Raw genomic sequence first — 72089 nt, forward strand, 5'->3', positions numbered from 1 at the left:
ACAATCAAACAAGCAGTAACAAAAGGCACTTCTAAACCCTTTCTTATCAGTAAATGAGTCACTCAAGTGTTTTTGTGCATTTTGATAAATATGCCATAAACATAAACTATGGTATGTTTCAGGCCATTTGTTGCTTAAAGCATTTTCAATTGCTTGATCTTGATCTGTCAATATTACTTTTGGTTTCTTTCCTTTCATAGCATTCTCAAACGTCTCAAACAACCACTCAAAACTTTTTGTGGTTTGATCATACAATAATACTGCACCAAAAAAGACAGTCTGCCTGTGATGGTTGACACCAACGAATGGTGCAAAAGGTCTACCATACTTGTTTGTGTTGAATGTTGTATCAAAACAAACAACATCTCCAAAGCACTCATAATCAACTCTTGACCTTGCATCTGTCCAAAAAACATTTGTTATCATCTCATTACAATCAAGTTGTATTGAACTAAAAAATGATGGGTCTTTCGAGGACTTGTCTCTTATATATTGCATCACCGCTCCCGCATCCCCAATAATTGGTGCAACTTCACGTTCTGACCTCAAGTAATTTTTGTAGTCTAAAGGTAGAATTGGCAAATTTTCACGGCCTCCTGTTGTATTTTTTAAGAATGCAAATGCTGCCATAGGTTTTATACCTGAGCTGCTAGCCAAATCTGCAATCTTTGTATGTGATTTTGTCGTCTTTCTATGGGAAGGTAACATGTGCACTTTGTTCGGAGATGCAAGAATATGATTATGTGTAGGCTCAAACACTGACACAATTAATTTGCCATTTGCTCCTCTCTTAACAACCAACCGTGCATTACAACCACATCTTGTATTTTCCCTTATCTTACTTTGGCCACCTCTTATCATTGATCTCGGTAAACCTTGTTTGTAACAAACCCATGCTTTACGAGTCAACACACCTTTCTTATTTACATTCTGATTCTTATTTCTGACACTAAATCCTTTGATTTTAGCATACCCATTATAAAACTTATAGGCATGATCTTCATCCTCAAATTCCATACCAATCACTGGAGCATCCCCATAAGTTGTGCTACAACTATCATCTTTCACATGATTATGATGTTGCACTTCAATATTACAAGTACCATCTTCTATAGTAAGAGCATCATTTTCTTCATAAATATGCACTATATCCTGACAAATAAAATGTAAGTGTTAAAACAACCATTTATAATAAAAACCAAATAGCATTTGGACAACAAAAACCTGGCTTTGAAGCTGTGCATTGTCGAGTTGCTCGTGGTTAGGTGAAGGAGTGGAAGAGGTGCTTGCACCTTTATGCTCATCATGAGGATGAGCAAAAAGACACCTATGGGTGGACTGCTCGATTCTCATTGAAGAGATTACTGCAGGACCAGAATTCATCAATCCAAGAAGAGAATTTTTTCCAACAGGCGACTTTTTAGACGTTTTGTGGAGAGATGATACTAGAAAAATAAAACAACATTCACATTATTGTGCAAAACAAACAACATAATAGCAAAATGAAACATTATGCACTCAGAATAAATTTAATGTCAAGCAAAATGAAGCATCATGTATCTAAATTCCGATTCAATTCAACTTAATCAAGTTCTATAGCAGTCTTATGAATCAAACTTGGATGATTCAACAAAGATGCATCAAAAGAATGCAATTTTTTTATCATTAAGAATCCCAATGTGGATATATAAGCTATTGGATAACTAAACAGCAGATTGATCTAGCTAGTTCACACTTTGATAGTAGAAATACACAAAATTAAATATGATCATGATTGCTAGAACACATTTTGTATTGCCAAGAAACCAGGTATGGATAAATAACCTACAGGTATGCCAAGAAACTAGAACACATAAAATTTGATATCAACATTCAGACATAAAGTTTAATCATCACCATAATTGAATCTTAAGTTCATTCTTCTTCTGCGAAAGATCTTTGCTGATTCCTGAATTCAATACACCTACAGGTATGCCAAGAAACCAAAACACATAAAATTTGATATCAACATTCAGAGCATAAAGTTTAATCATCACCATAACCGAATCTTGAGTTCATTCTTCTTCTACAAAAGATCTTGCTGATTCCTGAATTCAATAAAATACTGTAGACTTTAGCACACCAAGTCTAACCCTTTCTATTTAATAAGAGCAAAACAACTTCTAGAAGATCCATCGAGCTACTCAAAAGTACAGTTAATCCCCCACTATTACTCAAGGACTAGAATGCTGAGAGAACCATAGACGTATATAAATAAAAAACAGAAAGCAAGAGGGAGACGGAGGGGGATACAATTTATTGGGTCATGCAACTATATCACCTCTGTAAAAGATAAGCATGAGTGCCAGATAAGAAACTACTATGCAAAGTACAAGTTTTTATGGGTTTACAATCGAAGCATACAAGAAAGCCCTTAAAAGGTCAGTAATGAAAATGGCAACCAGAATGTGCTATTCTATCAATCTCTTACAAGCACAATGATCATATATCAGTAATGAGGCAAAAGGAAAATCAGTAACCAGATGAGTAAACTAGCAGATGGTGAAAGTTATTGTTAGCAAGGTTGCTTGAAAAAGAGGCAATGGTAATTGAATCTAGACATTCGTTATCAAAAAATACACACACACACACAGAGATTATATATATATATATATATATATATATATATATATATATATATATATATATATATATATATATATATATATATATATATATATATATATATATATATATATATATATATATATATATATATATATATATATATAATGAAGAGTCTAAATATAGAACATCCTAGTATTTTGCAGAATTCATTGATGAGAATGTCTAAGTTCCAATGACGGTTTCTCAGCAGCCTCCTCCAATTGTTGGTCATCCCAGCAATGTGTATCCCAATTCAAGTTTGTAACAAATACCTTGTAAACAGTAAATGGCCAACACGTGCCAAATATAGTGGCTCCATATGCTATTCCAGTGTAGATGAACTTCAAAATAAAACAAAATTTAGCACTACCACAAACTTCTACTGACAAATAGCTTAAACAGACAATGAATAAATATACAACAGAGGGGATACAGGGTCGCAGGCCGTTCTGGTTGCAGGAGAGCGACTTTTGGCGTGCCCCCTTTTTCAGCAAAGGGAAACAGGGAAGACGGTGGAGGAGGTGGAGCGACAGAGAGAAAGAGAGAGCGCACCTGTACCAGAGAAGACGGTGGAGGAGGAGGAGCGACCTCCGTCTGCAACTCGTCTGCAACCAATGGAGGAGGAGCAGCGGAGGAACCACCAATGGAGGAGGAGGAGCTGCCTTAGACGATGGAACTCGTATTTGTGCTCGTCTGCAACTCGTCAAGAAAAGGGGGAACTCTTTTTTTTTTTTTAGCCAGGATCAGGTGCCATCACATGGCCATCACATGGCACACTTTGAGTGTGCCTCTGCACCTGGTTGTCAGTTGTGGGGCCAGAAAAAGAGGGCAGCCAGGTGCATAGGCACACTCAAAGTGTACCATGTGATGACACCTGATCCTGGCTCTTTTTTGGAGGGCTTTTGAATCTGGGTTTCAAAATCTGAAAAAAACAGATCTCAATCAGCATTTTGGCGTCCGACTTCAGGCATGTACTGTTCCACGTGTCGTCATTTGAAAGGCGTGAGGCACAAAAAATGTGTAGGTCTACTTTTGTCTTTGATTTTTGAGAATTCAAGAGAAAATGGCAGAAGTAGAATTCTTGTGAAACAAGCCCTCTAAAAACGAAATTTGTAGGGCCAGTGAAAATTCTCTCACCTCTGTACTCAAAGCGCACCCATATCCTTTCATCAATTGTCAGTATGGACTGGCCATGTTTTTTGTAAGATTGTATATGTTGTGGGAACAACACGACCCCATGGCCTTATTTGGACTTGTGTCAGTCTTGGTTCACTGCAGCAATGCTGCATTACTGGTGTTGAACCTCCAGCATGTACCAAGTAAAGTGAGACCAAGAAACAATAATCCTTCATGTAGTTTTTTCTGTTTGAAAGGCCTCCAACTAGCATTGAGCCCCCATAAAAGGGCGTTTACTGTTATGGTGCCATATTGGTCTCTCAAACAGGCTCAGAGGCTTCCAAATCCAATGTGGATGACTCCAGATGTATATGAGAGATACCAATATGAAGCAATTGAGTCTCCATTACCACCTAGATGTGACCCAGTTTATTTGGGCTCTGATGAGTTTGGCATTTAATCCATCCATATACTTAAGCTGTACTAGTCAAACCTAGATCAAAGCTACACTTGATGTGCTTCCCAACAAAAGGGTTTGCATTTCACAAACCTTGATTGGAATAAAACAGCCAAATAATTTCTAATATCATTTCCTCACGCTGATGCACAGTCTACACCAAGAAGTCAAAATCTGGAAAGGCCTTCCAAGCATGCAAATGTTTGAAAGCTGTGGCCTTATGCTTCCTCTGCTTGTTAATGTATATCATCCAATACTTGTTCTATATCAGGCACATATCCAGCAGACTTCAGATTTTTCCCCAGATTTTCCAACATCAAGTGGACCTCCTCAGTGTGGGGATGAGATTTTTCATTCACCAAAAACTGGTGAAGGATGCCATTGAGTTCAATCAAGCTCCAGACAGGCGGTTTCTGAATCCCTTTCTCAGACATCAGTTCCCTCACCTTCCAAGCATCATCCCACCTGTTTGCTTTTGAAAATATGTTCGACAAAAGAACATAGCGGCCACCATGATGAGGATCAAGTTGAAGAAGTCGATTCCCCACAAGTTCACCAATCTCGATGTCCCCATGGACCTCACAAGCACCCAACAGAGCCCTCCATGCTATCGAAGTTGCTTCTACTGGCATTCTCTCTATAAATTCATTGGCCTCCTTTAGAAAACCTGCACGGCCAAGAAGATCAACCATGCAAGTGTAGTGTTCTATCTGCAGAATAATGCCGTGCCTTTTGATCATGGAATAAAACTGGTGTCAGCAATGAGACCACCATGGCTGCATGCAGAAAGAATACTGACAAAAGTGATCCCATCAGGTTTCACACCTGCATCTTCCATGTCACCAAGAAGCTCAAGTGCCTTCTTTCCCTGCCCATGTTGGGCTAGGCCAGAAATTATGACACTGAAGAGGGAGAGACTCCTTTTATCATCTGAAACTCCATGAAAAACATCTAGAGCCGTTTCTATGCATCCACACTTGGCATGCATATCCACAAGAGCAGTAGCAAGAACCCAATTCTGCTCGATTGACAAGTTCTTAATATAACCATGAAGCTTCTTGCCATATCTATTGCACCAAGGCCAGCACGTGCAGAAAGCACACAAACCAAAGTTACTTCATCTAACTCAAAGCCTTCATTCTCCATTTTCTCAAAGAGTTGCAATGCCTCTAGAAAATACCTTGCTTGAGAATAACCACTGATCATGGCTGTCCGTGTCACAGGGTCTCCTTCGGGCATGTCATCAAACAACACCCGTGCTTTCTCGATCTCTCCGTTCTTCCCATATCCAGACACCATAGAGCTCCATGGCATCGGGCTCTTCTTTCTCATCCTGCAGAACAGCTTAACCCCAATTTTGCATACATATCAACCACAGCACTTTCTAGGATTAAATCCTTATCAATCTCCGAATTCTTTCAGATCAACAAATGAATCTGCTTCCCCGTTCATGCATCTCCGAGCTTCGCACATGCCGAGAGCAGACCCACGATAGTGTATTCATCAGGTTCAATACCCACAATCTTCATCTCTCTGAACACAGCCAATGCATACACGGGGTTATCGCTATGAGAATGGCCAGTGATTATGGTGTTGAAGGAAAATACATATCTTGTTGGGCTACCATCAAACAGTTGGCGTGCAGAATCCATATCACCAAAGACAGAGTAAATATGCATCATAGAGTTCGCGACAAACAAATCGGAATCGAACCCATTCTTTATAATGTGTGAGTGAACCTGCCTGCCAAATGCCGGGGTCGGGCATCTTGCACATGAATTGGCCAAGAAAGGGAATGTGTAATTATTGGGTGGAGTACTAGAATGGAGCATCTGTTTGTAAAGAAAGAGTGCATTTTGATGAGGTAGGGCTCTAGAGTAGGCTTTGATGAGGGTGTTCCAGATGAACATTCCTGGTCGCTTGATTTGGGAGAAGATAAGGAGTGCATGGACGAGATGGCCGGAAGTCGAGAGCGCGAAAAAGGATACGAGTTTCCGGAGGATGATGGGGTGTTCATGGAGGCCATTGATGATGATCTGTGCATGAATCCTAAGGGCGTCCAGGAATTTTGGAGACAAATCTAATAGATGTAGCAACTTCAACGGTGAGGAGGATGTAGTGGGCATCTCATAGGCAATCTGATATATACGAGGTTCATGGTAGAGAGTGTGCCAAAAAAGGGGAATTCAAATTTTCAAACGAGGGAGATAGCCGTTGGTTTTTGCCTCTTTACTTTCACTGGAGCGGTTCGGTTTTCGGAGAGAACCATTTTCCTTTTCAACTTTCATTTTGATAGTAACTTGGGTTTTTTTTTTGTAAATGTAATTTTTAGTCTTTTTTTTTATATTTACATGGAGAAACTGCCACCATGAACACAGAGACCTGGCAGTGCTACGAGTAAAAGTTCATAGGCTTACCCCTTGCCCTCAAGGAGTAGCCATGCTTTGTAATTTGTAGTCTTTTTCAAATTCCTATCAAGTTTTTTTTTATCTTAATTAATATATAGTTAGGCCATTTGAAAACTTATAGCAGGGATGGAGAGTAGCATTTCAAGAAGTGGCAGCTGCCAAATTCTGGATTTGGCAACTACCACCTACCTAGAGACGCTTTACACCCAATCATTTCGGGCAACTCTTGCATCCTCTGTCTTACTGCGGTTGCTGGTACAGATATATCCGATGCTTATTCCTCAAATATTGTCATTGCTTCTTTTCTAGGAAATGAAGTTTATGACTCTTAGACCTTCTACCTTCATGCGATATTGCTTTGTTAGGCTTTCCCCATCGCAACTACAATGCTGCCTCTTGCACGAGTGTATCGTGTCTCAATCCCAGTGTGGTTGATCATCCTCTCGAAGTAGCTACTGATCATAGCCTTGATAAGCTATCTCACCAACTAGCTAATTAGACATGAGTCCTTCCTTGGGCATATTCCTCATTTTACTCCTCAACCTATAGGGTATTATCTAGTCATTTCCAACTATTGTCCTCCTCCCAAGGGTAGGTTCTTATGCGTTACTTGTCTGCCACTGAAAACACTACTTCGTGTCCAACATGCCACCAACGTTCATCCTGAGACAGGATCAAACTCTCCATAAGATTCATAGTTGCATTACTTATAACTTCCTTCTTCGTGGGCAAAGCTGATTCACAATCGTCTTTCATCCTAAAGCATAACTTGTATCCATGCATTTTATATTAGCATGGAGTTTGCTCCCAACAATATGGTCATCCCTACTCTTTCACGTCAATCCCACAAGCCTCTTATCTCATTCAATCACGACAGGGGAGCAAGTCAAAATAAAAAAAGCTTACATTGGGTTTAGTCATAATTAGGCTCGAGCGTATGACTTTCACCATGTAAAGGTGACACTCTACCATTGAGTTATATCCCTTCTTTCCCCCCATTGAAAAATAGAATTGACTAATCTTAAGTTAAAGGATTGAGAAACTCAACGCCACTATTTTACTATTCCTGAACAAACCAGAGCCAAGCCTTCTTTTCGTACTATTATGGATACAAAAATAATGAGAAAAGTTGGATTCCATTGTGAGCTGCTCCTATAAAAAACTACAGATTTGAGTCATAGCACATGGTTTCATAAAATCTGTCTTGATCTAAATGGAGCAGGTACCATATGAAAAAAATCTTTTTCAACATGTTCTATTTGATACTGGTAGGATAAGAACCCAACTCAGTATTGTTAAAATAGAAAAGAAAATACAAAAAGAGAAGAAGCAGAACCAAGTCAAGATGATACAGATCAACCCGTCAAAGATCTTACCATTTTCAAAAGAACTGAAGTTAATTTCTTTTTAATTTTCATTCAAGAGTTCTTATGTGTTTCCATGTTCTTTTGATTTTGAGACTTCAAAAAATGACCATCTAATACTTAATCTGGATTATAATGAGATTATGCTTTCTCTCATTTGATTTTATTCATAAAGATAGGAAAAAGAATAAGAATATTGACCATTCCACTTTAAGATCGAGCAAAAAAAATGCATAGAAGAGAGGTAGAGATATATGTAGGATATAGCTATCTATATTAAATTGTGGATGCATCAATCATAGATTCATTTTTTTTATGATTGAACCAAACATGGATACGATAGAGCTGAAAGGGGTAAAAAATAGGAGCAGGTATTTTTTTTCGATATCAAAATGGTATTTAATGAATTCAATAGTTCCAACAGAAAGGAAAGAGGATGATGGAATCACAAGGATCTCGACCTCAAAATGAAGGGGGATGTGGTGAAATTGGTAGACACTACAGACTTGATTGTATTAAGGCTTGGTATGAAAACCTATTAAGTGGTAACTTTCAAATTCAGAGAAACCCTGAAATTAAAAATGAGCAATCCTTAGCCAAATCTTGTTTACACAAAACAAGGGAAGCAGATCAGGTCATGCTGAAAATGAGCGTTTTTGCTCATGCGGACATCGTGGCCATCCGATTTGCATTTTAAAAAGCTCAAAAGTCAACAAAACCACGTGGCATTCATCCAAAATGCAAACAAACGGCCAAGATGTCCGCATGAGCAAAAATGCACATTTTTAGCATGACCTGATCTGCTTCCCAAAACAAGGGTTTCTTTTCTAGAAAGAGAATACAAAAATGATTGGTGCATAGGCTCAATGGAGGTTGTTCTAACGAATGAATGGGGTTGAGGGTTGGTAAAAGAATCTATCCATCGGAACTTTGAGGGGAATCTATCCATTGGCCTTTGGATTGCCGGATTCCAACTTGTATATAGATTTTTTCGACCATCTAAAAATCAATGACTACTAAGGCCTTAATTTTTTTTGACTAAAAACATTTTTTCTGTAAAAAAAAAACATGATCCAAGAGTAGATGCCTACTAAATCAAGTATGTTGAATATATCTATGAGGTTAGATTGTGTCAAAACAACATGCATCGTGAGATTCAAACTAGATTCTAGTATAAATGTTTGTACCGAATCCAAATAACCCAAGCGGGGCCCTGTGTCAAGCTGAAAGCCAAGGATCAAATCCCTTGGGGCCGCGGTTATTCTGGTAGGGATCGGCTTTTACCCCCAGCTTGCCTTTCATAAAAAATATATATACATAACCCAATTTCTCTGCCACCCTTGGTAACGTTAGGTTAAACTTGGTTGTAGAGTATTTCAAAAAAAAATGTTGATTATAGAGTAAATTTACCATGTTACCCATACAAAAATGCATGCGACATTTTTTCTTATTTTATTTTGTTTACCTTTAAAAACATGTCACATGTTCAATGCTGCCACTTGCCACGTGTTTAAGATTTACGAGGTTTTTGTTTGTCAATCAGTTTATTGTTGGAAACAAGGAAATCAGGGCAGAGTAAATTGATAATTTTGATCCCATAGGTTTATTTACTTGACTCATTTGCAAAAATAAAATTTTTTTATTATGATGACGAACCCTTGCCTATGCGAGAAAAAATCTCGGGTGGGCCCCATGACCACCCTGCCTTACATGGCCCAGCTTTGCAAACAGAAGACAGACTTGTGTACCAACATGGTATTCACCTCAACACCTTCACAATCACCTCGCTGGCCACGCAGACAACCCCTTCAATGGATGTATTAGCCAGGAGTTGCTAAATCTGAATTTGAGTAAAAAATATAAATAGTAAATCTGAATCTAGATCAATATCCGGTGAGATAAAGACGAATATGAATTCAAAATACATTGGATCCAGAAAAAATAAAATCAAAGCAAACTATTTATATGTAAAAAATAAAATCAGGTCTGATTTTGATTAAGATTAATTCCAACTCTGACTTAAAATGCTGGTCTAAAACTGACCTAAATGCCAGAGTAATTCAATTGAACAAATCCTAATATGATCTGAATGCACATTTAGATTTTACTTAAAGGATCCAAATTCGAAAATAATATGTCAGACTCAGATCAGATATTTCATTGTATATCCAATCTGTTTGCACCCCGATTAAAGTGACATTGGTTTGACACTTGACATGGGATGATCGCTTTCTTAAAAACCATGGAAAGGCGTCCCTTGCTGCAAAGTCGAAGTCTCGGTGGGTAGGAGGACCTTAAAGGTTATACCAATCGAATGTGCGATCGGTGATGGCGGTTTTTCTTTTACCTATCCAAAATAAATAAATAAATAAATATCGTTCGGAATTCACGAACTTGATCACGTTTAAGGTGACCTAGGGCTATCCTTAATCGCGTTTGGGGAGGCAATGAAAGTTGCAAAATCACTAAGGTGTGCACATATCAAGTGGGGCCAAAGTCACAAACACGGTTGACCATTTAAAAATATTAGAGGATAAAGCAAAAAGAACAATCCCAAAAGACACAAATGGTGGTCATGTTGTCTCTTTCAACATTGTATAGACGCAACCTTCACTTTAGCTTAATGATAGTGAATTGTGCTTAGCATAGGCATAAAAGAAACAGTTTTAGAATAATGATTATCTTCGTCATGTAAGTCATTAAATTTATAGTGTTGGAACAATTTTTTTAAGCAATTGACAGAGGAGAGGGATTGCTCTTCAACATTATACCAGATGCTTTATGAGATGTACGTAAGGGGGATTACCGGATTTTATCTTATTAGTAGTAGATTAAATACAATCCTCAGAAATGCCTATAAATGAAGACCATGGCTACGGTAGTTCAGTTAAAAGATTGTGGAAAGCCACACTAGCAGAAATGAGCCGAAATAACTCAACGAATAGAGCATGTGTTTTTCAAATATCAGCCAGGCTATCCTCCTCTCTCCGGGTATCTCTCCATATCGCCCATATCTCGGGTCCCCAAGGCCTTCGATGGGTATTTCCTAGACTCCAGCTAAATGTGGATTATCATTGTAACCTCCTCCTTCTCTACCGTGACACTGTATTTATTCCCCTATGTACCTCATGAATGCATATGCGAAAATAATAAAAAGAGAGAGTGTGATAGCGATTTACCCGTGGAAGTAGGCACCTCTGCCGAACCACGTAAATCCTGGTCTTCAGCATGTGCTTGCCACTCTAGTCTACATGGTATCAGAGCAGGCTAAACTGTAGCCTGATCCAGCGCTCTCCCCATCCAGCATGTCCAACGACGAAAGAACCTCATCGAAAAGAATGACAAAGCCCTTAGAGAAAGCCATTGCCCATGACCAGATCAACCCCAATGTAAGAATTACATCGATCCTCCTCAACAGACCCAACTACCTCACATGGTCAAAATCAGTGCTACTATACCTGAGCGAAAAAAAAAAAATCGGCTACGTAAATGGGAAGACACCTGCACCAAACATCATCGACTCAAAATACGACGAATGGAGGTCGTTCAATGACCTAGTCATGTCATGGCTCCTGAACTCTATGGAGCCCAAGTTCACCGAGGGATTCATATTCCTGGATACAGCAAGGAAAATCTGGGAGATAGCGCACGAACTGTACAACGAATAGAATAACATCGCAAGAATGTACCAACAGGCGCAGGATATCCACCTCCTCAAGAAGAACAATAATCCACTAAGTGAATATCTCAGCAAGCTTCGAAACATGTGGGATGAGATGGACTCCTACACAGCGCAATACTCCGACGCCATCGGCCAAAAGAAACTGAAGGAACACAAAAAAATATTCTAGTTCCTTGTAGGCCTCATACCAGAATACGAGGCCATACACAATCAAATCCTTATGGCCCGTGAGCTGCCATCAATTAACTGTGTATGCTCTACTGTTATGCGCGAAGAGTCTTGGCGTCGGGTAATGAACCAAAAATCAGAGAATACCAACAACAAGGAGAGATCTGATAGGGCCGTCTTCATCGCCGCTTCCACACCCAACCCCAAACGAGAGGAACACTGGTTGAAGAAGGGAAACAACAGGTGCACTCAAAGCTCACACTGCAAGAAGGACGGTCACACGAAGGAGAGGTGTTGGTTCCTCCACGAAAGACCTAGCAGGCCAAAAGACCTGACCAATGCGCAGGTCGCCGTCAGTGAGAAACCGGGGACACCCCTAACTCTAGAGGCCCTCACCGACCTCATTAAGAATCTAAATCAAGAGTCCAAGCCGAAGTCTAATCCCGTTGTGGCAGCTTCATCCAACGCAGTGGACAAACCAGGTAACGATCTCTTCTCTAACGGTAGTCATTCTGAGAGTTGGATTGTCAACTTCGGAGCGCTCGAACATATAACCCATACCACTACCAATCTACATGACATTAAAACTCCAGGGGACATAAGTGGGATCACTATTGTCGATGGGTCATCCATGAGTACTCCAAGCATCAGTAAAACTCACTTCTTCAATTCCAAGAATCACTCAAATGTTCTGTATATGCCAAAACTGACATCAAACCTTCTGTCTGTGGCTCACATCACTCAAGATCTTAATTGCAGGGTTATCTTCTCCCCCACTGATGTTGTATTTCAGGAAATTTTGATGAAAAAGAGGATTGGTGAGGGAAAGCTCACCAATGGGCTATACATCATCCCTCAGGAAGTAAGAGCTCACCTAACTAGAAGGGAAGACGACTCCAATCGGTGACACAGACGCCTCAGACATCCATCTCATAAAACTCTATCCTCCATAATCCCAGGGTTGAAATTTGACTCTCATTTATGTGGTATTTATCAATTTGCAAAAATGACACGGGTTCCTTTTCCTGTCTCTGAAAACACCGCAATAAAACCATTTGATAGTGTGCACTCTGACACATGGGGGCCTGCCTCTGTCACTTCTCACTCCAGTTTTAGATACTACCTTTTCTTCATAGACGACCACACCAAGGTCATGTGGCTCTATCTGTTAAGGTTCAAAGATGAAGTTTTCGACAAATTCAAAAATTTCTACAACATGGTGAGAACTCAATATGGGAGTCACATCAAGGCTTTACGGACTGACAATGGTACATAATATAAAAATGAAAGGTTCAAGGCCTTCGAGAACGAGAGTGGTCTCAATCACCAGTTCATCTGCGTCGAAGCACCTCAGCAGAACGGCGTGGCTGAGAGAAAAAACTGCCACCTGCTTGAGATGACTCGATCCCTCCTATTTCAGATGAATGTCCCAAAACCCTACTGGAGTGATGCACTCATGTGCGCGTGCTACACCATCAACCGTCTCCCAAGTAAGAGACTCCAAGGAAAATCTCCCCTAGAAACACTTAAGGGACATAAATTGAGTGTCAACCACATGAGAACTTTCGGCTGCACCGTGTACACATTTATACACAAGAACAAGCGGGACAAGTTGAGCAAGTGTGTCTTAAAATGTATATTTCTCAGATACTCTACCTCAAAAAGAGGATATTGTTGTCTTAACACCCATGAGAACAGAATGTTCATCATTCGGGACATTAAATTCAACGAAGACACTCCCTTCTTTGAATAGGTTCAAGAGCACACCTCATCGCAAGGGGAGATAGTCCTTCCCAACCTTGAATGCAATGACTATGTCAATACTGCAATAGAAGGGCGTGACACTCATCATCTCACCTCTCAAGAAGGGGGCGAAGACACTGGACCCATCAATGAACCTGCTCAAATCCAGACAAGGAGATCTCAATGTGAAACACGTCAGCCAAGTCATTTCAATGATTACATCATAGGAAAACCAAATTTCCTATAAGCACCTGTCAAAAAACTACAAGGCCTTTCTCATCAGCGTCAACCGCAACAAAGAACCCTCATCCTTCGAAGAGGCAAAAGCATCTCCCATATGGACCCGAGCAATAATGGAGGAGCTAGACGCTCTTCACAAGAACCGAACATGGGAGATCACCACTTTACCCAAAGGGAAGAAGGTAGTAGGATGCAGATGGACTTTCAAGATCAAATACAGGAGCGGCAGACACATAGAACAACACAAAACCCGTCTCATAGCTAAAAGATACACCCAAACTCAATGGCTAGACTACGAGGAAACATTCGCTCCAGTGGCAAAAATGAACATGGTAAGAGTCCTCCTATCAATAGCATGCAACTTTAAATGGCCCCTCTATCAACTTGATGTAAAGAACGCCTTGCTCTAAGACAAACTTGACGAGAAAGTATATATGAAGCTTCCCTTGGGACATCCAAAATAAAGAGACCCATCAATAGTTTGCAAACTTCACAAGGCCATCTATGGTCTGAAGCAATTGCCTAGAGCCTGGCACTCCAAACTGAGCAGCGCCCTAAAACAAGAGGGATACTATCGCAGCCATGCTGACAATTTAGTATTCTTCAAAAGGAAAGTTGACAAGCTCACGATCATCTTGGTATATGTTGACAACATAATAGTGATTGGGAACGACAATGATGAAATCGTAGAAGCAAAAAGGTTTTTATCCACCGCCTTCGACATCAAGGACTTGGGGAAACTAAGGTACTTTCTCGGAATCGAGTTCGCTCACTCAAATAGGGGAGTTTTCCTTTGCCAAAGGAAGTACACTTTTGACATTCTAAGAGAAACCGAAAACTTAGGGTGTAGACCCATCGAGACACCAATCGAGATCAACTACAAGTCCGTCAAAGAGGATGACGAACCCCTAATCGACACCCAGAGATACCAACGTTTGGTAAGAAAGCTACTCCACCTGACCGTGATAAGGCCATACATCACTCATGCGGTCAATGCGCCCATTCAACATATGCATTCTCCCACTAAGGGACATCAAAAAGCAGGGGACCGCATACTAAAGTACCTAAAGAAGTCACCTGGGCAAGGTATCTGGTTCAGGAGAAATGGGCACATCAACATAGAAGGATACTCTGACGCTAACTGGGATGGGGACGTCAACAGGAAATCCACTACCAGCTACTATGTATTCGTAGGGGGCAACCTCGTCTCATGGCAGAGCAAAAAAACAAGGGACTGTCTCCAGGTCGAGCGCAGAATCCGAATACCGGGCCATGGCTACCGCAACCAACGAACTTACTTGGACCAAGGCCCTCCTCAATGAGATGTGATTCAACCCAGCGTCACCCATTTCCATGCATTGCGACAACTAGGCAGCGATTCACATAGCCGCCAACCCCGTCTTCCACGAGCGCACAAAACACATCGAAATTGATTATCATTACATCAGAGAAAAGGTGCAGAAAAAAGGAAATTTGTACTCCTTACACCAAGAGCCAAGATCAGCTGGCAGTGGCAGACAGACTAACAAAGGGTCTAACTCGGGACAGACTCAAAAATCTCCTAAGCAAGTGGGGTTGTATAGACATACACGCCCCACTTGAGGGGGAGTGTTAAAGATATCATCCAGGCTATCCTCCTCTCTCCGGGTGTCTCTCATATCTCGGGTCCCCAAGGCCTTCGGTGGGTATCTCCCGGACTCCAGCCAAATGTGGATTATCATTGTAACCTCCTCCTTCTCTACTGTGACACCCCTGTATTTATTTCCCTATGTACCTCATGGATGCATATGCGAAAATAATAAAAAGAGAGTGTGATATATAGCAAGTTACCCGTGGATGTGGGCACCTCTGTCGAACCACGTAAATCCTAGTCTTCAGCATGTGCTTGCCAATCTAGTCTACAGAATAGATGAAGGTTTGAGTCATCCTTCTAGCACATGCCCCTCATTCGATCCAGTGAGTCAACTCATACCGGATTTTGAAACCATCAGGTTCCAACACATTGCATTCGATCAACCGAAAAATGACCATAATACTTTGGAAGCACTACCTTGATCCTGGAGTTGTCGGCACTCTCAACTGCATAATTTGGGTGTCAGTCGTCCAGATCGTCTCGGGCTGCATACTGTGTAAGATGTTTATGTTTCAAGGCTGAAGAAACAGGTAAACTCCTATTTTGGTAGTGTATGTTCACGCAATCCCTATTTACAACAACACAGTCTACTACCGTGCCTATTATGATATCATCAGGGGGAGTCGTGAGGTAGAGATCTAATACATGGACCTCCTGATTTTCATCATAGTGAGCGTTGAAAATTTCTATGGTGTTGTTGGATCATATGTACTTGTGGGCTGTTTGCATTGTGGAGTGATAAATCTTGGGACTCGTTGGCTCCTCTTTTTAAATGCAACCCACAATTGTTGAACTCTCTTATGGTTGACTTCTCTTGGACCAACTTTTCTGTATGGCTGAGATTTTTGCTAATGAAATGAAACATTAATCCTTACCTTAAAAAAAACCAAATAAATTTTATTTTATTATCAAGTTTTAGTGCACTATACTTTCATTGAATTTTATCGATCTAAAAACAAATTTTAACATGAAAACCACTTAATTTAATTAATACATGTTTCTTGATAAGTTAAACCAAAACAACTATTAGTTTATACTAATCCAATACTTGTAACTACACCATTTAGGACCGTTTAGGACAATGGCTAGGTGATAAATCTGGTTAGGACCTATCTATTACTTGGGGTTTGAAATTTGGTCCCCTCTATACCTGGATTAGTACCTGGATCTAAGAGAAATACTGATGTATTTTATTAGGAAGTGGTACAAGCAGGATTCAGATCCATATTTGAACTCTGATCCAGGTTCACCAGGTTTTCCAATTGGTTCTGGTTTCTCCTACACATGGTGCAAACATTTCCATGAAAGCCTTTGGCAGATCCAAATCTTATTCATATGCATTTGTAACTATCCTTCTTGGAATTTCAACAATATTTACTAGAGGCTGATCTTGCCCCCAAAATTAATTAACTTCAGTTTCACGTTGAAGGGTTCCATTTCCTTGCTTGTTTGAAAGTTTAGAAAACTTGTTATTAATCCCATATTGAATCTATTGCTGTTTTCAAAAAAGAAGATCAGCCTTCAATAAAGCAAGAAAGGAATCTATTGCTATTACTCCCATAAAACAAGCCATCAGTAAAGTTGTTGGGATTTGACTCTTATCAAAGTATGCAACAATGAGGAACATGGTAGAAAAAAAGAAGAAGAAGAAGGAAAGATCAAGTGATCAGTCTTCTCACCAACCTCATTCGATGCATACAATGTCACCTCTACATATGTCTGCATCGGAAATTGCGCTCCCTTCCCTCCCTTATCTTTTGACATTGACTTGACTTGACTAGAGATAGAGCTCATCATACGATCTGAAAACACATATATTCTTTCCTTTCAAAAAATTTACAAAACACGATTGAATTTTTACTTATTTACAAAAACATTTCTAACTTTAAGAATTTTAACAATACCTGCTTGAGTTAAGAAACTAATTCTCAAAGTCACGCGCCTCTCTTGACTCAACTGGCTATGACCTGGTATGACATAATAAAATTACTCTATTGCCCTTATCTTTATTCTAATTATCTTTCTCTAAACCTAGGTTAAACAAGTCTCTCTCTTTCTCCTTGTAGCACATAACACCTCTCAAATGCTAGAATGTGCCCTCAATCAACAATCAGGGTCTGTAACTTGAGGAATCACACACAAATAGAGTCAAGGCCCTAATTTAGGAACAAAAGGGCTAAAGAGAGTGAATGCTCACATAGATCTAGTAAAGCATTAGGAGAAGAAAAGAAAGAATAAAAATATTGGAAAACATGGTAGGACACGATCTAAAAATTAATTTATAAACTTTATAAAATTTATTAGTTGAGTATGACTTGTCTACGTACAATTGTAAGAATTTCATAACCTTATTTTATAAGAAAAAACATATTTTTTTAATTTAAAATAATCATAGTAATGGGATTAATTATACACTTTCTATACATGATCCATATAACACGTTAATTTAAATATGCAAATAATTTTTTTATGACTAAATTAACATTTTAAATTAATATATATAATCATAAATAATCAATTGCAACATTTAACCTTATCTAGATATATTAAATTTCAAACAATATACACTTGCAATTAGAAACAAATATGTAATCATAATCAATAATCATAAATAAGATCAAGTTTATTTTAATAAGCAATCGAATATGCCAAAACATAAATCATTTTATTTTAATGTAATTTCATACATAATAGGGGAGGAATTTGTTTTTATCTTAAAAAGGCAAAATTTAGAGAATTGAATAAGTTTTTCAGTGCATAAAAAATCACCGAATTCAAATATATAATTCCAAAGTTATGACTTCCGCACTAACTATGCCAAGTACTATCCGATTTAATGTATGATCCAACTCAAATATATGTAGAAGATTCAAGCACTAATTTGAATAAATAATATATATAAATTAACAATGATATTAAGATAAAAAAAAATAACATACCTTTCACAAGCCAAAACTCTCAAATTCATGTTGATTGAAAAAAAATAAAACTGAAGTATAAAGCTAGATCAACTTACTTTAACTTTAATCACCATCAAAATAGAATTAAGCTAAGATTTTGTGTTCGCCTTAGGTTTAGGAGCACACCACATCTGAAAGACCTAAGCTTGTCTCTTGTCTACATGGCTAATTAAAGGCTGCCCATAAGTATTTTTTCATTACTTCTTAGTATGAGACCCTTTATTTATAAGGTATTGGGGCTTTAGTCTCTCTTTAAGAAAATGATTCTTAGTTGATGCCAACCTCCAACCACACTTTATTAATTGACAAGGTCATCTTTTATTAAGTAATATTTATAATTAAAATATGACCTTAAAAATTATAGAGATTTTAAAAATATTAAAACTAAATTTAACAAATACAATAATTATAAACATGTCTAAAAAACAAGATTTATAAAAAACTTTTTGACAAACCACAACTTTGACTCAATATATCAATATTTACTAGTATATGTTTTTTGGATCACATTGAAAGACGTCGTACTAAAAATTTCATATAGTCAATCCTATCTCAAAGGCATTATCTCTCAATAAAGCTACATGTCCCCACACATATCAAATTGCCTAATTGGCAGAGAGATAATGTCGGGTCTACTACAAACATGTGTACCATATGCTCCACGATTTCTGCCAAGTTCTCAGGTGATTTTTCTGTACTCGTGAGTAAGTCTATCTCTTGAAGATCTCATATTCAAGAAACTCTATTGCAAAAGAAAAATAAGATACACTACATCACCCTAACTCAATCAAGCTTATACCCTTAACATGATTTATGAGACATCAAAAACACTCTATCCAAAGTTTTGATGTTGCTCGTGTCCAAATTGATACAATTTATATAAGTTTTTTTATGAGCTCATTTGACAATCAAAACTGATAAAATCATAACAAGATCTTGCATAAGTAATAGTTGCATGCAATACTAAAACAACAATTCACAAACATAATTACCATCATATTTAAATATTAATGGATTTTATCAAAAGTTAAGCAAGTCCATATAAAATTTTTAACAAAAAAAATGGCAGCAATGGAGGAAGAAAGCGCCTCTCTCAAACAATGTTGTCAGTATCGGAATTGGACCTGTATCGTTTGACCGAGGATTTAGGTGAATCAGTCAATACCAATTCTCAAGTAAATATCGTTCTGAATCAGCCAAAAAATAATTTTAAAAATATTACATATCAATCATAACGTGACATGCGTTAAAGCCATTAAAAAATAATTTTAAGCTAATTTTTTATATTTATTAAAAAATAGCCGATTCAAGTCAGTATCATATTGATTTTCTGACAATATGATACTTTTTGGCCGATTAAGGCCGACCCGCACCGATACTGGCAACACTGCTATCAAATACGAAGTTTAGGATATGTTTTCCCTTACAAAAAAGAAAATGGGCCAAAAGTTAAGTGTAATATGAGAGGGAGAGTAACAACTGAAGGCCTTCAACCGGTGTTCCATTTTTTTTTTCTCTCCCTCATAATAAGAAACACTGAACGCCTAATGAAAACTCAATTTTTGGTAGTATATTTGCTGTTGCAACAGTGGTGGTAGCCATGAAAGCATAGAAGATTCAAACACCACCGTTGAGAGAGAAATAGAGAAGGGCAGAGAAGTAATTTCACTAGGTCAAAACATGGTTTAGTTTTGTAACTAAAGCGGGTGTTTGTAAATTTTTAAAGGTCAGAAGTGTTTTTGTAAATAGGTCAAAAGTGAGGCGTATCTTTATAATTTTTTTTTTCTTTTGGATTATTTTCAAAGTATGGAGTACCCTATGCATGCCTTGGAGTCTAATCGCATAACCTTGTCCAAATATAAGGCACGTTTAAAAGTGGGTAGAAAAAATGTGAAAATTCTGAATGAAATGGAAAAACCAAAATCTTCACATACGCTTCCCAAGGGGAAAAATTTTCATATGAAAATATTTTATGTTTTTATAATTCTTACCGACCATCTTCTTGAGGGAATCAATGTACTTAAGCTTTCCACAATGCAGAAATAGATTCCTCAAAAGCCAGCCACCAGCGAAATTTGTTTACTTCATCAGCTTCCTCGTAGCCATAAGCGGTTGGGTTTGACTAGCAAGACAAGTTAGGTGTGTATGTCTATCATCAGATATGGGGTCCACAAATAGGCAAAATATGCCAAGCTTCATTATGGCTTATTAATGAATACTAAATGTGAATGACCCAAGTCAAGATTGTTAATCCTAATTTTTACCAAACTACTTCAAGATGCCCTAATAAGCATTCCACTTATGAGCAATTTAGAAAATAAACAATTGGGTCACTTTGGAGAGAGAGAGAGAATTCATCACACTGAGGTCAATGGTACAAGCGCCTCAAAAAGAATGCATTTCATCCCTGCTCTTGAAGTGCAATAATTCTCCTTTTTCAAACTCATGAAAGCTATTGGTCGCTGTGGGGGGATGTGATCTACACATGCACCATGCAACTTTTTGAAGGAATCCATCAATGGACAACCATTTCTTATCCCCTACTTCAACTAGCTAGTTAAAAAAACGCAAAGCAACCAGGCTAAGGCTGACATGCACATATAAAAACTATTATTTTAACGAAAGTAAAATGAAAAAATGCCAAATTAAAATAATAAAGGCATGGTTTCCCTTCAGAGATTGATACTCTCTCTCCTGCATATTTAATGCAAAGTAAAATAACAAATAAAAACTGCCATATTAGAATAAGGATAGACACGGTTTTCCTTCAGACATTGATTCTCTCTCTCTCTCTACGGCCCTCAAACAGTCAAGCCAACAAAAAAATATATATAAATTTCCAGCCTCCCCAATATTACATTGCCTAACCAGGTACCCTTTTTCCCGTTGCCGTCTCTCTCTCTCTCTCTCTCTCTCTCTCTCTCTCTCTCTCTCTCTAATTTCCGGCAACCAAAATCTTAATACCATAAATTCCAAGGTTTTTTCTTCCTCTTGGTTGGGGGGAAGAGCCATGGAGACGCCTGCCTGGTTGTGCAGCTTCGCAATCTCCCTCTTCCTGTTTCATCTGCCCCTCGCCTCCTCGAATTCTGAAGGCGACGCCCTTTATGCTTTACGGAGGAGCCTGACCGATCCCGATAACGTGTTGCAGAGTTGGGATCCGACGCTCGTAAACCCTTGCACCTGGTTCCACATCACCTGCAACCAGGATAATCGCGTTACTAGGGTGTATGTCTGCTATTACTAGTCCTTCTTGCTTCGTAGTTGTTCTTTTTTCTTTTTTAAATGGTGAGAGGTTTATGTGAGGAATAGAGTTCTATGCAACTCTAGTTGATGGTTTTTTGTTGATTTTGTCATGGTGGGTGTTGGAAAAAATACTGTAGTTGATGGGTAAAAGGAAATTTTCCTCTGCAATCAGGATAATCGCGTATTGGGGTGTAGCTTTGCTATCAGTAGCCCTTTTTCGCTTTGCATTCATTCTTTTTCGTTTTACTGATGAGTGGCTTATGTGGGGAATAGATTCTTGTGGAATTCTAGTTGATGGGTTTTTGTTGATTTTTGTTGTGGTCGGTGTTGAAAAAAAAATCGTATTTTGTTTGATGGTTAGGAGAAAATTTCCCTCTGCAGTCTGCAATCAGGATAATCGCGTTAGGACCATCACTGGCTCTTTTTGTTTTTCACTTGTTCTTTTGTTTTTTATATGGTGAATAGGTTATGTGGGGAATAGAATCTTGTGGTACTCTTGTTCATGGATTCTTGTTGATTTTGTTGTGTTGGGTGTTAAAAATATCATATTTTGTTTGATGGGTAGGGGATAATTCCTCTTTATTTGTAGTATATATATATATATATGTAGTATATATATATGTAGTATATATATATGTAGTATATATATATATATATATATATATATATATATATATTATGTAGACGGTGGTTGTCGATTCTTTTTTAGTGGTGTTTTAGTTGTTCATATATCTTATAAGCACTTACTAGCGAATTATTATAATTTTAATTTCGTCTGTGTGAGTTTTGAATTTGTTAGTTGGGTTAAAAGAGACTATGGAATCTAACTCTTTTGGCTTGGTATAATGTCCCTCCCACCTTTTTTCTATGGAGATGATCATATTCTTATGGCATCTATCTTGTAGTTCTAGATTATTTTGGTATGTTCAATAAGGCTCTGGGTTATTTTTATGGAGAATATCTGATTTTGTTTGATGGCTTGAAGAAAAGAACCTCCCAACCATAGTAGGCAAACTCATCCTCGACATTTCTTAGGGAATTGCCCTCCTTAGTGAATCGTGATAAAAATCGATCAACCTTGGCATGCAAGCAGGGCCGGAGAAGGGTGGGAAATGACATGAACAGCTTGTCATTTGGCTTGGCTCGACTCGACTCGACTCGACTCAAATTGAGCATAGCGAGCTAAGCAATTAGCTAGCTCATTAGGTAAATGAGCAGAGCACGAACATGGCAAGCTCGATTGGCTTGACTCATATAGGTCATTTTACATATTATATATTTATATATACTTTTATATTATATATTTATACATATATTATATATTATATACATAAAACACATTATATATGTTTTGTACATGGATTAAACATATATTTATATATATTATACATATATTTTATATATTATCAAGCTTTAAATAATGCTTAAAAAACAATTTTTTGTAGAAGACGAGTCAGCTCGTGATTGGCTCACAAAGAGCAGGAGTGTAGACTTAACGAACCAAGGTCGGCTTGTTTACCAGCCTAGCAAACCCCTCCATTGGGGGGATTTTTGGGTTGAGAGAGAGAGAGAGAGAGAGAGAGCATAAAAGATCAGGGTGGGCACTGCCACCCTGGTCCTTCTTTCATGGGGTCAGGGTGGGCACATGCCCACCCTGACCTCAATGTGGCTCCGCCACTGCATGCAAGTTCCTTGTCAAATTGTGGTTAATTGGTAAAATCATAAATCATGATTAATTAGTAAAATTGTAATATTAATACCTATAAACAACTAAATTTTTTAAAATATAAATATATTTTTTTTATCTAGTTATGTTGTTCAAAGTTAAATTGATTGCATTTTTATATCATAAAAAATTATACAATAATTTTTTGTTACAATTATCCCATCCTTAGAATGTTAAAATATGTTATACATATACATGTCTATATATAGATCATGACACATACACACACATATATATATATATATATATATATTACATATATTTGTCTATGTGTCTATTTACGTATATAAATATATATATTTCTTTTGTAAATACCCACTAGGGGCAAAATGGTCTTTTTACATTTTCATGCAACTTGTATTTTTCCTTTTTCTCTTTTCTTCCTTTTTCCCTTTTCCTTTCTCTTTTCTTATTTTCTTTCTTTTCCACCTTGGAAAGGCCCCCCTAGAAGGAAGTTGGAGCATCCCACAGTCATATTTATGACCGTTGGAAGGGCTCCAACGTCCCTCTAGGAACCCTTCCAAGGCCTACTCTTTTGTCTATAAATAAGGGGGTTTTCCCCATTGTAAGGTATTGCTTCTTGTGAAGCCTCATGTGAGTGGAATATATTTTTTCACCTTATCTTGTGTGTTTTACCACTTTTGTGGTTTGTTGCAATCTTGCCCATTAGTGGCTTCTTGTGTATGTGCGTGCTTTCGTGCTTGCTCTTGGAGATATCGCGTCACTCATTTGGCACTTCATTACATGGTATTAGAGCCTTGGTTGAGAAAGCTTCATCGGATCCTATCTTGACAAGTAATATCTCTCCTCTTTCTTGCTTTCAAACTCTTTTTCTATAAATGGCCAACAAGGATGCAAAAATCGACCTCTCGTTCAAATTGGATGGGACCAATTACCGAATATGGGCGACCGCTATGAAAAATAACCTCAAAGGTAAAAAACTTTGGGGTTATGTGTGTGGAACCATTCCGGAACCACAATTGAAGTTAACTAAGTTTGAAGGAAATGAGGAAAGAGCTTTAAACGAAGAGGAAAAAGAGAAGGCTATTCTTGACTTCTCTTTAAAAAATGAAAGATTGGGAAAGTGAGCTTGCTAAAATTCTAGCATGGTTCATGAATAATGTCGAATTAAAAATTTGTGCAAATCTTGCAAAGTTCAAGAAGGCTAATGAAGTTTGGTTCTTTATGAAAGGCATGTACACTCAAAGAGACCTTGCTAGGCATTTCTTTCTACAAGAAAAGGTAAGAGCTACCAAACAAGGTGATATGAGTATTAGGGACTATTATAGTGCCCTATCTTCTTTATGGGATGAACTTGTTCTTCTCGAACCTCAATGGGAAGGTAGTGCTATTGCCATGAGGCAAGAGCAAATGAAAAAAGAGAGGTTTTTCCAATTTATTCATGGACTTCGTCCCGAATTTGAGCAACTTAGAGGTTCCCTTCTTCATAGGGTTTCTACTCCTCTAAGTGACATTTTGGCCGACTTATGTCAAGAAGAAACTCGTTTGGCCTTGAAAAAAGATGATGAAGTTCATGCCGTGTCTAGACCCGACAACAATGTAAGGTCATATAAACCACCCCATTTTTGGAAGAATAGTGGTGGTGGAGGAAGAAAAATCATTTGTCATAATTGTAATGAACCGGACCATATTCGTCCGGATTGCCCCAAATTCAAGAAGAAGGTGGCTTCCGTTGGTGAAATTCCTCCAAACACAAATGAAGATTCAAAGAAGGATGAAGACATAAAGGAGTCCATCGCTCATCTTACCTTAACTCTTCAACAATTTATAAAGATAAACTCCTCTACATCATCATCCTCATCCTCCACTTCCAGTGCCGCCATCTCCTCTTTTCCAGTTATGACCTCTTGAATTCTTGACTCGGGTGCATATGACTCCAAATGCATCACTTTTGTCAAAACCAAGTCTCAATAAATTTAAATCATATGTTTCCACCGCCGATGGAACATCCCTGGATGTTGAAGGCATTGAAAACCTTGAGAAAACTTATAACCAAAACAAAGATTTTTTTGTTCCCAAAATCCGAATTATTCTAAAACTTAATTTAAATCTTTTCTCCGTTTCTCAAATTACCGATTTTGAATGTGATGTCACTTTTTTACCTGCCCATTGCTATGTACAGGATCTCCGGTCCGCGAAGCGGATTGGGCAAGGACATAGAAGAGGGGATCTTTATTATATAGATTTTTTGTCTTTGCCATCCAAATCATTTTGTAATCATGTTCAATCTAAATATATTGAGACTTGACATAAGAGGCTTGAACATCCTAGTATTTCCAAGTTGTACTTTTTTTGGAAAAATTTTGTAATACAAGTACATTTACATGTAATGATTGTATTCTTGGAAAAATTCATTCGCTTCCGTATTCATAGTAATTTTCTGTCAAAAAGACCTTTTGAACTTGTGCATTCCGATGTATGGGGGACGACACCCGTTATGTCTAAAGGGGGTTATTCCTACTATCTTACTTTCATTGATGACTTTACTAGATATACTTGGGTATACATTATTAAAAACAAATCCGATGTCTTCACTAATTTTAAAGAATTCCATGTTCTTATTCAAAATCAATTTCAAAACAACATAGCTATATTTAGATATGATTCTGGAGGTGAGTACATGTCTAAAGATTTTCATTTGAAAATAAATGGAATTTTGCACCAACGATCTTGCCCTAAAACTTCGCAACAAAATGGTCTTGTGGAAAGGAAACATAGACATTTAATCAAAACTACAAGAACACTTATTGTCTCTAAAAATGTTCCTAAAAACTTTTGGGCCGAATCTCTTCTTACCGCAACATATCTCATCAATTGTATGCCCTCTTCTTCCTTAAAAAATGTATCACCTTTTAAAAAATTATTTAAAATTACTCCAGATTTTAATAGACTAAGGATCTTTGGATGTAAATGTTTTGTGCTTGTTCAAGGACAAGATAAATTATCACCCAAAGCTCTTGAATGTGTGTTCATTGGCTATGGTGAAAATAAAAAAGGTTATAGATGCTATGATATTCGAAACGATAAACTCTATGTGTCAATAAATGTAAACTTTCTTGAAGAACAAAATGGTTTTGATATCCACACATTTAGAGAAGACATTGATTATTCCTTCCTGTTTGACTTAGCTCCTAGAATTGAGTCCCCAAATGCAATTATTTGCGATAATACTTGTGATGACATTTTACATCATAATGATACACCATCACATGGTAATATTTCTCAAAATGAGAACCTCAATGATATGAATGTATATACTCGGCGGTTAGGAAATGAACATCAACCTGCCCTAGAAAGATATTCTCAAGACTTCTCTTTAGAAGAACCTATTGATGACAATCAACCTAGGAGATCTTCTCGTAATAGTAGGCTACCAAAAAAATTTGTTTCTTATGAATTTTTTTCACCTAATTATAGGACTTGTCTCATGTTGATACATTCGTATCATGAACCTACTTCATTTATAGAAGCTAAAGATCATCCACATTGGATTGAAGCCATGAAAATTGAATTAGAGGCTCTTAACAAAGCCCAAACTTGGAGCATTATTCGTCAACCATTAGAAAAAAAGGCAATTGGGTATAGATGGGTATATAAAGTCAAAACCAAATGTGATGGATCTCTAGAAAGATACAAAGCTCGTTTGGTTGCAAAAGGCTACGCCCAAGAATATGAGATTGATTATGAATAAACCTTTACTGCAGCAGCTAGAATGACTAGCGTGCGAACATTAATTGCCTTAGCCTCTATTAAGCAATGGCCGATATATCAACTTGATGTTAAAAATGCATTTTTAAATGGAACTCTATGTGAAGAAGTTCTTATGGATCCTCCGTCAGGTCTTGAAATTGGTAAATGAAATATTCTAAAGTTAAATAAAGCCCTATATGGTCTTAAACAATCACCAAAAGCTTGGTATGATTTTTTTAGCAAAGTAGTTCTTGATAATGGTTTTTTCTCATGTTACACTGATACTGCTTTGTTTGTTAAAACTTCTAATGAGTACATAACAATTTTATTGTTATATGTTGATGACATGATTATCACAGGTAATGATAAAAAGGGTATTGACCTTATTAAAAATATTCTCAAAGAAAATTTTGATATGTCAGACCTTGGTTTTCTAAGGTATTTTTTGGAATTGAAGTTGCATACTCCCCCAAAGGATATGTTCTCTCTCAAATGAAGCTTGCCTCCGACATTATTGCTCGGTCAGGGCTGACAGATGACAAGAAGGTAGAGACTCCAGAAGTGATCAACGCCAAGATGAGAGCCAGTGATGACACTCTTTTAGCAGATCACACGCCTTATCGTCAGTTGATTGGATCACTAACATATTTATCTATTACCAGGCTCGATATTTCTCATGCGGTTCATAGTGCAAGCCAATTTCAGACTGCTCCTTCTACCATTCACATGGCCGTAGTCATGAGGATTATCAGATATTTGAAAAACACCATAACTAACGGATTATTCTTACCCTCCTCTTCACCTCTTACTTTACTTGCTTATACTGACTCTAATTGGGGGGTTTACCCCGATGATCGTATTTTAACAACAAGTTATTGTGTGTTTCTTGGAGAGTCACTTATTTCTTGGAGGTGTAAGAAGCAACAAAAAGTATCTCTCTCCTCTACTAAAGCGGAGTATCGTGCGATGGCCACTACCACCACTGAGATTGTATGGTTAAAAAGTTTGCTTAAAGATATGGGTGTCTCATTCTCAACTCCTTCAAAGTTGTGCTGCGACAACAAGAGCTCTATCTACATTGCCAGCAATCACACTTTTCATGAACGAACAAAGCACATCGAGATGGACTGTCATTATGTTCGTGATGAGTTCTTACGGGGCACCATTCAACTGTCATATGTTCCTACCGAGTATCAGTTGGCCGACTTCTTCACCAAAGCTTTGCCATCGCCTCGTTTCTACTTTCTTCTTAGCAAACTCTCGGTGATCTCACCATGTGTTTGAGGGTGTGTGTTAAAATATGCTATACATATATATGTTTATATATATAGATCATGACACATACACATATATATATATATATATATTACATATATATGTTTATGTGTCTATCTACATATATAAATATATATATTTTTTGTAAATACCCACTAGGGGCGAAATAGTCTTTTTACATTTTCACACTTGTATTTTTCCTTTTCTTTTTTACTTTTTCTCTTTTCTTCCTTTTTCCCTTTTCCTTTTTCTTTTCTTATTTTCTTTCTTTTCCACCTTGGAAAGGCCCCCCTAGAAGGACGTTGGAAGGGCTCCAACGTCCCTCTAGGAGCCCTTCCAAAGCCTCCTCTTTTGTCTATAAATAAAGGGGTTTTCCCCATTGTAAGGTATTGCTTCTTGTGAAGCCTCATGTGAGTGGAATATATTTTTTCACCTTATCTTGTGTGTTTTACCACTTTTGTGGTTTGTTGCAATCTTGCCCATTAGTGGCTTCTTGTATATGTGGGTGCTTTCATGCTTGCTCTTGGAGATATCGCCTCACTCATTTGGCACTTCATTACATAGAATACATATCAATTAAGAAAAATCAAATCAACCTGCAAAACATGTGACAATAAACATGTTGAAATTAATGAGGTATATCGAGCTTTGATTCTAACAATTGGTTATTACATAACTGAATATACATGAAATACTTTTGTTGTCCTTATATATATTTTTATACATATTATCTCTCACATAAAATTGTACTTTTTTTCTTTTATGTGTGGTGACCAGGGTTGATATTCCAATCCATTGCCTGGCTTGTCTATTACTTGCTTCAAACCAGATATGAGATACTGTTTTTCTATAGTCATCCTCCAGCACATACAAATGTTCCATTTCATCATGAATAAGTGAAAAAATAAATATAGTTATTTTGGTCTTATCTTGTCTGCAATTCACTGTGTGCACAGATTGACCTGTGTATAATGGTTTGTGCGCTTGTATGTCATTGCAGTAAGTTGAAGTGTTTTTTGTTGCTCAGACATCCTTGCAATTTGGTGGTTATTGAAATGAAATGGGGATCTTCGAAACACGAGCTTAGATTAACAAGGGCAAGTGTCAAGAATGACACTAAAGCATAACCCTTAAAAAGGGTATAACTGGAAACAAAATAAAAATAAAAATGTATTCTTTATTGATATGAAAAACCAATTGCTTAAGAAGCATTGGAGTAAAATACAAGAAGGGCTGCACCCCTTTATATACACAGCTGAAAGAGGACTCAATAGAGCTGTTGGGCACAGTCCAACAACTCTATTTAGAGCTGTTGGAATGTGTCAGTCCAACAGCTCTATTGCTAGTCAAGTCTGGACAGGACTTGACTAGCAACAGTCATTCTAGTTCAAACTGAACTAGATGACATAAAGACAAAAAATAAAAATAAAGAAAAAAAATTACAGAAAAGAAAGAAATGAAAAATGTATTTATATATATATAATAATATAATATTATTATATATACATATATGTACAGTTTTACATTTTAACACTCCCCCTCAAACTTACGGTACAATGAGCGAAAGTTTGTCTAAGAGAAAGTGAAATCGGGGAGCAGCGAGAGGCTTTGTAAAGAAGTCTGCTAACTGATATTCTGAAGTGACATGGCAAATCAATTATCCCGTGTAGATATTCCTCTCTGACGTAGTGACAATCCATTTCGATGTGTTTGGTGCGTTCGTGGAATGTTCTGTTACTGACAATGTAGATCGCACTTTTGTTGTCACAACACATTTGTGAAGCCTTTGAAAAAAAATTACAGAAAAAAAGAAATGAAAAATGTATTTATATATAATAATATAATATTATTATATATACATATATTAACAGTTTTACATTTTAACAGTTATTTGGCCTATGTTTCATTTACTTCTTTTGCAGGGACTTGGGGAATTCAAACCTATCTGGTCATCTGGTACCTGAGCTAGGAAAGCTTGAGCATCTGCAATATTTGTGAGTCTTCTCCTTTTTTCTCATTGCCCCTGCAATTTTTATCATGCCTTCATTTAGTGACTTGGTCATCTACACTTCTAAATTTTATACAGTTATGACTAGTGCCTGCAATATATCTTTGTTGAGAATAGTCCTGGATTTGGTGTTCTAATTTTATATTATTAGCAGTTCACTTGTCTGGGATGCAGCTCTATCCATTAGGAAGAGTTATTTCCATTACTTAAAAAGTTTTTTCAGGTGGTTTTCTGCATGGAAATAAGGGAGTTTCTTATGTTGAATTATATTGAAATGGGTAACTACAAATTATAGATTTTGTTTTCTGCCAAAGTTGTGGTCTTTCCAGGTTTGGAATGTGCATAATGACTAATCTTGCTTCTAGCATCTAACGGAATATGAGTATTGTACTTCATGAATGTTGGTAATGTTTTTCGATATGAGATATTGTGCTTATGCTAGCACGGTGTCTTTACGCATGAATTTTTCTATGGGACAGATTGTGTTTCTTTGACCTTTCTATGTGTTTTTTGGATGCAGAGAACTTTACAAAAATAACATTCAGGGGACAATTCCATCTGAATTGGGTAACTTGAAGAGCCTAATGAGCTTGGACCTATATAACAACAACATTTCAGGGCCAATTCCTCCTCCACTGGGAAAATTAAAATCTCTCGTATTCCTGTGAGTTCCAATACGTTGTATTTCTTTAATGTTTCTCAGGAATAGTGTTTTGTTCACGAGCTGGTCACATGCACAGTTTTATTCCAGTTAGTACTTTAAGCTTTTATTTGCAGTCTTAACATGTTTTCTCCAGATATTTATTTGTAACATTTGTGTGTAGACGTCTGAACAACAACCAATTAACTGGGAGAATCCCTAGGGAGCTTGCCAATATTCATAGCCTTAAAGTTGTGTAAGTTCTTGGTTTGTCTTGGCCTGATTTAGGTTTTACTGCCACTAACAGTACCACAGAAAATTGATAGTGTTTTTTTCCTGTTGATAGAGATGTTTCTAGCAACAATCTGTGTGGAACAATTCCCACAAATGGTCCTTTTGAGCACATCCCCTTGAGCAAGTGAGTATGCAATGATGATAATTTTCATTATCAAGCATTTTTTTTATGTAGTTATTTTCTTCATTTTTGCTTTCTGTTTTGTCTAAATCCTTATATTTAGTCATTGGAAGGTTGCATATGGATATCACTGTATTATATGAGTCTGTAATGTATGTATTATGCATATTCTAATCATGAAGATATTCTTGTATATTTGTGGTTTCAAACTTTATTATGAATTTTTTCATATCACAAACTGCTACTTTTGCTTTTTGGGTTCCCAGAATGTATCTGGGAACGGTTATGTGCATTACACCTGCTAACATTTAATACTACCATAAATCTTTCGAGTGCCAGTGTTTGCATGAACTTGTTATGCTCCATGAATCATTCTTCAGTGCTTGTTTACCTTGCAGCATAAATGTGATGATCTGATAGATATTGGTTGTTACTAGTAGAGCTCAAAACTAAATCTGATTCGTTCTTCTCCCCCCACCCCCTACTTTTTTTCTTTGTGGAAGGTTTGGGGGTTGGGGACTTGGGGTTGTGTTGGTGGGGTGGGTGGGAACAACTGTAGGCAATTTCTTCTCCCTTTTCCTATGTGGGTTTCTGGGCTATATATGCTACTAGATCTATATCAGCCTTAGAATTAGAAATTGATTAAGTATTGCTTAACCTCAATGTGTGTCAGTTGTTTGAATATCTTTAGTTAGATTTTCTTATGCAGAATGTTTGTTATTGTACTTCTCTGTAACCTTCCCTCTTTTTCTTTTTTTATTTCTTTCTTGTTTGGGCAATGCAGCTTTGAGAACAATCCACGCCTGGAGGGCCCGGAGTTGCAGGGTTTGGTCGCATATGATACAAATTGCTGAACTGCTGGTCTGTAATTTGAATTATGTGTCGGGGATGATTACCCTGTGTAGGACATGGTGATAATCTATATTGCTATGTGTGTAAATCACCTGAGGCTATGACTTGGGCTTGTAGAAGTGCTTTATGCGTGGTCTTGTATGTAGATAAGGGGAAGGGCCTGAACTCAACTGGGTGTAGGCATGCGACACTGCTTTAAATTTAATAAAATGGTGGGGGCAGAGAATGGAAGACACACACTTCTGGTTTATTTTCTCATCCACATAATGTGCATCCTTCTCTTGAAACTAGGGGTAGACATTATTTTGTTAGGAATACTTAAACTAAAGTTCCTTCATCATTATGGCAGTTCAAGCATTTGATTGTGTTTTCCTCACTATTATCTCCATGATTCTTGAAATACTAAGATGCGAGATTTCTTTTCAAATATGAAAATTGTGGTACTATAGTACGGAAATCGCGACACTACCTGCGAATTTCTTCAAGAGTTTCTTGTTGTTGGATGCAAAATTCTTGAAAATTGTGATACTAGTGAAAATTGTTATGAAAATTGTGACACTAAATGTGATATTTTGTTTCTTAAAGCATTTTCTAGGTTATTTTCACATAACTTAGAGCACGTTTGGAAGCGAGAAAAATGTAAGAAAAGTGATGCAAAATGAAAATTTTGTATGGATTTTTCGACCCTTCCAAACAATAGAGACTTTTTCGGAGTTTTTCTAAAAAGTATATTTTTTGATAGAAAACATCCTTTCATGGGAGGGGTGGAGTAATGTTTCCTACCATGAGAATTTATTTTTACACTCCCACCACCCATCTCACCATCACCACTATTCTTTTGGAAAGCTTTTCATATCAAAAACTCTCATAGGCAAAACTTTATTTTCCTATGAAAGTTTTTTTCTTTTTCAAACATACTCTTAAGTTTTTGTGGTCCCAAACCAGTGGTCTCCAAACTTCTTTCTCTCCTTGCAAAATTTTTGGTGAAACACACATCGACAACACTTCATCGGTGGCACTTTATATTGTCATTGATTTTTTTATCTAGAAAACGTAGAAATAAAAAAATACAAAAATAATAGAGATTTTAGACAAAAACATCTTTTCAATGATATTTTATTTACTAAAAAATGATGAACGAACGTTGAGATTCAGTCTCACGAACATTTCTAAAACAAAAGATGAACCCTCAATTTTTTTTAAAACAAGAGATGAACATGCACAATTGCACCTATTCTCGATGATTTTATACTATTTTTCGGCCACTTGTGTTAGGAATTCGAGAAAAAAAAAATAACAATAGAATGTTAACTTTTTAATGCCACCAAGATCACGTCTATCTGATGAAAGGTTAAGGAGAAACACTTTCTAGAACAAAGACTGCTCAACTGTAATAATCTACAAACTATTTTTTTGTTCCGGTTTTGGATCTTAGAAATGAGAACCTTAGAAGGGTTTTCGGTTCTGACTCAAAATCGAAAAGTTCAAGATCTATCTTAGTTTTTCAACGTGGGGTTAAGATATAGATCTGAGAACATATGTTGTTTCACATATTTATGAGAAAAATTATGAGGTTCGCACATGCAAAGGGTAAAAAGGTTTTAAAAAAATTAAAAACATGAAATTTTGGCAAATTGTAGGGTTTTTTTGAGAACATGCCATTTCCCCCCGCCACCCCCCCCCCCCCCTCCACCCCCTACATTACGGTCATTTTTGACATATAAAATTAGGATGGACAGTTCAGATTGCACCAGAATGTAATATAAAAAAAATGGTTTCTCACGTCCAAATCTTTAGTGAGAAGCATGATTTCTACTATCTAAATAAACCATGATAAATCCATTAATATGATGCAATGTAGTTAAAAGGGGTAACCTTTGTTCATGAGCTCACCTTCTCGATAAAGCTAGAAATCATAGGCATGCATGTTGACCCAATCAGACTTCATAGATGGATTCAGCATGGTCCGAATGCTAGGAACTGCTATTTGGTCATGTTTTTTCATGGGAAAACATGATTTTGCGACCCAAGAAAATATCATGATATGGGCAGTTGATTTTTTAAGGCTCCCAAAATAGTACCGATGTATCGTAATTAGATGATCCAAGAGCCGATTCCCACTAACCAAAACATGTTGATGACGTATGTAAGGTTAGTTTCTTGAAAAACAATACAAAATATTACAAAAAATAAAAATAATTAAGAACTCATTAGAATGTCATGGCGACCTGACAAAATGTAAATCTAAAAATGCACAGATATTCTACTCTTGAGTAATACATCTGCACCAAACAGTCATTGAAAAATTACCATACCAGAAATAATGCTTGTTCATTTGCTTACATATCAGGCACAATAATATGTGAAACAGCCTATGGCATTAAGGACATAGTCTACCATCCCAATACTGAACCAAGTTTTTTTTTTTGAAAGACAATACTGAACCAAGTTAGACCAAGTAGGTGACACGTGCATCCTGTTAGACCGGTAGACAGCATATGTGGATTCCCTAGGCAAGTCCAATCTTCTTAGGCCCAACCACCTCTAGACACCAGATCCATTGCACTTCCATCTTCTAGCCATCTTCTCTCCTCGAGTCAAAGCTTGACCCCACCAAACTTTCTCCTGGAAACCCTAGCAAAGAATAACAAACCAGCAAGTAAGCTAAGTTGGTGAGCAATAACCAGGCTTAGTCTACTTGCCCCCCTGATCCAGAGCTGATCTGCGGTGCGACGGGCCCGGAGGACTCCATTTCCTACAAAACAATATCCAACACAAACTCAGCATCAAAACATCTATATACCAGTTTGTTATCTAGAGCTAGTATCAAATCATGCATGTTGAAAGTATACCTCGTCTAAGATCTGCCAACTCGTGCCTTCGGGTTCGAGCCCGCTGGTCATAGCTTGTATTGTTAGCACCCGGTCTTCTTGATCTCCTAGTACTGGTGCATAGACAAGTGATTGTTGTATGGCGTTGGTTGTATCACCTTCACACACAAGCTTCTCATCACTTGCATCTACAATTGGAGATGTTTCCAACTTTGTCATGGACCCAGGCTCATTAGTACTACCTGGTGATGGCTCAAGAAATGCACTCTCTTCCACAATTTGATTAGTGATAGCATCAGCCTTAGGCAGATCTGAATCCATTTTTGGTGAATCAAGATTCGGGCTTCCCTCAATGTTGGCGGCCTCAGGTACCAAAGAAGCGTGCTCATTGACCGTGGTCTCCTCGCTGACCCACGGCGCCGTGAGATCTTGATCTCCATTGCTTGGTCCAGCTTCCTTGGTCTCAGTTGGCTTGTCTTGGTTAATTAGCTTTTGTGGCTCACTTTCAACTGCTCTTGTGCTGGGATCCTTCTTCTCTACTTGGGGTCTGTTAGCAGGCTCATCCGTGTTTGCAAGGCCTAGGCAACCAAATATTGCATTTTTGGCTGCCTCCAAACATGATCTACGGATGGTTATCATAACTCCTCTCTCTCTCTCTTCAAAGAAAAACAGGAACACTGGAGTTCGTGGAACAATTTTAGGAACGGGGTGACATTGCTTAAGGGCACCAATTGGTCACAATTTATAACTGGAGGGAAGCAACACTTACATCGCACTATGTGAGAAATTCACCAATTTGCCCTTGGTATTTTCTTTCTGGGGTTTGCCTTTATATTTTACAAGAGCTCTGTGGAAGAGATGTATATCATCATTTATGATTGAGAAGGACCCAGAGGTTTGCAAGGGGATCATTATATTTATTAGTTATAGCTAAAAAAGATACCAATCACTTAATAAGCACAACAAATATTATTTGTTAATTATTAGGGGTATCAAACGAGTCGGGTTCGGTTCGGATCCAGGTAAAACCAGACTTAGCCCTGATTTTCGGGTATGGTATCGGGTTCAGACCCGGTTTAATCGGACCTATCATAAGGAGAAACCATACCTGGACCCGATAAGAACTACATGAACCAGACCCGGGCCATACCTGGTAAAATATTATTTTTTATCATTTTGGCATTGAAAAATTGCAGGTCTTAATGGAAACTCAGGTTGGGCCCGAGTCTGGTATAAAATTTCACAAACTATACCTGGATCGATCCATGTATTAATCAGACCTTCCGGTGTGGACCTGGATCTTCTTATTTATCACCATACTCTGACCCTATAGGGTTTGGTACGGGCCAGGTCCTGGTAAACCCGACCCATTGACAGGCCTAATAACTATGCACCAAAGAGGCACAAGCTGCTAGGACAGGGATCAGCCTTTTAAGGTGCATTTGGATCTGAGATCCAAGGGACCGGATTTGGCTTGAGACCTATGTTCAGACCTGAGCAATTTAAATGTAAATCTCATAACTTCATTTTTTTGAGATTCATTTTGAAATAGATTCACAGATCCCTTGTCCTACCTAAGGGGGCTGGAGGAGAGAGATGTGAATCTCAAATCTGAGATTCAAATACACACACATTCCGGGTGCGCTTGAATTGCCTCAGATCTCAGATCCCTACGTCAATCAGGACCTGAAAATTGTCCTTAGGGATATGGGATCCGTCCAGATCTAGGGCCGTAAAACAAGCCAAGCTGCTCGTGGCTCAGCTCGTTTACCAGCCCTAGGACTCAGGTCTGAAGTGGGACCCATGCCAGATCTAACTAACCTCGAGGGGCGTGTCCATCTGAATTTCAGATGGCCATTTAATAATTTCCCAACTACCAAAATAACGTTCATGAGCTGGAAGGCGGCCAAGTCTAGTAATTAAGGCGCTGTAAATAATTATGTGACAAATGGTTCATTATCATATTCATAAGTTGATAGTTATGTCTCACTGTCGGTGAACAATTTTGTTGGTTCATTTTTAATATTGTAATTTCATATTTTTATACTTCAATTTGATATTTTTATACTCTTATTTTTTTTTATTTTTCAGCTTAGTCAACGGAAAAACTAGTTTTTGTCGGCCATGACCGGAACCCGGCCGGCACCCCTATGCAGGCCTTCTAGAGCATTTTTTACCTCTCTCTCTCTCTCTCCTAGAATTAGGTCCTGTTCTTCTAAAAGGATTCTTACACCTTAAATATTATCACGATATATTGCCCAAAAAAAGCATTTTCAAACCACCAAGGTGATATCTCATTTGGTAAGCGGGGTCCTGTGTCAAGCTGATCGAATCCCAGCTTGCCTTTAAAAAAAAAGAAAAAAGTATTCTCAAAATATGTGATATTTGGAAAACATCAGAATTTCAAAGATAGCCACATTTTATTTCTTTTAATATTATTGTACTTATATTAGTATCCTTTTATCTTTTTTATATGATGATATTTACCCAAGATTTTTTAGGAAAAACCATAGTTTTCAATATATCATGAGGTTTTCTCTCATTGAGATTTTCGCAAGAACAAGATGTGACAATGATTTTATGCTATGTCACCAAATGTAACAGATAGTTTGCCGATACGAATAATTTTTTGATGATATTTTCAGATACTGATATAATCTAGAAATAACGTGATGTTTTTCAAAATAATGGTTACTTTAAAAATTTGCAATATTAGTAAGACATTGATTTGATAACAACAACTACAGTATTATATTTACAATATTTACATTTTACATTTCTGTATTTTATCGGTACCTTTTTCTATAAAAACAAAAACATCTCATTTATCGCGAGACTTTACCTCACCGAGACAATCCTGGGTCAGGACATTGGTTTTATGCTATATATGTGATAACACCAAAATATTGGTTACATTTTCAATATATCACACAAAAAAAAACATTTTGGTCACCAATTTAAATGGCCAAGTTATCTCAAATATTTTCAAAATATATATCACGCGATGTTACTGTTTTAGAGTTTGTAATATTTGTGTTTAACAATTATTTTTCTCACGAATAAAATGAGTTTTTTTATCTACATAAAATCAGTTATTTCATTTCTATGCAAATTTTATTTTTACATATAATTGGTAAACTTTTTAAATAATCTATTCTTCCCGTTATTTTGACGATAAAAAGGGAGAAGTTTTAAGAACAATTTCTCGTAAGATTTTGGCTGCCATTATTTTCCCACTTCAAAAAGAATGGAAGTCCGCACACGGAAGGCAGACTTGGCAAATCTAGGAAGGGCAACGATCCGTTATCCTTCCACCACCTGGAGCTGGAGGTGCTCGCTGCTCAGTGAAGCCCGCCTCACGCGGTCCCCTCTGCTTTAGGACAGGGGCCCACCCAGCCCTTCGACCAGGCAGGCCACCCCAACTCTAGGCTTGGACCAGTGCAAATAAGTGCCATCCCGCTTCTTCACCAAACCTGGATGTTTACTCTCTCTCTCTCTCTCTCTCTCTCTCTCTCTATATATATATATATATATATATATATATATATATATATATATATATATATAGTACAACATAGGTGCTTGAACATTAGGTGCTTGCTAGATGAGTTTTTAGTTTTTTTTTGGGTTTTTTAAAACTCTGACCGTACAGATGTGATCTATGTACTTGATTTTGTAGGGATAAACTCTTGAAGTGTTCGATTCCGACACATGGGTGGGTTTTTATAAGGTTTGAAAAATCAACGGTCCAACATCTTTATAATTTTTCGAGGCTCCAAATATAATTTTTTTCATAGAAAACACATGATCCAGGTATGGATTCCTCGTAAATCAACCATGCCCAACACATTTATGGGGTCGAAACTGCGAAAAAAACACAGAAAGAGCAGAAAAACCCATCAAGTATGTATCGCAAGCACCTACGCTCAATTCATATAGAGTACCGAAGTTCGCTTTGATGCTGAGTGACATACCAGCACAGCTAAATGTTGGCAGGAGGAGTGAAGGCTTGAGAGTAGGCAATGAGCTTCGCATTACGAAGCAAGTGATTTTGCAGCACGAGCTCTCTCTCTCTCTCTCTCTAGGGATGCAAATGGTTTGGACCGGGAACATTTAAATACAGTCTTGTTAGATATTTAGGCCAACCGAATAGTGAGGGTGAGCTGGGGTATCTAATGTTGATGTTGGTCCAGTTTGTTTGCTGAATACTTCACCTAAACTACCATTTTGGGGAGCTCAGTTTGGGTTTTGTTTCACGAGTAATGTGGAGCAAATGAGTTAGCCCCTTGTTCATATGCTTTTGGTTAAAGTTCTGATGGTGTGGTGTCCATAAGTTGCCCTAACTACCAACCGGGGCTCCCCTTGTCTTGTAGGAGCAGCTAGTGCACGTTACCTTGTTTTGGGACGTTGCAAGTTCGAATCCCAATGGTATCATAGTATAACTGGTAAGGGTCTGCCTAACCCGAGCTTGCCTTTCCAAAAAAAGTGGCCCTAACCGATATGATACATCCAAGTCTTTTTCTTAATTGATTAAGAAAAGCGACTGAAACTAATACTGATCTTGGTTGATTGAGTTCTAGACATTGACCTAGATTCACGCTACTTGTGATTCGATGACAGATCAAATGGGTGTACAATCAATCGCTTGGTCATCTATGCCACACGGATACTCTATTTTCACTCATGTTCTGTATCTTCTTATATACAAGTCATATTGACAACTTCATAAAAATGATTGTATCCTCGTATCCATGTGACATAGTTGGTCATCCATCAATGACCACCATCTAAGCTCAACACTTGCATTGTTGGAATCAACTTACTGATAAAGATTTAGGCCAACCCAATCAAAACCCAAGTTTAGTCTCATGTCAGTAGGTATAACGCTCTAAAAATTTTAACTTGTAAAATTTAGAAAAAAGTTAATTTTTTTGCACTTAATCCTTTTTTAGAGTTAAAACGATAATATAATGAAATATTTGTTCGAAAAAATAAAGTTAGCTAACCCTGGGTGGGTTACACGCAAAATATTCAGTAAATGGATTGAGTCCTCAAGTATCTCTGATTTGGGTCCGCATTTTCACTCAATGATTCAAACACATAATGATTCAAACCAAAGATTTAGATTGAAATAGTTTTATACAAAAATTCCACATACAAAACACCAAAATGTGCTCAAGAGCGAACATACAGGAAAACTAGATTCTTGACATTGACGCGTCATCGCCATCGCTTATAGCAGTTGTATACTCATCACCTGAAATGATAAAGGGTCAGACTACATTAGCCTCGTAGATACAATGATGTCATAAAAATGTAAAAAACTAATATACGTATAACAAATAGTCATGCCTATATATTAGTCGCAATCAATAATATCAAATACATGCAATCAAACGATCTGCTAATTTGTATAAGCTCTGCACGTTTTCATTCCAATTAACAGTGTGAATATCAAGATTTTGTTTCGATATTACCCTACATCTAGGTATTCATAGGACGAATACATAGAGACAAACTGAGACCATTCGAGGGGTTTATTATCTCATGTATGTTAATACCTCGAATGACTAGCTGAATCCATTCTAAAGGGGACAATATAATGTATAAGAAATCTCTGGAGGCTAAGGCAAACCCTGATGCATCCTAACTTATTGCAGAAGTTATGTGATCTACCACTTAGGACAATAATTGATAGTCATGTCCCCTAACTCTGATAACTAAGGATGTTGAGTCATTGTCATTCGAGGCGCATAGTTATTAACAACAATGTCCATCAAAGCTTGTACCTGATATCCTCTCGAGATAGGCCATAAATGTGAATGGGTTAATGAGTACTCTATTATTAAGGAGATTTGTTACATTTCATGTCTCATTTATTTAGGTATCATCTACTCGTTTTGGTTAGCTTCTCAAGTTTGTATTTTTTTCTTGTAATTCATTCACCATGCTCTAGTCTGTTAAACCAATCGAACATCTTGCCTGTGAAGGCGATCCGAGTTTTTTGTGTGCATGTATTTTTTCATACTATGATACATTGTTGCACCTTAGGTTTGCCATAAACCTTAACTCATTCATCAGTGTATGGGCATGTCTAGCATGCCTTATTGTAAGACCCATAATTTTTTAGCAAAAATTATGAATAAATTCATGAGGTATTTTATGTAAAAATAGCATATGAACTCGAAATACGAAATAAATAGATTTCAACGAACCAATTATACTTATGATGTATGTATCCTTGCAGATATATGCTCAAACAGTCGGGGAGTCATAACTTCCTCACTGAGTAAAATTAAGAGATTTCAATGAGCCAACTTGTTTAGTTTCATCGATACGAAAAAAATGGTGTACTCATAATTTTTCATAAAAAATATTGATAAAACCCCAAAAATACGTAGGACCCAAAAAAATATCTGGTGGACCCCACAAAAATATCCTATGAGCCCCACAAAAATATCTCAATAAATTATTAGGTGGGTCTCACAGGGATATAGAAGTCATTTTATTACTTTATCACCAAGTTTGGATATTAGATCAAGTAAAGAGTTTTGGATCGAATCCACACCACATGTGGATCCAAGATCTACTTGAAAAACTATAAATAGAGGTGACCCCCTCTCTTAAAAATCATTCCCCTCCTTTTTTCTCATCTTTCTCTCTCTAGCTCCTCTCTTCTCTCTTGGTTCTAGCCTAGACCAAGCCCACTTGCAGTGAGCTTGGACCTACTTAGCCCAGTTGGGCAAGACTCACTTGACCTACCAGGTTAGCTTTTTTCTCTCCTCTTTTATTTTGGTCTTTGCATAGGTCAAAATCACTTGACCTAGACTTAGCCTATTTGAGGTGGGCTTGGACCCACTTAACCTAGTTCAAACCCAGTTAGGACATGACCCCTTGGTCTTGACGGCTTGACCTCCTCTACCATTTCCATGCCTAAGTCCAACCCATCCAACAAAACCTAGCCTAGTTGAGTTAGGTTCGAACCTAGTTGGACCTAAGCTAGGTCCAAATTGGTTCTTGGTCTAGACTTCGTCGGATCGCCATTTCATCAAAAGTTGCAAGAGACACTATTGGTTGTGACCATACCGGACGTAAAGACGTGTCGGCCATGATGTAGGAGTGCTTCAACCACCTCGTTGGAGCACCACCGCATAGCTTTGGTAGGTTTGTGCACTAAATGGTGCCAAAGTTCTACTTTTCTTGATACATATGTATTTGCTTATACTTTTAAGATTGTCATCGCGTCGAACGATGCTAAGACTCATGCTTTTCATAATATATTTATATTTGTTTATACTTTTGAGATTATCGTCACGTCGAACGATGTCAAGGCTCCTATTTTTCGCAATATATATGTATTTGCTTATGCTTTTGAGATTACCATCACAAAAAATGATACCAAGGCTCCTACTTTCCGTATATACGGATATATGTATTTGCTTATGCTTTTAAGATTGTCATTGTGTTGAATGATGCCAAGGCTCATACTTTTTGCATATATGTATATATGTATTTACTTATGCATTTAAGATTGTCATTACGTCGAACGATGCCAAGGCTCCTGTTTTCTGCAAATATACATGTATTTACTTTCTTTGAGTTATTTAGTTTATTTTTTTTCACCGAACATTAAATATGTTTTCATTTATGTCACCACACAATATCGCATAGGCTTCTGTTTATATTATATATAGTTGCGTATAAATGAGCGTTCAAATGGAGATCAACTCTTATCGCTAAATGTGATTCCATATGCCGCTTCTCGATCACGATTTTGATTGACGAATCCGCTATTGAAAAGGCTTTGCTCTTGCGCAAAATCATTTTTTCATAAAAACCTGCCACTTGCGCATAGCCTAGCTAAGGCTTAAGGTTCCAATGAACCATGATAGATGTGAAGTACGCACAACGATGCACATCTATCTTTGAGTTAAGCATAGTGTTTTCTCCACCAAAGAGAAGAAGTACTGTCGAATTTTCTGAAAAGATGCTCACCAACTTGAAAGAATGCAATGCTTTCTCCGCCAAAGAGAGGAAGTGCTACTGAAATTTCTGAAAGAAGCTCAACAAGCTTAGTAAGTGCATAGCACGTACTCCATCACATAGAGAAGATGTTGCCAAAATTCTGATATGTACTTTCTATAAATAGAAAGGGTCGTCATGCTTCCTCCGTCAAGCAGAGGAAGTGCTATCGAAATATTCAACAAAAAGCTTGCTTGAACTAGTTTGAATGGCACAATGATACCCCTGTTGTTGGAATCCTGCTGAAATGCTTGTTCCACCTTCGTCTGTAAGGGCACCCTACTCATAAGGGTCAGTGTGCAAAAGTAGTTGTTGTGCCTTGTCTAGACCAAGTGCTTGTTGCAGCTACATACGTCAAATAGTTGATCCAAAGTGATCGTGGTATATGCATGCTCATGTGAAATAGTGTTATATAACAAGACTTGTAAGGTTCGAAGTGCCAGAGTTCGTTGTCCACCTGAAAGAGATAAAGCGCTTGTGAAGGTTGTCGATGCTGAGCGTGGAGTCATGCATGCATATGAATAAAACTTAACGATAGTCCCTTGACCACATGATTAGACCATACTTCAGAATAACTGAATGGGGTTGAGGTACATATTCCCTTAGTGCAGAATGCACTGGTTGCCCGAGTGACATTCAAATGTCCTATAAAAAATAGTTATACCATCGAACCCCTTCAGGACTTACGCTAGCCATGGAAGACATTGATGGTACAGCTGCGAGTGACATGTATTTATTATAAACCAAAGAATTCAAGGGACCTCCCCGTCACTCATGAAGTTTGGAGGTCAGGTTATCCTTAATATCTAAGGATTGAACCCCGCTACTATGGTAGAGGATGCATCTGAAATAACCTGGTGGGGTTATCTCGGTATGAGTTCTAGCGCTCCATTATGGACAGGGTCATCAGGCCTCTGGAGTATCTAAAATACAAGGAATAATAAACACCAGATGACTTCGTTTGACGCCAAAAATGGGGTGAATGAGTTAATATCAAAATAATGCATTAGTTTTAGGTTCAACATTGTATGAATATATGAATGAATTAGCATTGTTCTAATGATTCTTACATAACTTTGTGAAAGGTGTTGAGATCGGTATATTACTGGACCGATAGAGAAAAGACCTGTATTGTATCTATACGACTAAGTTAAGCTCGAGAAGCTCCCACTTGAATTCGTGAGATACAAATGTGCCAAGTTTTGGAGACTTGAGCTTAATGTTCTAGTCATGGCCCTGAAAAGGCTTTCGTGATATATGCCAAGTCGTGGAGACTTGAGCTTGGATGTTTCAACCATGACCCTGAAGAGGCTTTCACGATATACGCTAAATCGTGATGACTTGAGCATCGTTGTTACAAACTGTGACCCTAAGTGGCTTCGTGTATTTTCACGAGTTTATACTTGATTTGATTTTAATGCTTTTCTACCAAACCAACGATGGTTCTGACCATTGTTTAATGGAGAATACATGTACTGAATCTATGATGCGATATGCAAAGCAAGGTGGCATCGAGTTCTAGGATTTCTCGAGACAATGTTGCACCACTTCCTTTATAAAACCAGTTTCATAGAATACTACTTTTCCAAGCAGTGTTGTCTGTAATAAACAACTTGTTTTGATAAATATAAGAGTTTGGTGGTCAATGAGTGCTTGGCCACATACTTGTGACTTGCCCGATATTTTTTAAAACCGATGACTCATTATCGTCCATTTTTGCTGCTAAAAACCTTTTCTAAGTTCCGCTGCAAAGGAAAAAAATTCATGAATTTTCGATCAAGTAATGTTTTGAAAATCTGGGGTGTTACAAAATTGGTATCAAAGCCTATGTTTGAGAAATCTGGTTTAAGATTTCTCATATTCGCAGTATTGCACTATAAGTGGGCAAATCTTTGTCAAACTATAGATGGCAACCCACGATTTGTGAGGCTACTGCTATTAGTGTTGAATCATGCACTTTGAATGTATGTGTCCATTCGAATTCTATGACTGCCAATTTTGTGGCGAAGAGGGGCATTTTGTCAAAAAATGACAAAGAAAATACACTGTCGATATGGGTCAACGGGCATCACTTGACCTTAGAGACGAGACCTCACACATCAGTGGACCTCATCACTCGAGTATGGGGAGTGGCAGTACCCCATCGACTTCGGTAGGATCACCAAGTCTGGGAGTTAATGATTGGCTTTTCCCTGCAGAATTCTATCACTCACAAAGTTAGCACCTTGCAACATGTACGTCTATCCTATATGGCCTAAATGGAGGATACACCTCTTTCTATTCGCCCATTTTGATATCGGACTCTCCAAGCCATAATGTTGTCATGCCACAAAATGGATGATCATCACCGGTCTACCCATCAATTTCACTTGAGAGTGTGAGAATACTGTAAAACCCATAATTTTCAATACTTTATGAGAAATAATAAATTATGGCTAAAATATTATTCAAAATTAAACTATAAATTTAATTATAATTCAAGCATTATTTGAGATTCAGAATAAAGTTAGAGTTAAGAATTTATTTTGAATCAGGGTTTTGATTTTTATCGAATCATAATTTGAGTTTTAAATATTAGACGAGATTCAAACTAAGTGTGTATTTTAAATTTGAAGTTTATTGAATTTTGATTTCATTTTTCTGAAGTTTTATCAATCTGAATTCTGATTCGAGAATTCGGATCAGATTTGAATTTGAGTTATGAGTCTTATTGAATTCTGATTTTAGTTTATAGAGTTTATCGAAAGTGGATTTTGATTTATGAATTTAGGTCAGATGTGGATTTGAATTTAGATGCAATACCCAAGAATTTTAAGGCTTTTTTCTGAAATTCTTTGATTTTAATTACAATTCTCAAGTTCTAGCCAAGAAATGCACTAGAGGGTTTATAGGATTTAAAAGAAATTAAAAATGTCGAAGAAGAACCCCTACACGCCCTAGGGTCTCGTCGACCCCATTGAGTTTCAAAATTTTCAAAAATTATTTCTGAAGAATTTGAATTAACCCTTAAGAAATATAAATAATTTACATAAATAGATGTTTATATTTTAATTTGTAAAGATTTGAATTTGAATTTAATTGAAATTCAAAGTTAATTTAGGCTTAAATGACATTTAGAATTTAAGTACAATTAAGGTGAATTTTGAATTTTGAATCATATTTTTTGTAAAATTCAGAGTTAGCCTAATGAGAATTAATTAAAATAAGTAATTTAAATAATTAAGATTTTGGAAATATAATTACTAAAACTTAATTAGGGTAGACTCAATTTAGATTCCATGTATTTACATTGTATGTGAATTTATATTTGTATTTATAAAAGGTTTCATTTAAATTTAATTTAAATTAAATTAAAATTTTTATTTAGTAGAATGGAATTCAAATATTAATTGTATTATATAAAATGGTAGGAGTCCATAGGTAGGCCATCTTATCTTATGTGGCATCCTAATTTAAAGTTTAAAACCATAAAAATAAAAATCAACTTTAAATTGAGGTTAAATTAAAAGTTACCAAAAGTTAAAACCAAGGTAGAAAAAGTCAAAACTTTCCATACTTTAAAAATAAACCCCATAATTGGAGGACGCCACTTTTAGAGAACTCTAGAAGGTCTCTAAAAGGCTGGAGCATGGAGAGAAGAAAGGAAAGTAGAAAAAAATATACATAATAAAAGAGAAGAAAATAAAATTCAAAAGGTCAACTTGCTTGCCAAGCAAGCAAGTTGCCTAGTTCATAAATTAGAAAGAGAGGCGAAGAGGGGGTCAACCTCCCGTGTAAAAAACCTGAAAAAAATAAAAAACAAATAACGTGTCATGTCAGACACGTCGCGTGTCTGACCCATGTCGGGCACGTCGTGTATCCGATGCGTGTCCAACACATCAGACTCGGTCTGCTGGACACGATCCAGATCCGGGCGGATCCGAGTGAGGTTGGGTCCAGGTCGGATCGGGTTTGACCTAGAAAAAAAAGCCCCTCTTCGCTCTCTCTCTCCTCACCTCTAGCTCCCTCTCCTTCTCGTTGTCCGCCTTCGTCCGACACCATCCGCTTCCGTCCGGCGTCGTCTGCCTCCATCCGTCGCCAACGTCCCCAACCACTGGCGCCTTCCAGGTACGCGTCTCTCTCCCTCGTCTTCCTGCCTCCCGGCAAAGGGGGGACAAACCCCCTTCCTGTGGCTTCGGCAGGGAGGCGATGCTTCCCTGCTTTGGGGTTTTCCGGCAAGGAATGCCCCCCCCCCCCTTCCCTCTGTTTGGCGGTAGGGGGGAGGCCCCCCTGCCCCTTTTTCTTTCTCTGGCGGGGGGGGGGGGGAACGGATCCCCCCTGCCCTTCATGGCTTTCCGCCAGGGGGCGAAAGGCCCCCTGTCCTGTTGTGTCGGCAGGGGTAGGCCCCCTGCCTTGCTGTTTTCTCCGGCAGGGGGTGGCACCCCCTGCATTGCTGCTTCTCGAGCAGAGGGTGGCCCCCTTCCTTGTTGCTTCTCTGGTAGGGGGTGGGCTCCCCTGCCTTGCATTTTCTGGCAGAGGGTGGCGCCCCCTGTCTTCCTGTTTTTTCGACAAGGGAGGTGGCCCCCCTGCCTTGCATTTTCTGGCACGGGGTGGCACCCCCCTGCCTTGCTGTTTTTTCGATAGGAGGGTGCCCCCTTGCCTCGCATTGTTCGGCAGGGGGTGCCCCCTGCCTTGCGTTCTCTGGAAGGGGTGGCCCCCCTGCCTTGTGGTTTTCCGACAAGGGGCAGGCCCCTCTGCCCTGATTGATGTTCGACAGGGGGCATAGCCTCTGTATGCTTTCGGTAAGGGGTAGGGCCTTCTGCCCTACTTGTTTGCTTTTTGGCAGGGGCAAGCCCCTGCCTTGCTTGGTTTATCCGACTTGTCTTCGCCTTTATTGCCCTCTGTAACCTTAGTAATGTATTTCTATTCTTAAACTGAGAACTGACTTCGTTATTTTTCAGGTTGCACCACAGAGTCTTCTCATGCCACATGACCCAAGATGGTGATCACATACGCTCGCAAGCGTACAACCTCTAGCACCCCCTTAAGGTAGGGGTTTGCGTAAAAAGGAAGTAAAACAATGAGCATGCTGAAAAAACAAGGACTTGATGAAGAACTAAAGACACTTAATGAAGAACTAAAGACATGGATATATATTTATATATTATATATATAAGTATGTACGTCTTTTACTTCCAGGATGCGGTTTCGTGATCCTGGTCCTTTTCTCTTTCTGCACTTTACTTTTTGTTGTTGTCACGCTATATGTGCCAAGGCTTTTCGTTTCGTACTTCATTTTCTGTCCTTTACTTCCAGGATGCAGTTTCACGTTCTTGGTCCTTTGCTTTTGCTCTTTTCTTTCTAGTCCTTTCATTTCTGTTAGCCCTGCACTTTGTGCCTTGACAATTATTTGTGTATGCTTGCCTATCTACTTCCAGGATACGGTTTCGCGATCCTGGTCCTTGTTTACTGTACTTTCTGCCTATTTCTTTTCTTAGCCCCACGCTTTGTGCCCTGACAATTGTTATACGTATATTTACTTATGCCTTTACCTCGAGGACGTGGTTTCACATTTCTGGTCCTTCATTTTCTTGCTTATATTTTCTTTAGCCCCACGCTTTGCACCAAGGCTTCGTTCGAGCACATGTCTTTACATCCAGATGCGGTTTTGCGATCTTGGTCCCTGTTGATTTCACTTGTTGTTTGCCTCTGCTAATTCCTTTATATATATATAGCAAATGTCACTCTTCTTTTTATGCAAAAGTATCAAACCACTGCCACGGTTGTCGGGTTTCAACAACAGAGCTTAGCCAAGCGCAAGAACGCGATTATCAACGTTCAAACTCTGTTGTGAGTTACGAAATGGGATACTAGTTTTTTCTAACTCGAGAAAAGAGTCTCATCGCACGTAGGGATGCTACTTCTTGAGTCTTGGGCAATGATTGGTTGTATGGTACTATTGCATCGCTAATATTGGTTGGCATGATGCAATGAGTATCACGAGGTAGATAAGACCTCGATTGTGCAAGGACACTTGTTTAAAGATACACATAAATGACCTCACATGCGCCTTCATAGGCAAGATGCTCGTTTGGGTCTAATGGACCAAAGCATGAAGAATGAGGCGGCGGTTAAGAAGCCCCCATCGCGCTCGATTCGAACTGGCTTTGCTAAGAGAGAGGACGAAGGGTACCAACTCTGATGGACAAGCCATTAATGGATATTTATGAGCAAAAGACTCGGCTTCCCCAGTCATCGAAGTTTAGGGAAAAGGGGCTACAAAAGATAGCCTAACACCTTTGCAGAAGTTAGATGCATTCCTACTGGGCCTTTGGGGACTTGCTCTCTCGACCACCGGTCGTCCCCTTAGGATAGGATTCAATCAGTTAATCAAGGTATCTTAAAATATATAGCATAATAAACCCTCGGTTTTGTCTCGACTATTTTGGCTCGTGTGCCATGTACGTACCCGCATGACCGATTAATAAGGGATAACTAAATTGAGCATGCTTACCTTTCAGTTGGTTTTTGCGCACTTGTGGTATCACGTGCTAATCATACTTGTGAGTTTCTTGTGCATAATAGTTCATTTACTCACTGTTGATTCTGTAGTATGCTTGATTGCTTTAGCTGTTAGTTGTTCTTATTCTTTTTGTACTCCTACTAGTTTTTCATGAAACTGGTCTGTTTTATGGGTAGGTGAGGAGTAGCTATAGCAGGCAATCGACGGTGCATGCGACGTGGCTTGAGGTTGTATTCTTCCTTCTAGATTTTTGGCCACCATTGCAGAGTTTTGGGTTTTGCTTTAATAGAAGTTGGGCCTCCTATTTTTCTTTGTACAGTGACATTTGAAATTAAGGATTGAGCATTTTTTTCAACTTTCTACTATCTTTCGCAGTTGTCATATTTTGGTTTTTGAGCTAACGTGTCTGAGATTTGATAACTTGATTTTTAAAATAGAAAGATACTTTTGAAGGGATTTCAAAAAGGCAGTCGCTCTCCGTTGCCCGTTTTCACTAATGAGTGGGGCACCCCGTTACCTTTGGCCTTCCAAGTTTCGTTGGCGACAGTTTGGGCTGAGGTTTTTTTGCGGGAAAGCGGTTGGGTGCGTTCTTTCATCCAGGTTCATCGGTGGGTTGTTATGGTGGATTCTGGGGAGCCTAGCCCTCTGGAGGTGGAGTATAGCTACGATGATTGCGGCATGCTCGGGCACTTCTCAGACCAGTGCCTTCTCCAGGTTGAGCCTTTAGTCGCTCAGGATTCAGCTGACCCTGTTTCTTCAGTCCCTGCTACCGTGGTCCTCCCCACCACAGCAGACATGAGGATGCCTCCTCCTCCACCGCCTCAGGACGGAATAGCAGTTTTTGGTGAGTCACCAACTCCATTGCCGCTTCTTACGCCAGCTTCTGTTACCTATAGATGTGCCCGAGTCTCCGACTATTTATGTTTCAGACTCGGATATATCGTATTCGCCGAAATACACTCCAGTGATACCCCTTTACGGGCAGTAATCCCCGTCAGAGGATGATGAGCTTCCCTTCACTTCTAAGTGCAAGTTCAGGTGCACATGGAATACGAGAGAATATCTCTGTCGGTTTTCGGGTACTCCCTAAAGGGAGTTTTATTCTGTAAGAGTTGGTTTGGGTCTATGCACTTTTTGTACCAGACTACTCTTCTTTTGATCTTTTGTATCGACATTCCCAAAATATTCTGGATACTCTGCACAAAAAGGAAGATAAAATGTAATTAAATATGTTCTTTGATTAACCTTGTTCCTAGTGTTATTTTCAAGGATGAGAAGAAGCCCGAACGAGGATTCGGCCGACGAATGGTTTGAGCAAAAGGGATTCGTGATGGATTCCCTCAACACTTTGACCAAAGCGATTAGAAGTCAGGTCGCCACACAAAGGGAATGTGTCCCTACAGATTCGGGGGTCACGTTCAAGAAGTTTTTGAAGCTAGACCCTCTAATTTTCTCCGGCAAGGTGGATCCCGAAGCCGCAGAGCATTGGATCCAAGAAATCAAAAGGGTGTTTCAGGTCCTTTCGGTTCTTGACGAAAAGAAGATGGTATTTGGGTCCTTTTGATTGAAGGACAATGCTCGAGTTTGGTGGGAAACGACTCGAGGGAGGCATTTTCAAGGTGCAGAGGTCATCCCGTGGGGTGCTTTCAGGCATGTGTTTTATGATAACTACTTCCCCCCTCATGCGAGAGAGAAGAAAAAGGTGGAATTCTTGGAGTTGTGTCAGGGCAGCTTACCTCTGGGTGATTACATCGCCAAGTTTCAGCAGTTGGAGCAATATTGCCCTATCCTTTTTATGGTGAGCATGAGCGGGCAGACAAGTTTATTCATGGCCTAAAGGAAGGACTCAGACATTGGGTCCTTACAAGCATGTCCGAGACCTTCTCAGCAGCAGTTGTAGTGGTGACCCTCTTAAATGAGGATTGGGAGCATGCTAAAATGATGCAGGTTAAAAGGTCACTTGTGTCTGGTGGTGACCAGAAGAAGGCACAACCTCATGGTCAGGTGCAGCGACCACCTTTTACTGTCAAGCCAGAAGGAGAAAAGCAACAGGGACCTCCTGCAAAAAAAGGTGATGCCAGCAGAACCGCCCACCACCTCGACGACCCTCAGGGGATGGATGCACTAGATGCAAGGGATCTCACATCGGGCACCCTTGCCCCTTGGATACAGGGGGTTGTTTGCATTGCGGTAAGATAAGCCACTACGCTCGCAATTGCCGCAAAAAGGCGGCCGATGAATTCAAGCAATCCAGTGGAGTACCCCAGCCTCCTCAGCAGCAACAACCACAGTTGACCTACCAGCAGCAGCCGTAGAGCAACAGAGTTAAGAAGGCGCCAGGGCGAGTCTACGCCACCACTATCGAGCAGCTGACCAAGGGAGAACTCGTGCAAGGTACTCTCTTAGTTGTCGGTCATGCTGCTTTTTTTTCTTTTTGATTGTGGTGCCATTCACATTTTTATCTCAGCAAAATTTGTGGCTCAGTTGCAATCACCAGTTCTATGCTTGCATACAGCTTTAGATGTGTATAACCCTCTGAGGGAGAACACTATGTGTGCGACGTTTATTACTGACCTCGATGTTGTAATATCAGATCGTCATTTGCCTGCATGCACCATCTTGATGAATATGTCAGAATTTGATCTCATCTTAGGCATGAATTGGTTGTGCCAGTATCATGCCAAGATCGTTTATCGTCAGGGCAAGATTGTCTTCTCCCCTTCAAATTCTTCGAAGGTGGAATTTCAAGTTCCCCGGCCTTTACGAGCAAGTCGAATGATTTTGTCCCTTAAAGCTCGTAGCTTCATTCGCATGGGCTATTCTGTTTTCCTTATCAGCATCGTTAAGTCTGACCTTGCGCCCACTCCTATTGAAAATCTAGACGTGGTTTGTGAATTTCCTGACATATTTCCCCAGGAGTTGTATGGCCTTCCTCTGCCTCATGAGGTAAAATTTTGCATCGATTTATTGCCTGGAACTGCCGCCATATCTAAGGCCTCATATCGTATGGCACCCGCGGAGCTGGAAGAGCTCAAAAAACAATTACAGGAGCTTTTAGATCAGGGGTTCATTCATCTAAGTGTATTGCCCTGGGGAGCTCTGGTACTGTTCGTGAAGAAGAAGGATGGAACCTTGAGGTTGTGCATAGATTATAGAATGCTCAACCAGGCGATGATTAAGAATAAGTACCATTTGCCACGTATTGAAAACTTTTTTGACCAGCTGCAGGCCACGATCTTCTCTAAGATCGATTTGAGATCAGGGTATCACCAGTTCAGGATCAAGGACAATGATATCTCCAAGTCCGTTTTTTGCACTCATTATGGGCATTACGATTTTATGGTTATGCCCTTCGGTCTTACAAATGTTTCTGCTGCATTCATGGACCTTATGAACAGAGTGTTCAGACCATTTTTGGACATCTTCGTAATAGTGTTCATTGATGATATTCTCGTCTACTCGGAAAGTCAGGAGCAACATCGTGAGCACTTGCGCATAGTTTTGGAGACCTTGAGGAAAGAGCAGCTCTTCACAAAATTTTTCAAGTGCGAGTTTTGGCTGGAAGAAGTGATGTTCTTGGACTATATCATTTCTAGCAGAGGTGTCTCTGTGGACCCTTCAAAGGTTGAGGCGGTGCTAGACTGGCCGCACCCGCAGAACGTCCAGGATATTCGGGGTTTCCTTGGATTAGCAAGATATTATAGGCGTTTTATCCAGGATTTCTCAAAGATTGTTTTGCCTATGACTCAATTGCTGAAAAAGAAAGCCAAACTCGTATGAGATGATTGTTGTGAGGCCAGTTTTCAGTCGTTGAAGGAGCATCTTACGACTACTCTTATTTTGGCATTGCCTTCTGGTAAGGGTGGTTTTGTAATTTATAATGATGCCTTAGGTTCGAGCTTGGGAGGTGTTCTTATGCAGAATGGAAGGGTAATCGTGTATGCCTCTCGCCAACTTAAGCTTCACAAAAAGAATTATCTGACGTATGATCTCGAGTTAGCCACTATCATTTTTGCTCTAAAGATATGGCATCATTATCTATATAGGGAGCAGTTTGAAGCGTTCACGGACCACAAAAGCCTTAAGTACTTCTTCTCTAAAAAAGAGTTGAATATGCGACAACATCGTTGGCTTAAATTTTTGGACTATGATTTTTCTCTCTCTTACCACCCGAGTAAGGCAAACGTGTTTGTTGATGCCCTCAGTCGTAAGTCGTTAGAAGTTCTCGCCAGTGTGTTATCAACAGGTTGGAAGTTGCTCGAGGACCTTATTTCCTGGAATCCGTTTTTCGTAGCGCCTGATTCGATGGGATTGTCAAACTTAGTGGTTCAACCCGATCTATTTCCCAGGATCATTGTCAGCCAAAAGAGCGACTCACTTTGAAGAGTTGAGATCGCAAGCTTTGTGTGATGGTTCTTCTTTTCGCATGGGTGAAGGAGATAGTGTTTGGCTCAAGCAGCGCCTTTGGGTCCCAAATGACCCTACCCTGAGGAGTAAAATTTTGACCGAAGCCCACAAGTCGAGGTATACCATCCACCCTAGGAGCACAAAAATGTTGAAAGCCCTGCAACATAATTATGGTGGCATGGTATGAAGAAGGATGTGTCCAATTTCGTCACTAGATGCCTCACCTGTCAGCAAGTAAAGATCGAACACCAACAAACAAGAGGAGTGTTGCAGCCTTTGGAAATCCCACAATGAAAGTGGGAGGGTATCGCCATAGACTTTATAGTTGGTCTTCCTAGGACTCGGTGCAAGCATGACACAATTTGGGTGATTGTCGACAGACTCACCAAATCAGCGCATTTTCTACCCATTCATCTCAGGCAGTCCCTTGACAGCCTAGCAGATCTTTAAATTCGCGAGATCGTAAGGCTTCATAGCATACTAATTTCTATTGCTTCTGATCATGATCTGAGGTTCATGTCAAGATTCTGGGGTCAGCTCCAACAAGCTTTAGGCACCAAACTGAGTTTCAACTCGACTTTCCACCCTCAGACTGATGGGCAGTCTGAGCGAACTATTCAGACCCTGGAGGATATGTTGTGGGTCTGCATGTTAGAGTGGAAAGGTCAATTTAGCAAAGTTCGCGTATAATTATAGTTTTCGTGCTAGTATCGGTATGGCTCCCTATAAAGCCTTATATGGGAGGCCATGCCGATCGCCAGTGTATTGGGATGAGGTAGGAAAAAGAAGGCAGGAGGAACTCTTTGTGCTTCAGCATTATACAGAATAGGTGTGGATGATCCAGGATCGTCTCTGTTCAGCTCGAAGCCGACAGAAAAGTTACGCCGATCGTCATCCTCGAGAGCTCATTTTTCGGTAGGAGACATGGTGTTCGTCAAGGTTTCTTCGACAAGGGGGTTTTCCGTTTTGGGAATCAGGGAAAGCTGAGTCCCTAGTTTTTTGGCTCCTTTGAGATTTTGGATCCCATCAACAAAGGTGCTTATCGCGTAGCGTTGCCTCCCCAGTACGCACAGGTTCATAACATCTTCCATGTATCTATGTTGAGAAAGTACATTCACAATCCTTCCCACATCATTCAGTTCAACGACATTCAGGTTGGCAAGGACATGACCTTCAAGGAAAGGCTAATATAAATCATCAACCGTCGTGATCGAGTGCTGAGATCGAGGACGTTACCTTTTGTGAAAATCCATTGGCAGCATCATGGAATTGACGAATGTACTTGAAAACCAGAGGCAAATATCAGAGAAAAATACACAGAATTATACTTCAAATTATGATATTAATGAAAATTTTATGGACGATTTTTTTAAAGGGGGTTAGGATGTAAAAACCCTAAAAAAAATCATGCGTTGTGTCGAACACGTCACGTGTCCGACCCATGTCGAACATGTTGCGTGTCTAACACACTAGACTCGGTGTGCTGGACACGATCCTGATCCGGGCAGATCCGAGTGAGGATGGGTCCAGGTCGGATCGGGTTTGACCCAGACTCGATCTCTGAAACCTTCACTTGAGCCTTTAAAAGGCTTAGACGAGGCTGTGCGAGGGGGAAAACACCCCTCTCTCTCTCCTTCTCGCCATCCACTTTCGTCTGGCACTGTCCGCTTTCGTCCGGCACCATCCACCTCTGTCTGTCACCGACGTCCCCGACCACCAGTGGCTTCCAGGTACGCGTCTCCCTCTCCCTCATCTTCCTACCTCCCGACAAAGGGGGGGGGGATGACCCCCCCCCCCCCCCCCCATTTTCCTCTGTTTTGCGGCAGAGGTATGATGTCTCCTTGCCTTGTATGCTTCCAGCATAAGGGAGGCCCCTCTGCCCATTTTTCTTTCTCCAGCAGGGGGGAACGAAGCCCCCTGCCCTTCATGGCTTTTCGACAGGGGGCAAAAGGCCCCTTGCCTTGTTGTTTTGTCGAAAAGGGTGGAGCCTCCTCCCTCATTTTGGTTCCCTGGTAGGGGGTGTCCCCCCTACCTGGCATTTTCTGGCAAGGGGTGGCCCCCTGCCTTGCTGTTTTCTCGAGCAGGGGGTGGCGCCCCCCTGCCTTGCTGCTTCTCAGGCAGGGGGTGGCTCCCCTGCCTTGCATTTTCCGGCAGGGGGTGGCGCCTCCATGCCTTATTGGTTTTTTAGGCAGGGGGTGCCCCCCCTGCCTTGCTGGCTTTTTCGACAGGGGGTGGCCTCCCCTGCCTTGTTGTTTCTCTGGCAGGGGGTGGCACCCCCCTGCCTTGCTGCTTCTCTGGCAGAAAGTGGGCCCCCGCCTTGCTATTTTTCCTGACAGGGGGTGGGTGGCCCCCCTGCCTTGCATTTTCTTGCAAGGGGTGGCACCCTCTGCCTTCCTATTTTTTCGGCAAGGGGGAGCCCCCCCTGCCTTGCATTTTTTGGCAGAAGGTGGTGCTTTCCTGCCTTGCTATTTTTTCGGCAAGGGAGGTGCCCCCCTGCCTCACGTTGTCCGGCAGAGGGTGGGCACCTCCTTTGCCTTGTGTTCTCTGGTAGGGGTGGGCCCCCTTGCCTTATGGTTTTTCGACATGGGGCAGGGCTCCCTGTAATACCCAAAATTTTTAATGATTTATAAATTCTGAAGAAAATTCAAGTTTCAATTTTTATTTATTCTGAATGTGAATTATAGTGTTAAAACCCTGATTTTTATGGTTAGTACTGTTCAAAGTAAAGATCTGAATCTATATTTGAAGTCCTGATAAAATTTTGTTGAGGCTTGTTCAAAAATCAGGATTCAGGGACATTCTAGTCATTAATCAAATTGTTAAAGGGAGCTTAGTAATTTGCCAATTCAGTGGCATTTTTCGGTAAAATGCCAACTATATAAGGTCAAAATAGTAAATTTTCTGTTAGGGATATTTTCAGGGAATTAATAAAATTTTCAAGGACGAAAACGGTAAATTACCATTTTCAATGACAGGCTATGTAATTTATTGAACTACAGAAGGACGATCAAGTAATTTTAAATCCCCTTATGGCAGTTCTGAAAGATGGGATTTGAATTAGGGTATAAAAGGTATAAAAAGATTAGCAATCAAATAAAATATAATATTTTATATTAAAATATTCAAGAGACCATGGTTTTGGAACACCACTGGCCCAAAACCAAGGGCAGCCATGGTTTTTCCAAAACCATGAGCTGACAAGTGTCACCTCACAATGAGGAGGTGACACCCATCCCTCTTCTCTCTCTGACACATGTCAAAAAAATTAATAAAATAATTTAAAATTGACAAGTGTCAAAATAAAGTAATATTTTAATTAAATTAGGTGACAAGTGTCACCCAAAATGGACCCATAGGGAGGGGCGACACCTCCTCTCTCTCCTATAAATACCCCTCACCCCCTCTCTCTACCCAAGTCCAAAACCCTCTCCTTCTCTCTCTAAGCTCTCTCTCTCCTAGTTTCTCTCTCTACCTTTGATTTTCTCTCTTTAACTTTTAAACCTAAACCTCCGTAGAATCTCAGTTTTTTTCTGAGAAACCTCTTCTAGCCCTTTTCCTCTTTCCTTAAGTGAAGTCCGTTCTTCTGCAAGAAGCTCCATCGGATCAGAAACAGCCTCGGAAGCGCTGCCTGCAGGAGTTCTGCTAAACTTAGCAGAAAGGTCGGATTTGGATAGCGGAAGCGCTGCTCAAATCAACTAAACAAGGTTAGTATTTAGAAACCCTCTTCTAAATTTGAATTTATACTTTCTGAGCTTCCCTATTCTCTTTCTGAACCCCAACTCTATTTCTTTTGGATTTAAATTTTGGCAATTTTGCCAAAATTTAATCCAACCCAACCTTTACATAGGGGAAGCTCTGTTCAAATTTTTCTAAATATTTTTAAGTATTCAGAACTACTTTAGCAGTAGTTCTGGCAAAATTTTCTAAAAGACTTTTGAAAAATTGAGTTTTTATAGCAGAAATTCTGCCAAAATGATTTAAAGATTTTTGGAAAAAGTAGAATTAGTATAGCAGTAATTCTAGCCAAATTTTTAAATGAGTTCTAAAAAAATCAATTATTTTAATTAGAATTCTTTCAGATATTTTAGAAATTTCAAGTTTATTTAGTAGAGGTTATATCAAAAAATTTATAACTATTTTAGAAAAAAATCGATTTTTATAAAGGAAATTCTATTAAAATTTTCAAAAATCAGTTTTAATATTTGAATCAATTTTGTTGAAAAACCTTTATAAAAATATTTGTGACGCAAAGTCATGTTCGAATTCTTACAACTCGAATTCAAGTTCAAACCCTTTTTCGAACATTTGAGTTATTACAGAGGGAACTCTGTGAAAATTCTTATAAAAGTTTTAAAGTCGATTAGAAATAAATTTTTAGATTTTTTTATAATTTCTTCAAAAGATATTTCTTTAAATTTATAGGACAAATACTACCCAAAATTTGATAAAAAGGTATTAACTAATATAATGAATTCTATCAGATTAAATCAAAGCACGAGCACTTTATCCTGTTCTCCTTAGTTCTATCAAAATCCAAGTAAGTTATTCTATCAAAATCTTATAATTTTGTATTAAACATGTTTTTGATTCATGTTTTTGACTCATGCATGATTATTTAAATTTGATTCATAATCAAATGCATATTTCAATATCTGCAAAATTAAGTACATGTTTTGATTTCAAATCTAGTGATTTTAAATCAAATACTATGGTTGAGACATTTATGAAAAGAAGAATTTTGTATAGCATGTTGATTTTCAAAAGATTTTATTGTTGCAGGAGTCATGTCTATACAAACTTAATTCTCGCCTTCATAGGCGAATGCTCGTTATGATAGAGTAAAATTCTGGATGGGCTGGATACATATGAACCGTGTTTATTTGAAAGGAATGATTTGGCTATTGAGCCTAGTTTTGAAAAGATGAAAAGTCCTATAAAAGAATCCTTCAAACCCATCTAGGTTTAGCCTACCCTGGAAGGGGTAGTGGTACAACCAGGAGTGACATTGTGAAGATGATGATTGTTGGGAGCGATAGATTCCCTGGACCTCCTGTCACTCGGGTTGAGGAGGTCGAGACAACGGGTCTCAAGGCTGCCGCATGCCAGTGGATGCATCCAACTCTCATTGTTTGCTCGCCATTGCTGAGAATCTTCCCGATCGTTGACCGCTCGCTTGGGAGCCCGTTTCACTCAGGTATCCGGGTAATCCACAATAGAATAATATACCCCCGGAATACTTAGTTTGAGATCGGAGTACTCTCCACCGTACCAGGAGGGCGTTAATATCGAAACAATGACCTTTTTCTTTCACAGAATTTGATCTGAGATTATGCATTATTTTAAATTGTTTTTAATTACCTTATTTTTAATTGCATAATTGTTCTTGAATGAATGCATTTTGATTTTTAAATTATTAAAATCATGCTTAATAATTGAATTGTATGGTTTTGATTAATGACTTACTTGGCTATCATAAGTCTAACCCCGTTTTATGGGGATTTCAGGTTCAGATATGGAATAGGAGATCTTACAGTGGATGTTGGACAAGTGTGGCATCGAAGAATCCAGATTCCCAAGATCCTGAGATTAATTTAGGATTTATTTTAAATTTAATCCTAAATGTTTTCATTTTTGAACCTTGTGAAAAGACTATGTATATAATGTTGATATAAATTATTATTGTTTTTGTTGTTAATTGGAATGTGACGTGCCTGAGGTTTAGGAAACCGAAAATCAAAAGTTATTTCCGTTGTTTTAAAAAAAAAATCTGCATTTTTAACGGTTTTAAAACCCCGGGGCGTTACACTCGTTGCCCTGATTGATGTTTGACAGGGGGCAGAGCCCCTGTCTGCTTTCGGCAGGGGGCAGGGCCCCCTGCCCTACCTGTTTGCATTTCAGCAGGGGGCAAGCCCCTGCCTTGCTTGATCTATCTGACTTGTCTTCGCCCTTATTGCCCTCTGTAACCTTAGTAATGTATTTCTATTCTTAAATTGAGATCTAACTTCGTTATTTTCTAGGTTGTGTCACAGAGTCTTCTCATGCCACGTGGCCCGAGATGGTGATCACATACACTCGCAAGCGTATGACCTCTAGCACCCCCTCAAGGTAGGGGTTTTGCGTAAAAAGGAAGTAAAACAATGAGCATGCTGAAAAAGCAAGGACTTAATGAAGAACTAAAGACATGGATATATATTTATATTATATATATATATAAGTATGCATGTCTTTTACTTCCAGGACGCGGTTTCGCGATCCTGGTCCTTTTCTCTTTCTGCACTTTACTTTTCATTGCCATCTTGCTATATGTGCCAAGGCTTTTCTTTTCGTACTTCATTTTCTGTCCTTTACTTTCAGGATGCGGTTTTGCGTTTCTGATCCTTTGCTTTTGCTCTTTTCTTTCTAGTCCTTTCATTCCTGTTAGCCTCGCACTTTGCGCCTTGACAATTATTTGTGTATGCTTGTCTATCTACTTTCAAGATACAGTTTCGTGATCCTGGTCCTTGTTTACTGTACTTTCTGTCTATTTCTTTTCTTAGCCCCATGCTTTGTGCCCTGACAATTGTTATACATATATATACGTAGATTTACTTATGCCTTTACCTCGAGGACGTGGTTTCGCATTTCTGGTCCTTCATTTTCTTGCTTATATTTTCTTTAGCCCCGCGCTTTGCACCAAGGCTTCGTTCGAGCACATGTCTTTACATCCGGATGCGGTTTTGCGATTCTGGTCCCTGTTGATTTTACTTGTTTGCCTATGCTATTTCCTTTATATATATATATATATATATATATATATATATATATATATATATATATATATATATAGCAAATGTCACTCTTCTTTTTATGCAAAAGTATCAAACCACTGCCACGGTTGTCGGGTTTCGACAACAGAGCTTAGCCAAGCGCAAGAGCGCGAGTATCAACGTTCGAACTCCGTTGTGAGTTACAAAATGGGATGCTGGTTTTTTTTTAACTCGAGAAAAGAGCCTTGTCGCACGTAGGGCTGCTGTTTCTTGAATCTTGGGCAATGATTGATAGTATGGTACTATTGCAATGCTAATATTGGTTGGCATGATGCAATGAGTATCATGAGGTAGATAAGACCTCAATTGTGCAAGGGCACTTGTTTAAAGATACACATAAATGGCCTCACATGCACCTTCACAGGCAAGATGCTCGTTTGGGTCTAATGAACCAGAGCATGAAGAATGAGGCGACGGTTAAGAAACCTCCGTCATGCTCGATTCGAACTGTCTTCACCAAGAGAGAGGATGAAGGGTACCAACTTCGATGGATAAGCCATTAATGGTTATTTACGGGCAAAAGACTCAGCTTCCCCAGTCATTGGAGGTTAGGGGAAAGGGGCTACGAAAGATACCCTAACACTTCTGCAAAGTTGGATGCATCCCTACTGGGTCTTTGGAGAGTTGCTCTCTCGACCACCGGTCGTCCCCTTAGGATGGGATCAATCAGCCAGTTGATGTATCTTAAAATACATAGCATAATAAACCCTCAGTTTGGTCTCGGTTGTTTTGGCTCATGTGTCATGTACGTACTCACATGGCCGGTTAATAAGGGATAACTAAATTGAGCATGCTCACCTTTCAGTTGGTTTTTGTGCACTTGTGGTATCACGTGCTAATCATACTTGTGAGTTTCTTGTGCATAATAGTTCGTTTACTCATTGTTGATTATGTAGTATGCTTGACTACTTTAGCTGTTAGTTGTTCTTATTCTTTTTGCAGTCCTACTAGTTTTTCATGAAACTGACCCATTTTATGGGCAGGTAAGGAGTAGCTATGGAAGACAGTCGATGATGCAGTCCTACTAGTTTTTCACGAAACTGACCCATTTTATGGCTAGATTTCTGGTCGTCGTTGCAGGGTTTGGGGTTTTGCTTTAATAGAAGTTGGGCCTCCTGTTTTTTTTTGTACAATGACATTTGAAATTAAGGATTTAGCATTTATTTCAGCTTTCTACTATCTTTCGTTTTTGTCATGTTTGGGTTTTTGAGCTAACGTGCCTGAGATTTGACAAGTTGATTTTTAAAATAGAGAGATACTTTTGAAGGGCTTTCAAAAAGGCAGAGTTCAAGTTTTGAGAGAATTCTTTCAGAAAAATTTTACTTTTCAAGTTAAGAAATTTTAAGGCGTTACATCTCGTCTCTCTATTTAAATGTATTCATGTTATGTATAGTATATTAAGTATATATATGACTTTGACTATACTTATTAGAAATCAAATATATATCAAGACAAAGGTGAAAAAAAGGTAAACTTTTTGTTGAGATTTGGTAAGTACCCCTTGATTGAGATCAAGGGCTGGGATTTACTTCAGCCCTTGACCTCAACTCAAGTACTATAAATGTAGAGGAGGGGCTCATGCCCCCTTATTTGAGATTTTTTTCTAGAGCCTTTGTTTTTCCCCAATTCCCTACCTCTTATCTTCTTTCTCTCTCTTTTCCACACCAAACCTCTTGGTGTTTTCTCTCTTGGGTCTACAAGAAAGGGCTTCACGTGATTAAATAAGGGTTAAGAAAATTCTATTTGAGGCCGTGGTACATGTGGAATGGTTGGATCGTGTGAAAAGACCCATTGATCTGCGTAGAAGTGAATTTTTTGACAAAAGGTAGGTGGATCTATACTCTTCTTGCGAAACAGAATTCATAACATAAATTCCACTATTTTTTCATAAGTATAGACCATAAACAAACCCTCTTATACGTGGGTTTGGCTTAGGGCTATCGAAAGATGGAAAAAGAATGGTTTTCTAAGAGAAAACCATCTTAAAAACATGTTTTTCCCCAAAAATTGGTTTCTCAAAAAATAAAACCATAAATTTTTATAATATGTAAATTGGGCTAATATTTTTATGCAAATTTCGATTTAAGTCAGTAGTATATGATGTTATAGACATTATGTAAAAATTTGGTGGATTTTCATGGTCAAAATTTTGAAATATTGCTATTTTAGTCATATCAGGTTTTTTAGAAAAGATTTTGGTAAAATTAGGAAAATCGTGACTTTAATAATTAAGAGCATGCAATATTTTGATTGTAGATGGTAGAGTAGGTTCATGTGTATAGTCTGTGATTTTTGTAGATTTTTTTGATTTTTAATTATAGGTAAATTCCATGATTTATTTATTTAAATAGGCATTTTACCAAAATTAATTATGAGGAAACAAGCCTCGATTTAGACGGGTATATTTTTCTGGCCAAAGGGTTGAGGAAAAATATGATTTGTGTAACTTATATCATATTAGCCTTGAATATGTGATTTATTTATTTTTTTAAAGTTAAATTATGTCAAAAAAATAGAGGTGTACGGATTCAGGTGACTCGGTTTGGCCCCACCCGAATGCATAGACCCAGTATAACTGTTTTCTGGCCAAACATCAGTAAAATGCTTGTAACTCTCTCGTCTAGATGAGTTTTGTCGAGCGGTTTATTGTGTTGAAAAGCTAACAAAATTTTTTGTCTACTTTAAAATTTTGGGCTCTGTTTATAGAATGAGCACGACTCTGTGATAGTTGGAATAGAAAAAGATATGTCTACGGTAAAACATTTGTAACTCCTTCGTACGAAAATTTTTTTATAAGCAATTTGTGGCTACGAAAAGATGACAAAATTTTATATGATTTGTGAAAATTTCAGCTTTGTTCACTGAATGTAAATTTTTTTTCTAACTCTGTAATAGTCAGACAGAGTTGAGAGTTTTGCAATTGTCGGTCTAAGGGCCTAACTCCGATACGTGCATAGTTGCATATGTTTCGTGTAACTTTCCTTATGATTAGCATGCAGAATGTGTATGCATATACAAGTTTGATTTTATGCAGTGTATGATGTACCTACCTTATGACATGAATAGATATTGAAAAGATTAAACATGTTGCCTAAAGGGGGCTAAGCGTTAATTAGTGGACTGAAGTGTTCAACATGCAAAGTGCAAATGTTTAATTTCAAAAGTTGTTTATGGCTGCATGTTTGAACATGTTATGATGATGATGATATTGATGTTGTAATTATGTGGATGCATGAAAGACATGTTTCTTTATCGCATTACCCATGTACATGTACACCTGCTAGCCAAAGCACGAAAATGAATGAAATTTTCATTTATGCATGTGCACATATTTATGTTTAAAAGCATGAATGAATGAATGTCTTAATGCTTTATAAGTGCATCCATTGCCCTATAAGAGGCTGAATCCGTTGATAGATTCAATTATGGTTTCATGTAAGACATTAAGTAATCAAGTAAAACAATGCAACATCAGAAGTAAAAGATACTTGCTGAGAGAGTGGCAAGTGGTATAAAACTTCGTGGGTTAAGTTTCAAGCATGAAAGGTTGCTCCTCCCCTCCCATAATTTTATGAAAAATTATTTGCAATAGACTGCAACGTAGAGGATAAGATACTCATGAGTAAAAATCTGATGCATCGGGATTAAAGATATTGAAAATCTCTCTTGAATTATCGTTCATCACCCTGTCCTTAGTAAAAGGTGCTTTGCCAGGTCAAAGTCGCCCTTATGTATGAAAATATCCTTGCGCCATGGCCATGACCCTGATCCAGTTTTTAAGTCTGTGTCGTACCAACATGGCTAAAAAGTGAAACCTAACATATATGCGCATTAGTTAGACATAGCATGCATCATTTAAGAAAAAAAATATAATTAAAGACAGGAATCGATTCATGCATTGAAGAGCTTCTGCATATGGTAAGTACACACATTTTATTTGTTCATGCATAATTATTCATTTGATCTTAATATGCTTAATTGATTAATTAGAATGTATGCTTAATTCTTTAGTCTTGTTGATTTATCTTATAGAAAATTAGATGAGGTTTTTGTTTCTTATTCTGTTTTACAAGTTTAGTATAATTCACCCTACTGAGACAAGTTGTGTTTGACCCCATATAATTTTTTGTTTTTCAGAAAGTGAGTAGATGCTTGCATGCGAAGGCGAGAGGTTGCGACGGGGACTGAGCCTAGCTTTCCTATATCTCTGAAGATTTTAGACTCTGATTATTTAATTAATTTTTATTTCAAAGCATAAATATAATTAATTATGAATGGTTGTGGACATTGATTTATTTTGTGCATGTTAAAATTTATTTCTTTTAAAATTTTACAATCATATGGTTATGCATGAATACGGAAAGTAGCATGCCAACTTTTAGACCCGATGAGTTTTCCATTGTTATTTGTTAAAATATTTAAAAGTATTTCAAAAAAAAAATCTATCATTTTTTGGGTTATAAAAATTGAGGTGTTATAAGTACCACATGAGCCAACTTCAACTGCGCCTATGCCAAGATAATGTGGCGACCGATGGGCCTATCTAAATCTAGCTCTTAGGAACTGGTTATGTTTTGAGTCAACAGACTCATATGTGGGGTTTTTGCTGCCAATGTCCACCAATGTGGCGTGACACTTGTAATTAAAGGCGATATATAGTTGTTGTGATACAATGTATATATACAAGTAAAGAAACTTTTACTTCCTATATATATCGAGAAACTGAACCACATTGCTTGCATGTTACTAGATAAATGACTCCTACGACAGGGAGAACCACGCAAAAAGAGGAGTCCCACACACAAGGGTTTCTATTAGAGACTCTTAATAACCTTGTAACTATCATCTTTGAGACGAGGCAAGAACTGACCCCGCCTCGCAACGAGAGATCAAGAGAAATAACTTATGAAAAGTTTCTCAAACTTGACCCACCGATCTTCACCGATAGAGCCGATCTAAAATTTGTAGAAAGCTTTATCGAAGAAATGGAACATGTGTTCCTAGTATTGGGAGTGCCAGAGGACAGAAAGATAAATTTTGGCACGCATAGGCTGAAAGACAATGCATGAAAGTGGTGAAATACCACTAAAATTATCCAGTTTTCGGTGCAAGAAGTCATCCCTTGGGGTGACTTTTGAAGAACAATCTTGGATAATTACTTTCCGATACACTCCAAGAACAAGAAAAAGATGGAGTTTCTGAAACTAGAGTAGGGTGGTATGAGTTTCATCGACTCTATTACCAAGTTTCAAAATCTTCAGCGGTACTGCTCCAGGTTATTCGAGACAGATCAGGAGAGGGCCAACAAATATATCAACGAGTTACAGGAAGGGCTATGGTCTCGTGTGATAACTAGTATGTCCCAGACATTTTAAGTTATTGTGGCAGCAACTTTGAAGATTAAGGCGGACTGGGAGTGATCAAGAGGGGTTGAATGAAAGTGGTCTGTAGCGAGCAATGAGAACAACAAGAGGATATTCTCAAGTGGGCAAAAATCATGACTACCTTTCTATAAGAGGGATTTTCGAGTAAAGAACTTCTCTCCACCGGCAGAGCGGCCACCGTAGATTGAGAAAACCATTCAACCCTACCAATAGTCTAATTTTTGTTGCTCGAGGTATAGCACGCATCACCCCGAAGATGCTTGTCCCCATGATACAGGGGTTGCCTATATTGTGGCGAACAAGGATATCATATAAGAGAATGTCGTAAGAATGCCTCAGATCATCAAAAGAGGAATATGAAATCTGGAGGACCCTCCCGACAAGCGCAACAACATCCCCAATTCCAACGACCACCACTACTCATGGAAAAACAAAAACCCATGGTGTGTCGTGTTTATTTTGTGTCAACCAAACAACTCACGGATCATGATCTTATTAAGGAACTCAAATATCCTTGATAAGTAGGAGTTGTGTTGAGTAAAAAGCAATAAAAAAATAAATCAAATGAATAGTTGATCCTAGACAAGTGGCTCATGACCTTGTGTATGGTAATCTGAATCAATATGTATTTATTCTCCAAAGTAATGATAAAAAATATTGGACTTGTCAAATCAAATTTATACGTGTTTCTGCCCAAATTGGTGGCTATCAACCCTATGAGTGGGTACCTGAATTTGCATAATTAGGATACTAAAGTCACTTAATAAAATTCATAAGCCATTGAGGAATTGTTCCCAAGAAGAGAACCCTATAGGTTTTACATATTCATGATCGAATAGTTTAGTCAAGGCGAACCTGTGAGGATGTACAATTTCATGACCAGGCAATCCTAAGAGACCTTGTATGAGTGCATATGACCAAAACCAGTAGCTTGACTATGACGATTCTGTGAGGGTGTACTGTCCAAATATCAAGTGAGTTTGACAAAGACAAGCCTGTGAGGATGTACGTTTCCAAGACTAGGTGATCTGACAAGGAACTTGTTCCAATATGGTAAATCCTTGTGAGAATGATCAGGGTGTATGAAATAGTTACACAGAATGGCTATGATTGATAGCCAGTTGGAAGATTATATATTCAACTAAGTTGCCATTGTGGTAGCATTATTTAATTTAAACTTATATATGAAACACATACATTCATCGATCATAGATCACGATATGAGTTTATGATTGAAATGAATGCGATAACAAACTAGGTGAATAACACACCACTCCTACTTAGAAACCTTGCAAATGATTACAAAATTGTTATCTGATATTTGACTAGGATGGACATGTTGACATACTAGTGAAAGTAATGTTACACCTACTTAGTTTTCTTGCTAATAACATTATCAATATGTGGGAGAAATATCTTGAGCTATTCACGTAGTACTCTTGACAGAATTTCGAGGACAAAATTCTTTTAAGGGGATAATGATGTAAGACCCATAATTTTTGAGCAAAAAATCTAAATAAATTCATGAGGTATTTTATGTAAAAATAGTATATGAACCCGAAATGTGAAACAAATAGATTTCAATGAACCAATTATACTTATGATGTACGTATCCTCGCAGATATATGCTCAAACAGTTAGGGAGCCACAACTTCCTCTCTAAGTAAAATTAAAAAAATTCAATGAGTCAACTCGCTTAGTTTCGTCGATGCAAAGAAAATGGTATACTCATAATTTTTTATAAAAAATATCGATGAAACCCCAAAAATATGTGGGACCCGTAAAAATATTTGATGGACCTTACCAAAATATCTAACCAAAAATATCCTGTGGTCCCCACAAAAATATCTCATAAAATTATTAGGTGAGCCTCACATGAATATATAAGTCATTTTATTACTTTATCATCAAGTTTTGGTCTTGGATCAAGTAAGGGGTTTTGGATCGGATCTACACCATATGTGGATCCAATATCCACTTAAAAAATGATGCTCAGGCTCCTGCTGTCGGAACTAGCCTAGTTTGAATAGAACAATGATGCCCTTATTGTCGGAACTTTGCAGGAATGACTTGTTTCACCTTCGCCGGTAAGGGCACCCTACTCATAAGGGTCAGTGTGCCAGAGTAGTTGTTGTGCCTTGTCTAGGCCAAGTGCTCGTTGTGACTACATATGCCGAGCAGTCAATCCGAAGTGATCATGGTATATGCATGCTCATGTGAAATATTGTTATACAATAAGACTCGTAAGGGCCAGAGTGTCGGAGTTCGTTGTCCACCCGAAAGAGGTGAAACACTCATGAAGGTTGTAGATACTGAGAGCAGAGTCATGCATGTATATGAATAAAACTTGACGATAGTCCCTTGACCACATGATTGGACCGTGCTTTAGAATAACTGAATGAGGTTGGGGTACATATTCCCTTATTGCAAAACACACTAGTTGTCCGAGTGGCATTCAAATGTCCTATAAAGAACGGTTATGCCGATGAACCCCTTCAGAAATTACGCTAGCCGTGAAAGACGATGATGGTACAGTCACGAGTGACACATACTTATTATGAACCAAAGAGTTCAAGAGACCTCTCTGTCACTCAAGAGGTTTGCAGGTCGGGTTACCCTTAAGATCTAAGGATTGAACTCCAGTACTGCAGTAAAGGATGCATCTGAAATGACCTGGTAGGGTTGTCTCGATATGAGTTCTACGACCCTATTATGGAAAGGGTCATCAGGCCTCTGGGGTATCTAAAATACATGAAATAATAAACCCCCAGATGACTTCATTTGATGCCGAAGATAAGTTCTCCTATGTACTAGGAGGTGAACAAGTTAATATCGAAACAATGCATTAATTTTAGGTTCAGCGATGTATGAATGTATGAATGAATGAGCGTTGTTCTGATGATTCTTGCATAACCTTGTAGAAGGTGTTGAGATCGGTATACTACTGGATCGATAGAGAAAAGATCCATGTTGTATCCGCACGACTAAGCTAAGCTCAAGGAGCTTTCGCTTGGATTCATGGGATATAGATGTGCCAAGTCTTGGAGACTTGAGCTTAATGTTCTAATCATGGCCCTGAGAAGACTTTCGTGATATATTCCAAGTCATGGAGACTTGAGCTTGGATGTTTCAACTGTGGCCCTGAAGAGGCTTTCACGATATATGCTAAGTCGTGGAGACTTGAGCATCGGTATTACAAACTGTAGCCCTAAGTGGCTCCGTGTATTTTCATGAGTTTATACTTGATTTGATTTTAATGCTTTCCTACCAGACCAGTGATGGTTATGACCCTGTTTAATGGAGAATACATGTACTGAATCTGTGATGCGACATGCGAAACAAGGTGGCATCGAGTTTTAGGGTTTCTCCAGACAATGTTGCATCACTTTTTTTTATAAAACTAGTTTAATAGAATATTGCTTTTCTAAGCAGTTATGTCTATAATAAATACCTTGTTTTGATAAATGAAAGACTTTGGTGGTCAATGAGTGTTTGGCCACATACATGTGACTTGCCCAGTGTTTTCTAAAACTAATGAATCATTATTGTTCATTTTCGTTGCTAAAAACCTTTTCTAAGTTCTGTTGCAAAGAAAAAAAAATCATGATTTTTTGACCAAGTAATATTTTGAAAATCCGAGGTGTTACGCTTATTGTACAACAGTGATGATAATCAACTTGGTTTTCAAAAAGATCAATACTTTTGTATTTGAAAACTAATATATTTATTCTAAAAAATGTGAGTCTAGGTTGTTCCCATATGCATATCAGAAAACTTGATATACGTGAGACCAAAGTCCACATAATCGAAGTCTTGCATTTGCTCATTCAAAAATAGATTTAGTTGCATATTGAATTATATCAAACTTATTCTTTCTGAACGACCTGGCAGAGGTTTTTTCATGCCTCGATATTTATACAGAAAGTACGAGAATATGCATATATGCATGATTGTAGTGCTTATGCGAGTTCACGAAATGAGGCAGCAATTTGTGGCAAAATGCAGCGGTTCATGAAAGGAGAACCGACAGAACGACACTTGGCTTGGGCAGAGCCACTTCCCGGTGAAAGCGGTGATGAAACTGACGATAAACAAGAATAGTTAACTTTCCTGGCGGGGGTGGCGGCCATGGGCGACATCCGGGCCGAACTCGAACTGAGCTCGGGTCGATAGGACTGAACCTGAGCTCAGGTTGATAGGACAAAGCCAGACTTGGCTTGGCAGAGCTAAAATGGGATCTGCTTTGGCTAAGTCAAGCCGAGCTCAATTTGGGCTTAACCAAGCTAGGCTCAACTCGATTAAACCGAGCTGAGATCGGTTGGGTTGACCGAGCTAGGCTTGACTCAAGTGAACCGAGCTGGGCTTGGTTTGGCTAAACTGAGCTTGACTCGGTTGAGCCCATCACCATGCAAAACAGCAAGGCTCGGTTGGGGTTCAACCGAGCTGGGTTTGGTTGAGTTTGAACCGAGCCACAAAGGGAGAAAGTAGTCGAGGGAGCTCAGTTGGGGCTCAACTGAGCTGGGCTCGGTTAAGCTCAAACCGGGCCACAAAGAAAGCAGGGCTCGGTTGAGCTCGAATCGAGCCATAAAGAGGAAGCAGAGCTCAACTGAGCTGGGCTCGGTTGAACTCGAACAGAGCTCTAACAAGGGGAGCAAAGAGGGTCGGCTGGCCTCCGGCCAGCCCCGAGTCAGAGGGAGCAGAGGAGGGGCTGGAGGGCTCGACTGAGTCGAGCCCAGTCCCAGTCGAGATCTGGTGGCACCCTGGGCTTGGGTGGTTGGAGGGCTCGACTGAGTTGAGCCCATTCCAATAGAGATCTGGGGGCACCAGAAGGGAGGCAGCTCGGTTGAGCTCGAACCAAATCGCAAAAAGGCAGAGCAACAAGAGTTCTCAGCTGCTGTTGCAACTACTTCACCGGAGCAGACAAAAGTAGAGGGAGAAGGCAGGTGCAAGTGGTGCCAATCAGAGAAGGAGTAGGGATTGACGATGGAGGGCTCGACTGAGTCGAGCCTAGTCCCACAAAAAATCGGGGGCACCTTGGGAATAAGGTGGCCTCCGGCCACTGCGCACGAGGCGCATGGAGGTTGATGGTGGTTGAGCATCACCGAAAAGGAGTCATAATCTTCATACATCGGGTTTTGGAGACCCGCGTACTACCGAACTGAACCAAGAGCGCTTTCCCAGTCTTTTGAAAATTATGTTTCCTATAATTAAACACCATTATATATGCATTTCCCTACTCCATTCCTTAAAATCTTCGTACCACTCAGGGAGTTTTACATTGTGAGGATAATGACGGTAAGTGGCAATGCCAGCAGATTAGGTCTCTAATCCTGGGGGTGGTGGTTTCTCCCTGTAAATACAAAAAAAGGTTAATTAGTAAGTTAACTCTCTTAACTCATCATGGGTTAGTGATGACCTAGGCTAAAGGAATGAAAGTTTGTTTTTTATTAGGGGTGCAAGATTTAGGTGCTTTTTAAAAAAAAAATAAAACTTAGGTGTTGTGTTTATTAATGCGCAAATTTTAGATGCATTTTTTTAAAAAAATTCTCTACTGAAAAATAAAGCTATAAAGGCACGTTTGAAAGCAATAAAAAATTTCATAGGAAAAGAAAATTTTTCTTATGAAAAGTTTTGATATGATAACTCTTTTAAATAAAATTTTTTCTCTTATTGGTGTAGTATGAGAAAAATGAAGTGGAATAATGTGAGAAAATGACAGAGAGGTGTCAACTAGAGTCACCAGACCCTAGAGAAAGTGGTGGTTGATCACAACAAAGAGAAAGAGAGACCTGAAAATGGTGGTGGGTGGGAGGAAGATGAAGACGGAGGAAGCACTTCACGTAGCAGTCC

The 72089-nt window shown here is 38.7% G+C and overlaps 2 protein-coding genes and 1 non-coding gene across 3 annotated transcripts; 1 reads left to right on the plus strand and 2 right to left on the minus strand.

Annotated features, from left to right (window-relative positions):
• Positions 1–5667: 5667 nt before the first annotated feature.
• Positions 5668–6345, minus strand: LOC149826861 (pentatricopeptide repeat-containing protein At2g22410, mitochondrial-like). Its single transcript, XM_090018389.1, has one exon. It carries the CDS (start codon positions 6343–6345, stop codon positions 5668–5670), a length of 678 nt encoding a protein of 225 aa, XP_089874515.1.
• Positions 6346–21170: 14825 nt separating this feature from the next.
• On the plus strand, positions 21171–32522 carry LOC149826862 (leucine-rich repeat protein 1-like). The gene is made up of 6 exons (XM_090019007.1): positions 21171–21642; positions 30295–30366; positions 30901–31044; positions 31205–31276; positions 31367–31438; positions 32220–32522. Exons 1-6 carry the CDS (start codon positions 21428–21430, stop codon positions 32287–32289), a joined length of 645 nt encoding a protein of 214 aa, XP_089875133.1. The 5' UTR covers positions 21171–21427; the 3' UTR covers positions 32290–32522.
• Positions 32523–38361: 5839 nt separating this feature from the next.
• On the minus strand, positions 38362–38653 carry LOC149826863 (signal recognition particle RNA). Its single transcript, XR_016435807.1, has one exon.
• Positions 38654–72089: the final 33436 nt, after the last annotated feature.

Source organism: Nuphar pumila, chromosome 10 (assembly GCF_984573655.1).
Source record: "Nuphar pumila chromosome 10, dmNupPumi1.hap1.1, whole genome shotgun sequence".
Classification (NCBI taxonomy): Eukaryota; Viridiplantae; Streptophyta; class Magnoliopsida; order Nymphaeales; family Nymphaeaceae; genus Nuphar; species Nuphar pumila.

What these genes read in the sequence shown, in the direction of transcription:
- LOC149826861 (XM_090018389.1), bottom strand. Translation starts at nt 6,345, where the DNA reads ATGCCCACTACATCCTCCTCACCGTTGAAGTTGCTACATCTATTAGAT.
- LOC149826862 (XM_090019007.1), top strand. Translation starts at nt 21,428, where the DNA reads ATGGAGACGCCTGCCTGGTTGTGCAGCTTCGCAATCTCCCTCTTCCTG. An exon ending in TTAAAATCTCTCGTATTCCT is followed by an intron (nt 31,045 to 31,204) that starts GTGAGTTCCAAT and finishes ATTTGTGTGTAG; the next exon opens with ACGTCTGAACAACAACCAAT. An exon ending in GAGCACATCCCCTTGAGCAA is followed by an intron (nt 31,439 to 32,219) that starts GTGAGTATGCAA and finishes TGGGCAATGCAG; the next exon opens with CTTTGAGAACAATCCACGCC.